Raw genomic sequence first — 72,089 nt, forward strand, 5'->3', positions numbered from 1 at the left:
AACAGTGGCATACTTTATAAACTGCTCTGAGTAGGCATTAAGTTGTCTGGAAGAGCGGTATATAAATTGAATGATATTATTATTATTAGATTATTATTATTATTGTAGACTGATTTCCAAAGAGACCAGATTGGAGATTTCCTGTTATGTTTATGGAACCAGATTAAGTAAAATTAAGCAGCTGTGATGTACACAAATCCCAGCCTGTGGCCTTCTTTCTAACTAGAATTTACTGGGGTGGTTCGTATTCAGACATCATACTAAACCAAAATTGAAACCAACTGTGGTTTAGCATGACATTGGAATGCAGCATTGGTTTCTTTTTAAACCTCACAAAAAGTTGTCTGCTTTTTATCTGGGCTAGTTTCCAAGGCCACCTGACAGAATAAAACACAAAGTTTCTTGTCAGGGAACGCAGGTGGAAAGAAAAACAGTAAGCCACAGGAAACTCTGTTGTTTTTCTTATTACCTAGCAAAGTATTCTGAGTTTTTTGGTCTCCCTTTTCCACCTAAAGATTAATATCAAAGGTTGGCTTTGTGTTAGCCAGGAAGGGCTTTTTCTTTTCTTTTTTAAAATAGGATCCAAAGCACAAAAAAAGAGAGGGGAAAAAATCAAACCAAGAATGTGAACTTTTTCTTCACAGGCCGAAAACTTGAAAATCCTGCAAGAAGTCGTCTTTCAAATGAGCTGTGCTTTCCAGGCAGCCTAGCAAGAATGATTTTGAGCCCCTGGCAAAAGGAAAGCACTGCTCCTTTTAGTAAAGAATTTCAAACTGGAAGAGAATAGAGGAGCAAGATCAGAAAGATTTTGTGTGTATGTGAAACCTAACATATAATCTTAGATATTTCTCTCCAGATGCAGCTTAAATACGCAAAAGCAAGAGAAAAGACGACAAAGGAGCATGTCATTGAAGTTTGTTGTACTCTCCGAATTCCAGTCAGATCTTTGAATCCTTGCCATTTGTCCGTTTCCAGTGGGTAAACCCTCGCACTTGTCCATAATCCCCCCGCCCTTGAGAAATTGGGGTTGCAGAAGAAAAAAATAGCCAGAAAAAGGCACTCATGTTGACTTTTTAGAGATTTCCCAATCCCTCTACATCACAGAGATTAAGGGGAATTCGTAGACGGTCACTCAAAAATGATGTCACATCCTCCCCAAACCCCACCCTTCCCAGGCATCATTCTCAAAATCTCCACCCATTTGCTGAGGCACTGCTGCCAGCTCTATACCTCAGTCTGATGCCACTTACGCAGGCAATCTATTGCTCCCCCCTTTAGCATACTACTGGTTCATAATATCTCCTCCTCCCCAAGCAGATATGCCAGTCAGATTGCCATCTGGTGGAAGGCAGCAATCGGGTAGGAGGTAGGGCCAGTTAGGTCAAGGGGAGGAGCCCAGTGCCCAGAGATGGAAGTCAGAAGTCAAAGGGAGGAGCCAAGGGGTCAAATGGACAACCCAACAGAAAATACTAATTAATCTAAGAGCAAAAGCTCTCTCTTCCTGATTCAACCCAAGCTGTCTTTCTGAGGAGATACTAGAAGGGAAAGGGAAATAGAAAAGGCACCGAAAAGCAGCTGCACTTTTCAAAGAATGTAGTCTTGTGGTGCAGAAAACTCTGGGCTGAAAATGAAAATTGGCTCAGGGCCTAATGCTGCGCTACAGGGAGCACCCATTTAGAAACAGATTCTTCTGTCATAGGAGGATGTTTGGCTCAGAACCCTTACAACATATCAGGATTTCCCCAACCCCCATAGCAGCCATTTTGTGACTGGCCATGTGCCATAGAATCCATTTTGTGGATTCTCAATCCATTCTCAAAATTCCAAAGCTGGGGACCCCAAACTCCCATGGATGAAACATCCACTGTCATGAATAAACATCCACTGTCAGTTGCTCCCATCTGGCGTCACTTTAGCCAAAATCCATTCACAGCAATAAGTCTGGTAAGAAAAAATGATCCCTCAGAGGAGGAGACAGCACGCAGTCATCTGAATGAAGACCTAGTACTATACTATCTTGGTGTCTGTATCAAGTAATATTCTGATGCTAGTTATGCAACCCGACCTTGGACTCCTCACTTCCCATCTCCTTCCCCACAATGTAATTTTCTCTAATGCCTTTAAGATTTTCGTTTTTTCCCCTCTGGAACTATGATTACCTTTTACAAGGTGTTTGTGTATCCTTTAACACAATCATCATCACAGCCAGAGAGATCTCCTGCCTCCTGATGTTTAATATAAATAATTATTACAATACCGGATCCGACACATCAGGATTGACTGCAAATGAATGCCTTGGGCATGAATATTACTATTGCAGCCCCTAACATTTTCCTCTTAGGCCTGGCATTTTTATGCATCAGGCGCTACCCTGAGCCAAACAAAAAAATACTTTAAATAGCTCAGCAGGCTTGATTTCAAATGTCTCCATGTTCTGCCGAGAGAGTGACGAAGAAGGGATAAAGATACATCCCGGTCAGAGGAGGAAATGAATATGACATTGATTGGGAAACTGAATCCTGCACAGCTTCAGCACTTGTTCGCAGACAATTTGAAATTTATCCTTGGAGCTTAAGAGGAAGATATGAGTTTGGGTCTGTCTTGTGGGTTTAGTATGCCGGGGGAAGCCAGAGCCCATAATAAAAACAAATGGTGATGTTTCTTAATGATTGCAGATAAATCCTCAGTGAGCTTCAATTGTTTGGAAATCTGTTGTTTCTTGGGTTTTAAAAAAAATCTTGTTCTTGCTCTAAGGAGCTGAAGGTGGCCATAGACTTACTTTCCCCCATTTTATCTCACAGCAGCCCTGTGAGGAGGATTGACCTGAGAGAAAGTTGCTGACCCAAGGTGACCGAGTGAGCTGCATGGCGCTGTGTGGATTTGGAACATTGATCACCCAGATCTTCATCTGAAATTCTAACCAGAGATGGGCATGATCCAAAAATTTTTAACGATCCAGCAGATTGTGGATCGGTGCCGACGACGATCCTGAATTAACGATCCACACCAATCATCTCCCATTCCCGAACCGTGCATCGTGGATCGTGGATGCCAAAGTGGGGCACGCTAGTATTATGTAGGAAGGTGGGTGGTGCCGGCGGCCACCGGGCCTAGCGGGCACGTGGAGGTGGCGATGAGGTATGTGTTTGGCCGTCAGAGCTGCCTATCAAGGTTTGCAGGGATGAGATTGGAGTGTCCATGGCTACAGAACACCCCCTTCCCCCTCCCTCCCCTGGGTGTCTTCTCCCAACTTGTGACTGCTTTGCTGCTCCGTGGTTGGAAGGAAGCCCTGCTGATCAAGGAAAGCTGGGCTTCCATTTGGGTTTCCAGGGTGACAGAAGGAGGGCAAACAGAGCTCAGGCATTCCCCTGGCTCAGTTGCCAGGTGAATAGATTGCTGGCGCCTGAGTGTCTGGATCCCCGATCCGAGCCCGATCGCCCCAATCCAGGCCTCTCCCGATCGCTGGATCATTGGTTGTGGCCGATCACGATCCGCCGGATCGCAATCGTGCGATTGCCATTATCGTGGGTTTTTTTCGATCATAATGCGGATTGTGCCCATCTCTAATTCTAACTGCTACATGACTATGGCTGTGTCCAGGCACCCATTGGGTTGGATCCCACAGAAGATTTTCATGAGTGCAATAGTCTTTGTGCAAATGGAATGGGTGCAATAGTCCTTGAGCAAACAGAAGTGCTAAAATTATTCCTCGCCGTTTGCTTACACCAAGTGAAAAAGATTGCATCCCCACTGCTTTTCTCCACACACTCAAGATGTTTTTCAAGGTATAGCTTTGGTCGCAATTTCAAAACCAAATTAAATAAAACCATGCAAACCATCTGTTGTAAGTTCCAGTGCTCCATGTGTGCATCGCTGTTTCATTAGACATTCCATTACAGCACTATGTGTGGCTGCAGCCACCGCTCTACTGTTTGTGTAAGCTGAACAGTACTCAGCATGGTTTTTCTTTTTGCGCGTGCATCACAAAATCCTATTCATTAAAGATTGGGTAAGGTGACCTCCATGGTAGCTAAGAGAGGGCACAGAAGAGTGCAGAAAGAGAGGGAAGCAACTAACACCACAGGGAGTTGGCTGAAGCCATCTGGGGTGCAGTCTCTCTCTCACACACACACACATACAGGGCTTTTTTTCAGCTGGAATGCAGTGGAATGGAGTTCCGGAACCACTTGAAAATGGTCACATGGCTGGTGGTCCCGCCCCCTGATCTCCAGACAGCAGCGCGGAGGGCAATCTAAACTCCCCTCTGTCTGGAGATCAGGGGGCGGGGCCACCAGCCATGTGACCATTTTCTCTGAGGGCAACCTACTGAGTTCCACCACCTCTTTTCCCAGAAAAAAAAGCCCTGCACACATACGCACGCATGCTCACTCTCACCCGTATGTTCTTGGATCTGCTACTGCCCTAGAACAGCATCCTGCTTTTTATTGGTAGTAGAATAAAAATTTTCTTTTAAAAAAAAAAAGATAATGAGAATATACCACAGCTGAATTATTAAAATTGTTCCCACAGTTCTACCATATATTTTCAGTGTTTGGGGGATTTATTTTCCTCTTTTTTTTTCTTTTTTTTTACTGTCAGGAAATGCATAGCTACAGAGCCCGGTTCATGAGATTATGCAATGCTCCTCAAAGATCTTTTTAAAAATTGAATGTTCTTTTAGTTTTACAAAATCACAGAGCTCCAGTTTGTAGATGCAGCAAATTATTTATATTCTCTACACTTTCCTTCAAACACATATTGTACCATTTTGCTTCTCTGTAAAATAAATGTATTGCATTGTGATGAGGCTCGGAGAGTTCCAATGAAATCCTAGATGGAGTTCCCACAGTCTAAGCCCATTGATATCAATGAACTTAGACTGGAGGGACTCTGCCTAGGATTGCACAGTGTACAGGATTGCACAGGGTAGACCTATTCAAAACTTACATTCCATGTATGGTGTATACTTTATGATTCTCTGAATGTTTGTTAAGTAATTCTCATGCTAAAGTCAATGCATTTATGGCTGAACATGAGATTTTAACCCCACATGTCCTTAAAGGGACAGCGCACTCACGGAATGCTGGTGGCTTTTCCCCTTCACTCCAGACATCTCCATTTTCAAAATATTAGCAGGCTGTTTGGCTTCCGTTTTTCGGCGCCTTTTCTGAGAATGCACTTTCCCTCAGTCACTGTCTGACACCTGAAAAGGTGCATAAAAAACAGAAGCCAAACACCCTGCTACTGTTTTGAAAACAGAGACGTCTGGAGTGAAGGGGAAAAGCCACCAGCATTCAGTGAGTGGGCCGTCCCTTTAAGGACTTGTGGAAATGGTGTTATCCAGGTCTTGATTGCTGGTTTCATTTGTGAAGTGAATGTGCATTAGATCTTTCTTACAAACAAGTGTATACACATACAGGCATGTGAACAGGATTTGTGCTTTGTTTGGAATGTATAAAGCTGCTGTTATTTTGCCTAGGTATGACTTTTGAATTTCTTATACCTTCTCTTTTGGCTCCTAAATCACCTTTTCGATTAATCTTGTGTAAATCAAGCGAGCACCCCTTTATTTGGGAAAGGAACCACTTTCCGGTTCCTTGTGTCCAGCTAATCCCATAAAATGTACATGGAGTAGATTCAGCCTTTCTCGAGCATAAAGAGCCTTCTTCCAACTTAAATGGCTCTTTCTTCAACAGAAGAGTCACTTAAATAGGAGGATCCAGAGGAGTTAGCCGTGTTAGTCTGCAGTAGCAAAATAGCAAAGAGTCCAGTAGCACCTTTAAGACTAACCAACTTTATTGTAGCATAAGCTTTCGAGAGCCACAGCTCTCATCAGATGCATCGATGCATCTGATGAAGAGAGCTGTGGCTCTCCAAAGCTTATGCTACAATAAAGTTGCATCTGACAAAGACAGCTGTAGCTCTCAAAAGCTTATGCTACAATAAAGTTGCATCTTATGAAGAGAGCTGTGGCTCTCAAAAGCTTATGCTACAATAAAGTTGCATCTTACGAAGAGAGCTGTAGCTCTCGAAAGCTTATGCTACAATAAAGTTGGTTAGTCTTAAAGGTGCTACTGGACTCTTTGCTATTTAAATAGGAAGAAGGCTCCTTAGACTGGAGGCAGTGTCAAACCTGAGCCAAAAGGAAAGGTGGAGTAGAATTTTTTTAATGAATAAATAAGAAAACAAACTTTTCTTTGTGGAGTGGTAGGATACAGGTAGGATCCACCCCAGCATTTATTTCTGAGTCTAATCAGCAGTGTATATCTATTTGTAAATTACATACAGTGCATGTCTAGGTGCCATATCCATTGCATATCACTATACCACAAAACCAAAATGAAAAACAGAGAAAGAAAGAAAAATTGACAAAGTTATAAATAAATATTAACTTTATTTAAGCATTTATGACCAACTTTGCTCCCACATCTAGGAACTTGAAGTGGCTTACTAAATAGGTGCAAAAAATACAAAATAGATTAAGATGGTACAATTTAGTCTAGCTCAATCTGAGTCACAGGGAGGAAGTCATACACAATAAGCCAAGAGCCCTTTGGCACACACCTCTGGCCACTCCCAGGTTAAATACCTGCAACAAAGGCTCAGTCCCAGATGTATTATCTATGCAACTGAGCAGTGTTGCCATCTAGTGGAATAGCCATATAGAAAATGAAGTCTCTGGTGATTTTTGTAATTGCTCGTTTGGCTAAAGGCTGTACCTTCCCAGTGGGAAGTGGGAGACCTAGGACTTCGTTCCTGAGAGGCACGGTGATGTCACTTTCAGGAAGTGACATCATCACACTGGCACTGACCATGCTCCTGCGCTTCGCATGGGGCTAATTCTGGAAGTGACGTTGTCAAGCCCCACCGGGAGCACACCTTATGCACACTTTCCCAGGTTACCTGCCAGTGGTAGGCAATTGCTAGGGGCCTTGCCACCTCCCGCTGATTGCCAACGATTGGTGGGCAACAGGGCAAACCCCCGGGAGACTGCCTACCATGAGCAGGCAACTAGTAAGCCTAGCTGGCAACCAGTCGAAGCAAACAGACACTCCTACAAGGCCACAGTCCACTAGCTTAAGTCAGTCTTCCTCCCACTCACAACTGCAAACTATCAGAATGTATAGGAGACCCCAACAATCTGCAAAGGATGGAGCAACTTGAAGAGGAGAAGTAGCAGGGGGAGGGATGTTAAATCGTTCCTCCACCACTTCCACTTCTCCTCTGGGGAATATTTGAGGTACCCTGACCTTAGGATTGTCACCCCCTGCCCAAGGCAGGGGAAATCCATCCCCATCTGCTGCCCCCCTGGCCCTACTCACCTGGCAGGCGGAGGAAGACACTCGTGCATTCCTCTATCACAGCAGAAAATGTCATTTTCTAGAGTGAAGGGGGAACTGTTGGTCTCACTGAAGCCCAGTTCATTAAAAATCACCTCCAAACTGGCAAGCACAGGAGGTAAGTATACTGCCATTACCCCCAGTGCCCCCAGCCCCCTGCACCTCCACTTTAGCCCCTGGGGCCCTTGGCAATCCTGCCTGACCTGGATAATGCAGGTAAGACTGATCACTTCAAAGCTAAGCAGGGTCGGCCTTGGTTAGCAATTAGAGGGGACAATTCCAAAGAAGACCAAGGTTGCTATGCAAAGGCAAGCAATGGCAAAGCACCTCTCTTAGTCTCTTCTAGAATTGCCAGCTCTGGCTTAGGAAATTTCAGATTTGGGGATGGATCTCAGGTGCCAAGCTGCTTACAGGCAAAATCAACAGCAGTCTGTACATGGGCTTTCTCTGTGGTGGCCCCTACCCTGTGGAACCACCTGCCTGAGGAGGTCAGGAGAGCCCCCACTCTCCTGGATTTCTGCAAAAAATACAAAACCAAATTATTCAAAAAGGCTTTTTTCTCAGATGGGAGGGCTGTATTGTAGGGATGAGGTCTCAGAGGCTTCTCTAATAGGGACCATAGACTTCATCACTATATAGCCTTACATATTATTTGTTGCTTTAAATATATACTCCTATGTACCTTCTGTGCTCCATGTTGTCTAATGTCAGTCCTAGAATTGATTATGTTCTGTTTCAGTATTTTTTCTACTCTATATTGGATTCTTGTTAATGCTATGTCTTTTAAACTTGTCAGTTTACCCTATGGCATTGTAATGATTTCAGGTAAATGTGTGCATGTATCTTTAAATGCTTGGAGTGAGATAGGTGAAGAATGGGGGTGAAAGAGAGGGATGTGTGAGTGAGATGATTGGTTGATGACTGAGAGTGTGGGCGGAGTGAATGCAGTTTCAGTCTGAGGGCCAAACTACAAGTGACAAATGACACACGTTGGACACTTGCCAGCTTCCCTCAAGTTTTGATGGGAAATGTAGGCAGCTTGGTGGAATGTTGAACAAGTGACAGTTGGAAAGTCCATTGGACAGCAGTCAGAGAGCCAAGCTGCAAGACCAGGACACCTATTGTTCTTGTATCTCCTTATAATTACAATAAATACATTTTTTAAAAAAAAAATTGAGGGAAGCTGACAAGTGTCCAACCTGTGTCATTCGTCACTTGTAGCTTGGCCCTGAGAATGTAGAAAGAACATTCAGTCAGAAGAAAGCAGGCAAGCTGTGTGCTACCTGAACAGTTTAAGCATTTCTGTGATAAATATTTAGTGAGGAAAAGAGAGGCTAGCTGTGTGCTGCCTGAGTAACTTTAAGCACGTCTGTGAGAAATATTGGGTCAGAGAAAGAGGCTAACTGTGTGTGAAGCCTTAGAAGAGATCTGTGTGAATGTGTTTAAATGAAGTAACTTTAAGAACCGAGAACTACTTTTATGAACCCGTTACACTCCTTGAAAAAAATAAAAGTTTATTTAGTTTTGTTATATCCCAGAGTAGCTGTCATTGCTATATCCCATTCCTATCCTCAGGGCCACATAGAACCACGAAGGAGCCTGACGCTTAGGCACGTTACTAAAGGGAAAACTTAAATAAAATATCTTGGAATATAATATTCCTGGTGGCAGCAATCTACCCAGAGGGTGTTAAGGGAAAGATTAAAGGCAAAATCTACCCTAGAGAAAGTAAGGGTCATAATAACAGGCATTGTTTGTTGAAATCCTTGACACTGTATTGAAATGTACTTGATACTGATTGTACTAATCTCGTACTGTGTAATCTGCCTTGAGTCTCAATGAGAAAGGCAGACTATAAATGACACAAATAAATAAATAGGTCAGGGAGGGGAAGGAACTCAGCAGCGACAAGGTGCCATAGATTCCCTGCTCTGAAATTGCCGTTTCCTCCAAGGGAACTGTGCTCTCTAGTCTGGAGATCAGTTGTAATTTCAGGAGATCTCCAGGCCCCACCTGGAAGGTGGCAGCCTTAGACTCTTGCCTTGAAAAGCCCAGCAGGGATTGCCATGATTCCGCTATGACTTGACGGCACATTCCACCACCATTTATGAGGTAAAATGCATGTTTGGAAAACTGTAGATGGGAAGGGGCTGAGAGGGATGATCCATTTGGAGGGGGGACATGAAGTTTGTAATCCTTCCCCTGTCAACCACCAATTTTCTCCCAGGGTTCTATATGTTTAAGGGGTAAAATGGTGTTTGGGAAACTGTAGAGGGAGAAAGGCCATGATGGTGGCAGTGAAAGAACTTTATCATTGATATTATGACTTCAAATATACTCTGCAGCATATATGAGTCAAATGCAGAGGACTCTTCCCTCCAAGTGAAAATTCAGAGAGGAAAAAAGAGAACAACTTGGTGGAACTGAGGAAACTTGTGGGGTTATGCCAAAAAAAAAAGGAAAAGAATGAGTCATGGGAGGCGGGGGGTAGGGGATTTATATAATTAATAATTAACCTGAGAATAATACAATCAACGGATTCAAAACAGAACTCTCATCCAGAGGGGAATGAAAAAGAAAAGAGATGTGTTTTGAATAATTCCGTCAAGCCGGACAAAGAGGCAGCACGCTGAATATATAAAAAGAGGTTCTACGCATGAGAGCTGTGTGAGGACACAGAAAACATGAAACAGAACAGAATGGAGATTCATTAGCAAGAAAATGGAATTTAATGAATAGAGGGACCAAACAGGAGAACAGAATGGTGGATAAAAAGGAGCCCGCTCATGAAGAGGTTGAAAAATTAGAACTTAATATGGGCTTATTATAGAAACGGAGGAGGTCCGTAGAGATGTAACATGATTAAAGAATGGAGACAGGACTGACAGAATTGGCAAGTCTTGTGGAAGCGTAAAGGCTCCCTTTAATATGGTGCCCATAGGTGCCATTTTGCTCAGCAAAGCGTTTTCCTGCTGCCCAGAACCTTCCTTCTTCAGGAAAGCGATGGGTTTTCCCCACCCCAACAGAGGCGCAGCTGTTTCAGGAAGGATAGCTGCTACGTATTGTCCAAATAGTGCCCAACAAATATGGGAGCCCTTTTTAAAAACTTAACCTAGAGCCCACTTCATCAGATGCAAGACTTGGCAGAGCTTTCATTTGTTAAGCCTGCATGTAAGTTGAAAAGTTACACCAAAAAATTCTGAGCAAGACAGAACTGTTTCATGCGCCCAGAATGCTTAGGGTTATACCTCGGGAAGAGTAAAACCTATCAACCTGATGCTCTGACAAAACATACCAAGCAAGAATCAATAAATAAGCACACGCTCCTTTGCGTGGTCCTCAATGCTCATCTCTTATTCATGGCAGCTGTGAAATTTTCATCCCTGCTTCAAAGAAACAGCTCATGTTGAAGCCACGGCTTTGGGGGGAACAGAGGAGCGGGGAGAATGGTGTGTGATGCAAAGGTTAAACAAATCAAACATTACTGATACAGTGTAAATGACAGAGGGCTAAATGGTGTTCTCCTTAATTATTGTCAGTGTCAACCTGACTACTAGGAGGTTGGAGAGAGGAGGGTTTTTTTCTGCTTTGGAAAGCAAAGGCAGATTGGTAAAAGAATCTCTTTTATTTATGTTCAAAGGGTACCATCTAGTGGTCACCAAAACTGTGGCGACATTAATGCGGCTGGAAAGTCTTGATGGGGAACTATTTTTTCCCAAAAGATTCTTAAACTGCACAACATTCCTTGCACAGCTGGCCCAATATTCTCCCATGTAAAGTGCCTGCACATCATTTTTCAGAGGTTACGAGTTTTGAAGCTAAGATTTAGAGATGCCATAAATTTTGTACTGAACATAGTCAACAGTTCAACTTTGACCAGGACGATCAAACACGAACTGATCACTGAGTCTGTCTGGTTTAGAACTAAACCATTTGAATGCCTGCTGAACAGGTTTGCATTGGATTGTTTCAAAACTGTGTATGCATGAAATGCTGCCGATCCAAATAAATAGGCAGCCATCAATGTTGCTAAGTAAGGACCACTTAGACACCTGATCGTATGATTTTTTTTAACACAGCATATATTTATGATTAATTTGTATGATTTTTTTCTTATTGTATGGTACTGTCTTGTAAGAAAGGAATTTGAGGAAGCAGCCTGCTGAACAGCCACAAATGATTTGAATAACAAACCAAAGTTTGTTAAAAAAATTAACTTCCTGTTCTCGACTGGCATTCGCCGAATCAATGGGTGTTCAGTTACTCTTGATAACATTTATCAACAGTAACATTTCGAACAAGCGCTGAATGTGTTTGCTCGCTTTGCTGGGAAAGTTGCTGTTTTCAGAACATGGCTGCAGAAAACCCAAGATAATGAGTTCTGGCAGTGAAGCTGCTTCTACAGTGGGATGGGGGATTACAACTAGAGATGGGCATGAACCGGGGGGGGGGAACCGAACCATGTGGTTCGTAGTTCATCAAATTTCATGAACCACAAACTTGCACGAACCCACCCCAGGTTTGCGAACTGGTTCATTTGGTTTGTGAAAACGTCACATCCAGGTCAGAAAATGACCACTTCCAGGTCAGCAGGAGGTCACTTCCGGGTCAGCAGAAGGTCTGCAGGAAGTCCATCCCCTGTTGCCTAGGGAACTGATTGATTGGCACCAGGCTGTCTGCAGTGACGAACCAAATGAACCAGCCTAAAAGTTCATGGCTGTTTGTCAGAAATGGGATCTGACAAACCATGGTTTGCAAACCACGAAACGGCCTGGTTCGTGCTTAATTTTGGTTCGTATTTTGGTTTGTGCCCATCTCTAATTACAACTGATACCAGGATAAAGCTCTAGTATCTTAGCAATTGCCAGTGGAAGCAGAACTATTGCTACTTACATGCAAAGCCAGACAGGATCCTATTGTATGGTACCATCAAACTGTACTTCAAATAAGGAGGATTACTAGGCTCTGGCCGGCTTGGATCAATTTCCTGATCAGAGCCCACACTAGAGGAGGGACTCAGTTGTAGACTGTAAAGGAAATTCCGTGTTCGGTCCCTGGCATCTCCAGCTGAAGGAACTCAGCTGGTAGCTTTTAGGAGAAACCTGCTCTGTTTAAGACCTGGTAAAGCTGTGTGCAGAAACATCTATATAGATGGCTGTGGAAGTATTTGCTTCCTCTTTTGGTTGGAAAACAACCCTGAATCTGCTTTCAGGCATTCCCCTACCCTTACATAACTGCAAAAATAAAAGGACCATGAGATAACAAAACAACAGTCTTTTTAAATGACTTTCAGAGATGCCCTTGTGGGTCAAGGTGATGGTCTGTCTGCAAAGCATTTCCGCACAGACCAAACCAGAATAGTTTTATTATACTTTTCACTAGCATACGGATTAGCATTATGACATTTCCCAAGGGAGACACCAAACATTGCTGGGAATACGTCCATCTTGCCTCCTTTAAGCAAACCTTTGACAGTATCTGGATAAACCCAATCGATAAAACGGTCATTCTTCATGCTATTCTAGACAGCTGCAGTTTTGTGAATTGTGTGCTACTTGCTTTGTCCTGATTGACAGCTCTGGCAATCACCAGTTTCCCATGGATATCTGAGGCTTCTACCTAATGCACCTAGAAGGAGGTGCCAATGCTCATTTGCTTTTCCCTTCTAGAATGTTTAGCTTTTGTGGCCTGGTTTAATTTGCATTCCAGAGTATTTCACAACATGCAAAGGAGAATACAATCTAAAATCATCCCTTCTAACATTTGACAGGTAAAACCAGGGACATGCATGTAACGCTCCAGTTTTCAGACTGAGGGAATTCTCTGCCCAAGTCTCCCATTGCTCCATTATATCTGCTCCATTATATCTGCTACATTATATCTGCTTTACTCTGGTTGATCATTCTCCATTGATTTAAAAGCCAAGAAGTTGTCTGTTCTTACGATTAAGGATCTCTTTGATGTATATACTTTTCCGCAATAGGTTGGATCCAGTGGAAATTTCCATTGATCAAAGACCTCCTACACCTCTCTTGTGTTGTTCCTGGGGGGGGGGGGCTCCTATCTTGCCAGGCATTTGGCAGCATTTGAGGCTGCAACAGGATGAGCAGGTAACAAAGTCCTGCTCCACAGATGGAAGTCCCTTTGCTCAGCACAGATTTTTTTTTTTTGTGGGATTCAACCCTATATGTTCAAATGCCACCACTGATTGAGTCCAATGGCAGGCACTGAGCCTTAGGGTCGGATCTTTTTTGTGTCCCTCTTTGTCTATTGTGAAGGCAGTCCTCTTCTGTACAGTGCTTTTCTGTGGCACTGGGTGCATGTGACTAATTGAAAGACATTGGTCTTGCAAGCAGACAGTCCTGGCGTCAGAGGAAAGGGCTGTAGTGGAGTACTCCTTCCACTAGGGGGAGCAAGACTTAGGATCCAAGGGGTCGTGCTCATGCACCTGCATGGAAACCAGAAATGTGATTGATATAGATTGTGGGAAATAAAATTTAATCCTGAATGTATTCTGAATCCTGATTCTTGCAAAGGGAGGGAAGAGGTGGTGAAAAAATATGCTTTGCATCAAGGAGCATGTAGGGCCTATGCAAGAGAAACTATCGGCCTTCTTCCCACATTGTCTCCATATTGCATTGATTCATTTACTTCATTTACATTCCACTTTTGTCCACAAAGGGGACCCAAAATGGCTTGATATTTTCTACAGTCTCATTTTATTCTCACCACAACCCAGTAAGGTAGGTTAAGCTGAAAGTATGTGTCTCCCTGATTCTAGTCTGAGGCTCTAACCATTAGACAACGCTGGCTCTCTAGTAAAATGGCTGGCCCAGACTATGATCACAAAAGCAGCAAAACAGGAACATGAAAAGCAAGGAAGGGTTCTGTATATACTCAGGTGAATCCTCAGGCATGTAAAAAAAAATCTCTTCGTAATTAACCAAAAGAAAAAAGGAGAACATTTCAATGTATATTTTGGAAGAAGAAATTACCATTGCTGGCACACTTCCTTCCTTCCCTTCCCTTCCTTTTCCTCCTTTTCTACTGTCTTTCATTCTTTTCCCCTTCTTCTATTGCTATTTGTTCGTTTTTCTTTTTCTAAATGGGTCACTGAATTAGTATGGGATGATTACAATTGTATTATTTACCTGTTTTTAAAAAATTGAAAACTGTTTTTTTTTAAAAAAAATCTTAATTAAAAATACCCCCATTTCCCAATAATGCCATTCTCCCTGGAACACTATTTCTTATTAATCTGAAGCTGCTTCTGAAGCCACTCAAGTGAAGATCTCTGAATACCCAATGACACAGAATTCTGTGTTTGCAACCCAATATGTATAATTTTGGTCTTAAAATCAGAGGAAATCCAAAGTGGTGGCACAGAGCCGGGGAAGTGGGAGTGAGTTCCTTCTCATTCATCATAATGCCCCCTCGCTGATGCTTTCATCCGTGGTTGAATCCTGTTTCCCCATGCCTGTTTCCCCATGTATATACGTGTGCCATCAAGTCACAACTGACTTACGGCAACCCCAGCAAGAGCTTTCAAGAGAAATGAGAAGCAGAAATGGTTTGTCTTTGCCTTCCTCTACAAAGCAGCTCCACTCTTCCTTGGTGGTCTCTCATCGAAGTACCAACCCTGCTTACCTTCCAAGATCTAATGAAATCCAGCTATATCATGCCATTCCATCACCCCCTTTTTCCCTACCAAGGTCTAGCAAGCATTTCAGTCTCAGGGGAGGAGGATTAAACCTCTCCTCCTAACTCAATGCTATCATTCTTTTCCAGTCCCCTTGCCTTGCGTCAGCTCAGTAGGGTCAAATAACATGGGATTTCCAATCATGTAACTCCAACGACACATGCGTTGGGTCCAAATAAAGTCCGAATGCAACTTTTCTGGCTAGCTGGAATTAGTATCATGATGCAGTTTAGTAAGTAACCCAACACCTTTGTTGTAATCTGTACATCTGCAGCATATGGATAAGTTCTTCATTGTAAGCTCAGCCTTTATTTCCATAATAAACATGCAATTAAAAATGAGGAATGCAAAGCAGACGTCGTCTAAGGAAGAAGAGCCTTATCTTTCTGTTCTTGGCAGTGCAGGTGCCAGGGGAGGGCGGAGAAAGATCTTTTAATAAAGTCTAATTATACTGCAAAACTCGGCAGCATAACCCGAGGACTAATTAACGTTAGAGCCCAGAAAGAACACTTTCCCCCATTATTTTACTCCAGTATATATAGAGAGGAGGAGATTGCTAATTAGTTTACTTCTGTGTTTTCCATCTAATCAAAACTTCGGGAGGAAGGGGGAGAAACCTAATTGCGGAAGCTATTTTCTGACTGCTAATATCTTCTAGCTATTGTGACACTTCTCTCAGAATAGCAGGAATATGTTCATTCACCAAAGCTCATAAAATTGCCAGAGTTGTTTGTCCTGCGTCCTTAATGTTATATTCTTAGGCTATGCATGCGACCCAGTAAAACTGATGACATTGACAAGAGTAAGAGGAACAGAAATGAACTTTTTACAGAGGCAGGTAAGATTATCTACCTATTATTTTTTCGTAGATTAATTGGTTAAAATGCAATTGGAATGGAGGCATCTGATTCACATTTTTCAGAGATTCAATCAATTCTGCTTCAAAAAGCACTTTAAGCTAAAATAGCATAATACATAACCACATCCAGATTTTTTCACATCCCGGTTAGATTACTGTAATGTACTCAGCATGAGACTGCCCTTGGAGACTGTTCGGAAACTCTGGACAGTATAAAATGCTGCAGTAAGATAGATTACTACTGTAAATAATACAGAGTTCATCCTGCATATCTAAAAATACTACTACTAGGGGTTGTTAGTTCTTTCAGATGCAAAATTCGAGGACCAACTGCTCCCATAGGAACATTCCTCTATTAAGACTAGCTATAGAGATCAGATGCCATGCATTCTTGCCTTCTGAAGTAAGGTAGAAATGGTTTTTCTCTGGAGTGGCTTTGCATTCACAGAATACGCACCATGCTGTGGTCTTCTTGCAGCCTAGCTTGTTAACCTTTAGGCACCGGGTGAAAACTTTATTTGTACAGGTCTCTGGTTAATTTATGTGTTCTTTTCAATCTTGTGTCCTTAATCCTTTCTTGTTTCAATGACACATTTGCCCTGGGGCCTCAGAAAGTATAATCCCAATCTTTGGTCCAAGGTCCACTGGATACTCAAGCCCCTTAACCCTCTTTAAGAGAAGCTGGGGGTATCTATTTCCTGTTGGTTTTTGTAAATATGTTTTATGCATTAATTGTAATCTTAAGGATTTCCTCTGAGTTTCCAAGGTTCCAGACATATTAATATTCAGGAACAGATATTTAAGTAGATGGTATATTGCATGAGTGAGAACATATTATGTTTCTAAATCATATTCAGAGCTTGGCTGGAAAAATGCATTTTTCTTCACCTATCGTATGTCCAATGACAGTTGTGTGGGGTTTTTTTTGTTCAGAATTTTATTATATATTCATGATATTACAATTTATGCAGTTCCCATAGACACTTTTGTGGATAATTGAATTGCTTCGATAAGACAATGATTGCCAAATCGTGAAAAGAATAGGTCGTTCTTCTAACTGCAGTCGAGCTCCAAAATGCGACATTGGGAAGAATAAATCATGGGACATTTTATGAATACAGGCAAAATTGCAGTCCAAGGTTTTGTAGGTGACACCTCTCTTCAAAGACTCACACTGAACATCGGAATCCTTATCTCTGCCATAAAGTTCACTGGGTGACCTTGGGTTAGTCACACATTCTCAACCTAGCCCACCTCACAGGATTGTTGTGAGAATAAAATGGGGAGGAAGAGCCATGTGTTCCCTGGAGGTAAGGAAGGACGCATTCACTAAATGAATATTTTAGGGATGCTATGAGATCTGTGAAACTTCTTTCTAGTGTTTGTCACATAGATACTATTGTTAGAACCCCATGCTCCCTTCAGATATCATCTATGGAAGGCCTTGCTTCAGAAACCCCCCTGTCTATAGTGAGTTGGGAACTACTGAGTTAAGACCTCTTTGGTGGCCCCTGTGTAATGAAATTCTGTCCCTTGACTCCTTACAGTTACATTTTAAGCAGAATCAGCGTTTTTTTTCCAGCAGGAACGTGGTGGAACGGAGTTCCAGCACCTCTTGAAAATGGTCAATCAGGGGGCGGGGCCACCAGCCATGTGACCATTTTCTCCGAGGCAACCACCTCTTTTCCCAGAAAAAAAGCCCTGAGCAGAATGATATCCTGTCTAAGCCCATTGACTTCAGTTCATTTAGAATGATACAACTCTGCTTAGGATGGCACTCTTAGACGTCTGACATGAGACAAATCACTTTTTATTCTCCCAGGCTTTGGGTTAATTCTCTCCCTCTTGCACTAACCTGTACCCATGTACTGAATTTGCAAGGTTATACTGATTCTTTCAGGGTGTGTTAAATAATGATTTCTCAGGTTGTTTTCAGTGGTGTTTTGTATACTTTTCATTTAGAAGCCACCATGAGAGTTTCGTTCTGACTGAGGGGCAAAGGTAGAAATCTTTTAAATAACTCTCTCCACTTTGATCATTTTGGGTGGTTGGCCATGTTGCTGTGCAGTAGGAAAGCAAAATTCAAGTCCAGTAGCACCTCAATAAATGTGATTGCATTTATTGCATTTCATTCAGGAGGGGTGTGTTTATTTCATCGTCCCGCTGTGAGTTTTTGGAATGGCACGGGCTGTAAATCAAAATAAATAAGCAGCACACGTTCTGCCCGTGCGAGAAGCACACATAATTAAAACCCAGAAACGAAACAAAGCACTCCAATTCCATTCTAAACTTTTCAGCAAACTTTAATTGTCTTTAATATGAAAACATCTGTTACGATGACATTTCTGAATAAGTCGCGTTATTCTGAAAAGCCTTTCCCATCCTCTCAAGTATAAATATTCTGATACAAACCACTACAAAATTAACCAAAGCCCCAACCACATATGCTCACATTTAGAGGGGTGCAGTGGTGATGTGTTTCTTGGCATGCCTTGGTCGGCCTAGTGACTACTTGGTTGCCGGAGATCTGTGGCCAGAAGGTGAGGCCGTATTGGCATATGGCTTGAGTATGGCCTAAGGGAACACTAACTAGATGACAGTCTAAAGACTGATCTTCATATCAAGAGTCTTAAGATCAGAGTCCTGATGTTGGCATGTATTGTTAAAGCTTTCAAGAGAACTGTACAGCCTAGGATTCGGGAAGCGGTAATACCCCGTCATGCTAGGGAAACCGAGATGCATATATGGAAAAATCCATGGATGAGTTCTTTCTACAAAATCCGCTTGCTTATTGGTGAGTAGATCATTGGATGTAATTTGTTGAAGCTCTGAACACCCCTTTGCAATCTTAACCTTTGGCACTGAACGTCAGTGGGAATTTGCAGCAGGAGGCATCTTGCATGCCTGAATTAATACATATTGTTGCTGCTACTTAGAGATAAATGCTTTATCCAGAAATTATACATCTGCCATCTCTCTTTTTTTAACATTCAGAGTCATGCAGATCAAATCCAGTTTTTAAACAAAATGACGGCATACGCAGAAACCAAGAAGCGACAGAAGAACCCAGTGAGCATTCAGAGAACTCCATAAAAAGTACATGTTCAAAACATTATAGATGTATATATTAAGCTTTAGATTAAAACAATTTCTCCCAGGTACTTAATATATGCATAGTCTATGATGCAAGGGATAGTTTAATGTATTTTGGTACACAAAGACATATAGGGCTTTACCATGATGCATATTCTAGCATTACAATTTTTCCCCTCTTTCAAAGAAGGCAGCTAGAAAAGTCATTTTATTAAAAGATATCATGTAGCACTGCACAAGAGCAGCTCATCCATATAAGTAAAGGTCTTCTGGTGTGTCTGTGGTGTTTTTTTTCTTTTTCAGTTGAGAAGAAAAAATATTCTGCATTTTTTTTAAACCGTGATCCTGTTTTCCAGGGCAGCGAGTTTTCTTGTCACAGCTTCCAGTGGGGAAGAATTAAGGAATAATGACAGATTGCTTCAACGGAGTATGAGAATATTAATTTTTGTAACCTATATAAACTGTGATAAGGGACTTAATTGTTTATTAGTCAATGTCTGTTGAATTGTGACGGCCTATGGCTATAGACAATAAACTCTTTTGACTTTGAGTATGAGAAGAAGACTTTGCTTAGCTGTATCGATGGCAGAAAATTTTAACATATTCATGGAGCAATCAAATTACCCTTCGTCTGCATCATACCTAAGGGCTTGAGTATATAATCTGCCCTGTGTGTGGGGAGGGGCACAAATAAGGGCCAAGCTACAAGTGACAAATGACACTTGAACGGCAAGTGAACAGACTCATGTTTACCAGCATCTAGGTAGGGCTTGGAATTCTCCCTGATTAATAACTGATCACACAAGTACAGGGATTAGTTCCCCTGGAGGACACGGCTGCTTTGGAGGGTGGGTTCTATGCAGGGCTTTTGGGGGGGGGGGGGAAGAGGTGGTGGAACTCAGTGGGTTGCCCTCAGAGAAAATGGTCACATGGCTGGTGGCCCCACCCCCTGATCTCCAGACAGAGGGGAGTTTAGATTGCCCTCCACGCCACAGCGCGGAGGGCAATCTAATGTCCCCTCTGTCTGGAGATCAGGGGGCAGGGCCACCAGCCATGTGACCATTTTCAAGAGGTTCCAGAACTCCATTCCACCGCGTTCCAGCTGAAAAAAAGCCCTGGTTCTATGGCATCCCTACTAAGCTCCCTTCCTTCCCCAAACTCTGCCTTCCCCTCCTCAAATCTCCCAAAATTTCCAAGCCAGAGATGGCAACTCTAAGCCCAAATGACAGCATAAGATGTTCCAATTTACCTGGTATGCTTATCCCATCTGCAACACCATTAAAAGGTTATGCTTTATTTCCCAGCGCACTAGACATTTGCTCAAATCATTAAGCCATGCTTCTTTCCTCCCAAAATCTTCACTACATTGAATAAAATAGTAGAGTCCAGTCGGACCTTTAAGACTAACCAACTTTATTGTAGCATAAGCTTTCGAGAGCCACAGCTCTCTTAGTCAGATCCATGCATCTGATGAAGAGAGCTGTGGCTCTCGAAAGCTTATGCTACAATAAAGCTGGTTAGTCTTAAAGGTTCTACTGGACTCTTGACTATTTTGTTATTACAGATTAACACGGATAACTCCTCTGGATCTATGAACATTGAATAAAGTTAAACAGGAGTATGCCTTTCATAAGATCAGCCCAGAGAGGGCAACCACAGACAAGGCAGGAATTCTTGCAAAATTGTAGGACTTTACAGGTAGGTTAAAAATAATAGTGCAATTTTTAAAAGGGGGATGGGGGACAAAATACAACCTGAATAGGACAGAACATGTTCTAGGAAGCACGGAATACTGAAAGGAGTTGAGTGAAAGTTAAAGAGGAAAAAGAAAAACACAGGAAGACGTGAAAATTAGCCTACTCAGTTCTCTAAATTGTATCCCAGAGAGGGAGATTTGGGTCATGTGGAAACTTCCCAGTAATTTATTTCTTCCTTTTGACTCCTTAATGCCCCCAACTAGGGTTCTTAATACGGCCTCGGCAAATGATAGGAAATTCGGGATGGGAGTACCTCTTTAAGTTCCCCAAGGTAGAATGGTTTCCGCAAGCTTTTAACCAGCTCTGACACACCATTTGAAATGTTTGCCACCTGGCTGCTTAATTTTGGGTTGTCTCAGTTATTTGGATTGCATTGTTTTATTGGCTGTATCCTGGCGGGATCCTCCCAATTTTAACAAATATTATTTGCTATGGTTTTAATCTTTGTAAACAGCTTTGGGCCTCATACGAAGGAGAGGTGGTATAAAAATTCAAAAAAAGGGGGGGAATATGTAATGTCACTTCCAGGTGATCCTCTAGTCTGCCTCCCCTAGACCTAGAGTGTTACTATGTGGAGGTTTTTTCTTCTCCCATTCCTCAGTTCCTCAAGGGTGGGAAACTGGGGCTGAGGGCAGGCAATTCCTCATCCAGAGTGAGTAAATGGTAGTCACAACTTATTTACTCTAACACTTTATGTTCCAAATGGTTCCCAAAGGATATGCTTCTGGGTCAGTGCCTTGATGAGGTTGTCCACTTTTGTCTGGAACTTCACAATGGCTTCACATTCACATGGATCTTCTTCTGGGAAAAAGAAAACAGTTGTCAATGATGAATCAACCCTTTAGGCCCCTAGTGGAATGTCAAGGCAAGTTTAAGAAACTTGGAGACATGGGCCAATTCCACATGGTGAGCTTTACATTGGGCTTTCTGCGTATTCAGCCCATGAGGATTGGATATGCTTTATTCATTGGTTCTGGTCCTGTATTGCTTCGATTCTTTAATTCTACACTTTGAAGAAGTCAAAGTGAAGTTGTGTCTGTTTTTTATTGCTGTGATAGAAAAAGTCCCCGTTTCTGCAATAGAAAAATTCCTCATTTCTGATGCAGGCTTTCAGGGTAACACATTACTTTTGTTCCCTGATTGGCTGAGGACTTGTCAGTCTCCTCAGTTGATTGCTAAGGAAATTTATAAGGGTTTTGTGTGTGTGCATGTGTGCGCGTGTGTGTGTTTTTAATGGCATCAATTTTGCAACATTGCTGTTTAAATTTTTTAAAAAACACAAAAAAGAATGGACTAAAAAGTACAGGAAGCACAGGTGAAAACTTTAAAATATGAAGTGAGATTCAAGGCTCTCTGCAGAGTTTTTGTGTTAGCTTCATTGCAGTTTTCCCCCCAGCAGTTGCAAGGCGCTTAAGGTACCCATGTTGCAATTTAATTTTTTTTAATTCAAGAAAAAAATACTGGATTGGTTGCTGTTTAACCAATCAGGATGCAGGGGAATAAATGGGTGGGTGAAAGGCAGGGCCAGGGCCAGGGCCAGGCCTCACTCCAAAGAAAGCATTCTGCAATTCCAAAAAGCCTCGGTTTGGCTTTGATGGGGGGAAAATGCATGCAGGGAGAGAAGCCAGAGAAGGATCAGTTCTGAAGCAGATGCAGTCTTTTTTCATGTGGAACACAGAAAAGTCTGGGAAGCAATTTGAATCGGGTTATTTTGACCGTGCATGCAGAAGGAAGATAAATCAATACAGTATGGGGCCAGAAAATGCCTTCTGCGGAAAAGACCGTGGAAAAACTCTCATGATAGAATTTGCAGTTTAGAGATATTTTCTTATATTTTAGTGTTATAGAAATGGCAATTTGTAGATTTGCCTATGATCATAACAGTCTCAGGAACAATCTCCCATTTCTTGGTTAGAGGGATACTGGAGTGAGCAAAGCCGTTACTTCCTGTGTTTGGTTCTTCCGGCACCGACCGCAGAGAGGTATTTATGTAGGGTATCTGCTTGCACACATGTGTGAATTGGTTGGCAGATGGAGAGGAAGAGGAGGGAGTGCTGCAGTTAGAGTTTGATCCAGGCAGCTTTTCTGTGCTTAATTCCACCTAATTCCCATCCGTCCTACAGCTGCCGTTCTGCATTGCTTTGGTCCATGATCCCCAGCAACGCCTTTGGATAGCCAGTGAAGACCCCTCTCTTTCCTTTTTCACCAGATGAAACCCTGGCTGAATCCACATGTCCCAGCATAGCGCTAAACTGCCGGAATGAGAGCATCTTCTGGCACAATTTCTGACATCATCGCGGACTTTAGTGCTATGCCAGGACGTGTAGATTCAGCCCCTTTTGGGATCCAACCCTTAGTGGTGATCTTGCCTGGGTCCTTCCAAAACCTGGAGCCAGACCTAAGGATGGATTTTTCTGAATTGTACTCATTTATACACTGAAATGCCAAGGCAGTGGATGACCAGGTTATTTGCTACATATACCATCTACCACCTTACATACCAACACAGATTTTACTTTGTAGTTTCTTTCCAATTTGGTTGATGGTTTTGAAATCGGCAGTGTAGAAATAATGCTCTGACACTGGTTCGGAGGCGATTTCTTTCAGTTCGTCTTCGACAGCATTGCCAACTCCAACAGCAAACATCTTGTACCCTGATGCCAATGAAAAACAACTGTCAACCAGCCTATTGTCCTCCCAGTGAAAGAACAACAAAAACATTAATGCAGCTCAAAAAACAGTCATACCATATGATGCTAAAAGCAACTAACGCAATCACAATTCCTTTACACTTAATGCCTTTCACAACCTGGGGCCAGGTATCTAAAGGACCATTACTCACTGTATGAACCCATGTACCACCTGTGAACTTTGAAGAAGATTCTGTTTGCAATCCCTCCCTTACTGGAAATATGTGATCTTCCTTGGCCAAGCCTGTGCCTGCTTAGGGTCTCACCACATGAGACAAAATACACTCGAATTACACAAATAATTCGAGTGTATTTTGTAATTTGAATGTAATTTGAGTGTATTTTGTCCCGTGTGGTTTGATCTTTATGAAATGGCGTCTCGGTGGAGATAAGTTTTAGGAATAGCTGTAAACCCGTTCTGTTTGATAGGGTTTTTTCCACTTTCTGTTTGATAGGGTTTTCAGTTACTGCTGGAAGCACTGTGGTTTCATGGTTTGGAGTGGGGTTAATCAACATTTTGCATTGTTAAAGTGGAGAAACAACTTTACAGATCTCTAGGCTGAAGAGATCAGTTGCCCTAGAGAAAATGGCTGCTCTCCAAACTCACCTTCCAAATCTTCAGGAATTTTTAGGGTTCCCAGGTCCCTATCCCCTCAGGACCCAGTACTTACCTGCTGTAGTCTCCTCACATGTGTGCTCCTGGAGAGGTGTGATAATGTCACTTCCGGGAAGTGACATCATCATGCCAGCCACGGGCAAGCTCCTACATGTTGAACAGGGCTAATTCTAACCCATTTGAGCCCCAAATGGGCCCCAGCGAAGTGCAGGAATATGCCCATGATCAGCACAATGACGTCACTTGGAGGAGAAAGAGGAAGAAGAAGAATCCCCCTGGAGAAAATGACTGCTTTAAAGGGTAGACTCTATGGCATTATACCCTGCTGAGCCTTTTCCCAAGTTTCACTCCTAGTTTTCCAGGAATTTTCCAGTTCAGAGCTGGAAACCCTAGGGCCACATCTGAGAAAGCACAAGCACTCTGGCTGTAAGAACTGGCTAGAAGAGGGCACTATCAGAAGAAACTGTTGAGAGGATCTAACCAGGTACAGGAGCTTGTAATTCAGGTGCGCTTATTTTTTTCCCATGTACGTATGCATGGCTTTGTTTGTATAATAACATCATACTTATAGATATGTGGATTTCCCCAATGAGTGTTGGAAGGATATTTGTGGAATGTTTTTAAAGAGGATCTTGGGGGAGAATCTATCAAGGATTTTATTTCTGTGTGCATGCAGCCATTTGGTATCTTGTGCCAATGATAAATTTGTTTTAATGTAATTCTCCTGATTTTTTTTTTGAAAACCTACCTAGTTCTTTGGCTTTCTTGGTTGCATCATTGATGTAATCTTGTGATCGTCCATCTGTAAATACAATTGCCACCTTAGGAACTCCGGGTCTTCCTCCACTGGAGATGGCAAAGGAATTGTCCACCAGGTATTTCAGTGCTTGGCCAGTCATCGTCCCTTTCTCCATGTATGACATCTTCCTCACTGCTGATTTAATATCCTTCTTATTATTGAACCGCCCTAGTGGGAATTCCTGCCTGACAGAACTAGAATACTGGACCAGGCCGACGTGTGCATTTTTGTCCGACACATCCAGAGAATCCACAATCTGGTTGATGAACTTCTTCACCAGCTCAAAGTTCTCGGGCCTCACGCTCTTGGAGCCATCAATCAGAAATACAAGATCTGTGGCAGCTCCTCCACTGCAGGCTGGAGAGAAGCAAATGAAGGAAAGCCAAAAGCACTTTGGTTGAACAAAGAACACTTTGAGAAGATGGAAGTTTTTTTTAAAATAGTTTTATTAATTCAGTTTATTTATATGCCGTCTTTCTACCTCAGTAAGGCACAGGAGCACAGCCTTCCCAAGGTTTTTGGAACCCAAAGTGAACCATTGCCAAATTTCAGGTGGAGCCTGGAGATCTCCTAAAATTACAACTGACCTCAGACTACAGAGTTCACTTCCCCTGGAGAAAATGGCTGCCTTGGAGGGTGAATTCTGTGGTATTATACCCCAGAGGCCCATCTCCTTGCCAAACTCTGCCCTTTCAAGGTTCTACCCTCAAATTTCCAGAAATTTCCCAGCCCATAGCTGGCAACCCTACTTTGGTGACTTCCCCCCACCCCCACCCACACACCTATACAAACATAATAAAATATCAACTTGCTCATTCTGAGGGCTGCAATCAAAAACATACTTACTTGGGAATAAATTCCATTGAACACAGTGGGATTTACTTTTGAGTAGGCATGGTATATGTGCATAGGAGGAGTGCTGGTGTGGCTCCCTTTCTACCTTGCACCCTGGATCCATGGGCCTGTCCGTGGACCTCTCTTTTGGTGCCCTCCCCCAGCTCTGGCACCCTAGGTGTTTGCCTAGGTTTTCTTAGTGTATAGGCCAGCCCTGCACATGTGACACCTAACAACCCAAAATACAAGGTATAAAACTAATATATTATAAAAACAATCACCAAATCACCTCAGGGAAACAGTAACTTCTGTGATTCAAAGACCTTATAGGACAAAAAAACCCAAGTCTCTGAGCTCCTCCAGAAGACAGCACCAATTTTATCTCCTGGTGGCGGGCATTCCACAGATAGAGGCGGTAGCTGTGAGGGTACACAACAGGTTTCCTTAAAACGAAACCATGGTCGTTTCCATGGTTACCTTGTTCCACTGCTTACCTTGTTCCGGAAAACAGCGACATCTCATGCAAAATCTCATGAGAAGACACTGTTATCGCACAAAATCTCGTGAGAAGATGCTGTTATCGCGTGAGAAGACGTGATAACAGCGTCTTCTCGCAAGATTTCGCGCGAGATTTCCCTGTTTTCCGGAACAAGGTAAGCAGTGTGGAAATGGCCTATATTTGACAGCAGGGAAAGGGAAAATTAAATTCCTCTCTTGCTTTTTTTTACTCATTCAAAGAATAATGACTGCCGTTAAGTGGTACATGACTCAATAGTACCTTACTGGAAGGGAAATGGTCAGATTTGTAAAACTGTTTCCATTCCATTAAATTTTAGCTCCACAACTTCTGGGAAGAAAATCAGCTGAGAGAGAAGAACTGCCATAAGGTCATCCCATAAAGGCCACACTAACTGAGAAGTTTTGGCATGAGTCAGATCTGGGTTCCCCCGACCCAACGCTGATAATCTCACAATCAAACATGACCTATGGGAAACAAAGTTCCCAAGTGTGCACAGGTGTATCCAGATCTGGCCTGCAAGTTAAGGTGGCTTCAGCCTCCCCCCCGAATGCCATTTTCCTAACCCAATATGCCCCTGTGGAGCACTATCCACCTTGGTGTGTGGCTGAACCCCACAACCTACACCCAATTTGGCCAAAACATCTAATCTTTTGGCTTTCCTCTAGGCATACAACAGTGGTCACTGGGGGAGTGACAGGGGAGGTAGCTATGAATTTCCTGCATTGTGCACGAGGTTGAACTAGATGACTCTTAGGGTGCCTTCCAGCTCTATGTTTCTAATTTGGACCTTTAAATGTCAGAACAAATGCACAATTGAATTTGCTTTCCCCATTTCTAGTCCAGCTCTCGATCAACTACTCCACATTGCTTCTCCACACACTAAACACCTCTTAGTATTAATTAGCACCAGTCAGCTTAGTCCTGATTATGGTTTCATTGAATGTGGGTGCATGTGTGTTTTAGTTTCATTATAACTTAGATCAAGATCGGTAGCCATGTCAGTCTGTCTGTAGCAGTGGAAGAGAGCAAGAGTCCAGTAGCACCTATAAGACTAACAAAATTAGTCTTCTAAATACCTGAAGAAGTGAGCTGTGGCTCATGAAAGCTCATACCCTACCACAAATTTTGTTAGTCTTATAGGTGCTGCTGGACTCTTGCTCTCTTTCATTGTAACTAAGCGATGTCACTCTTCAATATTATTTTTATATTCAGTCTGAGTATCAAACTCTCACAATTCTGATACATTCATTTATTTTCTCTTTGCTCTTTTTAGACCTTTGGTATTTTAGAACCTTTTGAAGCCTTCATGACATGAAACATTAATTTTTTAAATGAAGTGTTAATGAAGTGTTATACATTTTAAAAAATAAATTAACAGCCAAAGGCTTGGCATACTTTCTTTTCTGCATTGGTAACAACGTGATGTTCAGAGACATAGAGCAGATACATAGTCCTTTTGGCTAAGATCAAGTGTGTGTGTGTGTGTGTGTGTGTGTAGATATGTACAGGAAAGGAGACTCGAAGGTGGTGTGTTCTCTTTGACTGCTCCAGAGGGCAGATGTGTTTCTCCTAAGAACGTAAATGAGGGAGAGTCGTTTTGATTGGCATGCCCTGAGTAGAGACTCTAGAGATCAACCTACATTTTTGCATTATGGAACCTTCCCAAATTGCAGCTTTAAAAACTGAGCTGGTTGACTAAATTCTTAGCTCGCTAGAAAGGCGTCTGTATTTCAGAGGATCGCTTGTTCTTCCACTGCCAGCCAGTGTAAATTTTTTAACTGAACATTCCCCCCTCCCTGGTGCTTTCCTGTCTGTATTAAAGACCACTCGGGAGGGTTAACTAAGGACACCAGTGCACTTCGGCTGGGGAAGGATCCGCTGCCCTGAAGGCCGTTGCTTCCAGGCATCAGGAACCTGGCCCTATGCGGACAGACTAATTTTCTCTTCCATATTAGCAGAATCTCTAATCCACCCTGCCTGCTGCACTCATATGGATGATAAAACAAGGAGCAAAAAAGTACAGCTAGTGGTCGCCAAAACTTGGGGACTGCCTTGACATCAATGGTCCACTGCATCCAGCTGGGCTGGCCGTTACCCACCCTCACTGGGCAAACTCCCATCCCTGCCTTCATTTGCCCGTGCTCAACCAATTGAGCAATGGGAGAAAAAGAATGATGCCATAACCTCCCTGTGAAGATGCAGGAGTTTCCCCAATCTCTATAGATTTGACCATAGAGACTGGGAAAATTCCTAGAGCATTGGTGTGTGTGATGTCATTTCCACATGATCACCTGTAAGTGACATCACAGCTTCTGTAATGTTCCCTTCCCCAGTGTCTACTCCCCAAAAGCTCCTGGGCTTTGCAAGCAGAGGACAGGCAGCCCTCGTACACCCACTAGGGGGTCCTCCCCCTACAAGACTGTACCACTGATGATGGTTCAGCACAATTCCTAACACACCTTGCCTTCCCAGCATTCAGGAGACCAGGAAGGTTGGGTGTACTGAAAACACTCCCATTTGCAGGGAGCCACTGCAGAACTCTTGCAAGCGAGAAGGACAAAAAGAAATATGCTGTGGGGCTTAAATTCTGAAGCCCAATCAGCTTGCTTTTTATGTCGCATCCAGTTATAGATAACAAACAGTTCCCGTCTGCGTATTCTCAGCCGCTTACACCATTGATAAGAGCATGCAATTAACGGAGCAAAACAAACAAACCCAAAATGCAAGCTAGCCAGAAATATTAGGAACAGGCTTTGTCGGAGATGAGTACACAAAGAATTCCAGAGTGTGCCAGCCATAAGCGATTTCTCTTTGGGGTCATCCTGCTCGGATGGGTGGGAAGTAACACACAAGGAAAAGTCGGTTTTGTGTCCAGCTAGATCAAGCAAATATAAGTCCGGAAGGGGTGTGGCTCAGAGCACATAGAAGGTCCGAAACTTAGAGTACAGAATGCAGAATGTTTTTGAAGAAGGATCCCTCTGAACAGCCGAGTTTTCAAGAGGACTAGGGTGTCATTACTTTAAGAATCCAAGGGATCTTTTATTAAGCCATAAACAAAACTGATTTGCACACCACGGACTATTAACTTATATTGCCAGTGCAATTCAACGGGGCCATTTTGCAGAGGCTGTAGCTCAGCAGTAGAGCGTACACTTTACATAGCATACAGTTTCTACAAAAAGTCTGCCAGAGCCATGCTGAGAAAAGGAAACCAAATTTCCTCGGATGAAGAGCTTATTGAAGCTTGCCCCACATTTGGTTAATAAACTTCATTTTGTTCTGTTTGTTCTATTTTCCTGTTCTGAGCATCATCGATTGGATGCTAAGTGTCTTGTTGAATTCCATCATAATAATTTGCCATATGAGATATGAAATCATGACATGTTCTCGTTAGCAAGGTCAACTGCTAACCTGACAAAGGATGGACTCCCTGGAATATCTTCACATCTCTGCGGGGAGGAAACCTTTCTTGGAGAAAGCTCAGAAAGATTTGCACTTTTCCAGAGAAAGGTCAAAAACCAATTCATCCCTAGAAGGGATGAATTAAGACATGCTGAGGGTTATGTCAAGTTAAAGAAGCCCCACAGCATGATGTTATGGTAATTTAGTAACGCTTAGCAACTTGTTTGCAATTAGATGCCCCTCATAATCTGAAACCCTAAACTATGGTTTGTTTAGGTTGAGCATAAATCCATCTCTGATTATGAGGGGAACTCAATATGACCAGTTTCGGATGCATTGGGACTAAGCAAAAGGCAGCAGGGAAAGGAAGGAGAATTAAAGTAATGTGGCGGGGATGAGTTTAAGTCCAGGAAGATGGCCACTCTGCCTGGACTGTAAATTCTTGCATTTTGAAATCAGCAAGAATTACAGGATTTGGAATCAACGTTGGCTGGTTTTGCCAAGCATCAAACGGAGTTATTTACCACTGCAGGTTTTCCCATCGCTGTTAAGTGTGAACCCCTCTTTACAAGCGCACGTGTATGAGGCGCCTGTGCTGACACAGATCTGCTGACAATCGTGGTCTCCCGTGGCACACAAGTCTGATACGGCTATAAAATAAATAACACGCAAAGGGAAAATGTATTAGTGTCCTGGAGGATTTTAAAACATCAGGGTTTCATAGTACACATGCAAGATCCATTTAGTGCTTTGCTGGGGGGTGTCACTTTGCTTAGAATGAATAACAATTTTGGTATTCTTGCTTGGAGGGCTAAGCATACACAAAACAGATGCTCTTACGGCAGTTGTCAGTAGAACTGAACGGAAGATTAGAAGTGAATCTATAAAATTTTGGTGCACGGGTTCATGGTGTTTATGATCCATGTTACACTTGCAGCAAAAGTCCTCTAATTTCTTCATACATCCAGATGCCAGTTCACAATTACCACCTATCAAATGGGGGGGGGGGTAGTTTTTACGTGGATGAAACAAGCTGTGGTGTGGGATTCTGGTAATGTCATGTAAGGCTTCCAGTAGTCCTGATCTACCAAGTCCACTCTTAACCAACCAAAGTTCAAATGAAAGGGCTATCTTAGAGGATGACAAGAATACTGTTGACTATAGTCAATGCTCAAAATAAGCCCTGGATATTTTATAGGGATGCCAACCTCCAGGTGGGGCCTGGAGATCTCCGAGAATCATCACTGATCCAATTTCACATTCATAAACCGTATTATATTATCTCATAGCCTTAGCAAACAACTTTAACAAAAAAACAATCCAGACAATATCAATACCAGTTAAAACTCATAAAATATTGATTTACTAATTGTAATACTTCATAATAATCAAAATCATAAGTCTTAATAGCAAAAATTACAAAATTAACAGTAACTTGCTATTCCTAAAATAACACATCAGGCTGACAACTGGTCTTCAGATGATAGAGATCAGATCCCCTGGGGAAAGAGGGACAGAATAAAATTTTCTCCAAATAAATAAGAAGCATGAGAAACAGACTCTATGAACAGTTTTGCATTATTTTTTCCAACTTTGTTTCTTTTTTAAATGAAAAGCAGCCTCAGCAGCCTGTTAGATACAGTGGATGAATAGAAGCAGAGTGAGGCTGCTCAATTCTTTTCCCTCTAGCCATTTTTCTCCAGCTCAAAATAATCCTACTCATGTTAACTTTTCACCTTGGGGTATATGCAGTAAAGGTCTTGTACCTTTTTCTCCTGCCAGAAACAAAGTTTAGGGTGTGATCTTGAACAAATAAAGGACAAGGAGAGAAAGAATTAAGCTGGACCTTTCCTACTGGTCTTCCGCTCTCGATTTGCAGTCTCTGAGGCTACTTTTTAGTAAAAATCAGCTCATTTTTAAAAAGAAACAAAAAGTTCTAAGAGAAAAATGCACAGAACTTGTGCTTTGGTCTTAACATGAAAAAAACCAGGGCTTTTTTTCTAGGAAAAGAGGTGGTGGAACTCAGGACTGCACAATGACGTCACTTTGGGTCAGCTGGAACAAGGGGGGAGTTTTTTAAAGTTTAAATCACCCTTGGCAAAAATGGTCACATGTCCGGTGGCCCCGCCCCCTGATCTCCAGACAGAGGGCAGTTTAGATTGCCGTCCGTGCCACATGGTGCGGAGGGCAATCTAAACTGCCCTCTGTCTGGAGATCAGGGGGCGGGGCCACCAGACATGTGACCTTTTTCAAGAGGTTCCGGAACTCCGTTCCATCACGTTCCAGCTGAAAAAAAGCCCTGCGGAGAACTAATTAGTGGTTAAGAAGCTAAGAAAAACCCAACTGAATGAGATTTAAAAGTTCATCTAGTCCTGCAGCCAGTTCCCTCCAGAGGCCAACTAGATGCCTCTAGGAATGCCACAGCTTGGGGATGAAGGCAACAGTTCTTTCCTATGACAGCTGGTATGACAGCTGACAGCCTTTGAACATGGAGGTTCCATTTAGTTATCCTGGTTATTGCTAAACCTACAATACCTGTCGGGGAACCTAGGTACCACTAAACGGGAAGTCGCTAGCTTGAAGCACATCTTGCCCGGTGAAAATATTGGCTCTCTACAAGTCAGAGACAGCAATGCTTGTTGTTTAAACAAAGTATTTTTTAAAAAAAAAAAATCAGAAACGACTGTGTTAATAATAATAATTAAGTGCTGTCAAATCATAACCAATTCATGGTGACTCTTCATGGAGCTCTGAAGGCAAAAAATGAGCAGAGGTGGTTTGGTATTGCCTTCCTCTGCATTGCAGAGGTCTTCCTTGGTGGTCTCCCATCCCAGTAGTTCCCATGGACAACCCTGCTTAACTTTCCAAGCTCTGACAAGTTTTAGCAAAGGAAGAACATTAAATATCCATGTCCCTGATTAAAACTTTTCCTCAGGAGTCTAAAGTGTGAAATATCACCTCATGCTATCCCTCCTCCCACATTCCCCAATTTAAAGAGCTCCCAAAATGAATAGAACAAAGAGGGCCCTGTATTCCTTTACGTAAACCTGGATTTTGTTAATTGGGTTAAATCTTGTGTGACTTTAAATGGCCTGTCAAACATAGCATCATATTTTCAGTCAGTCAGGCCTTTGTTTGTGATGCTAATTAAGAATCACCTCCTGCCATAGGCCTACAGATCGTTGTCTATACCTCCATCTAACTATGCCCGCACTCACAGATGCATTGGGCTAACTCCAAGAGAGAGAGCCTTCTCAGGTCCAGCTCCACTGCTCTGGGATTTGTGCGGCCCAATCTTTTCTGTTTTTCTGCCATATGCTGAAAACACTCCCTTTACAGGTAAGGGGGCGGGGGAGAGAGAAAAGCCAGACTTTAAGGAAACAGACAGTAGGTAGACAGTATATTCGGAGAACTGTCCATTATTTATGTTTTTGTACTGAAGTACCTTCAGTATTTGTTTTGTATTTCTTTTGAGCCTGACCCTGTGCTATGTCAGGTCAAAATCAATATCTTCCTGAGAAGAAACCCCTTTTATTTATTTATTTTGAACATTCGTATTCTGTCTGGAAGAGCTGCTCGAGCCAACACACCACAAAAAAGACACATTGATAGTAAAACAAATAAGCAATAATAAAAAATGAACATCATTTAAAGTTTCCAGAGAAGTGATTGGCTGCTGAGACATTAAGCGAACCAAGTCATATATTTCAAAAGTATGTATTACACGGACTTAGGGCTGAGCTGAAATAGTACATTTCATGAGGAAATGTTGTTTCCTGACTCCATTATGGTGAATATTTGGGGACCCTGTAAAACAGGCAAAAAGAGTTCTCCCACCGAGAGTCTGTGGTATTATCGCATCATCTGGTGAGTTGCCCAATGCCATAATGTTATCTCACCATTTATCCCTCATTGGACCATGGAACCGGCAAGAGGAAGGATGCTGTTTCAATGGTGTTGAAACAACTGCCAAGGGGAGCAACAAAGGGAAGTAAAAACTGAGCAAAACTGGGTATAAAGTATAGGAAAGTATGGTTCGGCTGGAGAAAATTTCACACTGGAAATGTTTTGCCATGAAATCCCACCTCAACCCTACATGGATTCCCTGCTTCATGCATTTCATGGTTCTGCATTTCATGTGATCCACACCAAGATCTGTCTCCATCTTGATTCCATCTTTTATTCTCCTCTGAAACTTCTTAAGGACTTACCACAGAATGCTTCTTGAAACTTCTTAGTCAACTTCTCAATGACACTGTAGCTCTCCACATAGTCCACGTGCTCATCCAGTGGCTCACTGGCAATTTGCCTCAGGGAGTGCATGTCCACTCGGCCCACGCCGATGGCAAAAATTTCAATCCCAAGAGCTCTTGCCCGGGCTGCTACATCCTTCACACCATCCTGGGGGCGCCCATCTGTTACTATGATAGCTACCTGAGGAAGAGAGGTAACACTCAATGGAATGCACTAGGTATTTATGTAGCTCAAGTAGAGCATGTGTTTTGGATATATAATGTCCCAGATTTAATTCGATGGGCCAGTCATTTGACAGGCAGTAAGGACTTCATATTTCTCATCCCTGATCTTTAAGCCTGAAAATCCTTTTGTTTTTCTCTTCATCCATGGTTCGTTTTTGTGCACAATTTTCCGTTTCCTCAGATTGAATTTTTCCCATAAAACGAACACAGTTGTTAAACTTATGTGTGTGTATACGAAAAGAAGAAGGCCAGTCCTAGGAACTCAAGTCATCAGTGTCTGAAGAGACCACCAATGAATCCAGTCTAGGCAGGCCTTTCCCCACCTCCTGGAGCTATGGAAAGACCTAATCACATAAGGTAGAAGAAAAGTCCAGCCATCAGCTCCAGAAGGGAACAATATTGGTTGGAGCAAGTTTCTACTTTTTTAATGTATGTGTTGGCTTTTATATTTTAAATTGCACAGCGCCTTGAGTGCCTTTAACAGAATTCAACAAAGAAATCAATATGTCCATCATTATTTTTCAGTGTGAGATTTTGAATCCAGATTAGGGATGCTCAAATACCTGCCAATTTGGCTTTCTATCCTGTTTGCCAGTTGCAATTTTTCAACAATCAATTTGATTATTCATTGATCTGTTCATGGGTGTTTGGTAGGTCGTTTAACCGAAAATCTTTTGGGCCTTTAAGGTGCTACTGGACTCTGATTTTGCTGTTCTACCGCAGACCAATACAGCTAACCACCTGAACCTATATTCCCTTACTAACCATGCAATACAGCACAGTAGGCTTTTCATACATAGGCATTCTCACACAGCCTGCTTGAGTTCAATGACAACCCTAGGGTTGCCAGGACCAGACTGGGAAATTCCTGAAGATTTTGAGGGATAGAGCTTGGCGAGGACCAAGTTTGGGTAGGAAACTCAACTGAGTATAATGCCATAGAGTCCACCCTCCAAAGCAGCCATTTTCTCCAGGGGGACTGATCTCTGTCACTTGGAGATCCGTTGACATTCTGGGAGATCTCCAGGCACCACCTGGAGGCTGGCAACCTTAGATAACCCATCCTTGCTCCCCCCATTAGATCTCAAACATAATATATCCAGAGGAGATAGCCATGTTAGTCACAAAAGAGTCCAGTAGCACCTTTAAGACTAACCAACTTTATTGTAGCATAAGCTTTTGAGAACCACAGCTCTCTTCATCAGATGCATGCAGATAGTAGAGTCCAGTAGCACCCTTACATGCAAATAGCAAAGACTCCAGCAGCATCACAGTTCTCTTTGTCAAATGCATCTGACAGAGAGAACTGTGGTTCTTGAAAGCTTATGCTACAATCAAGTTGGTTAGTCTTAAATGTGCTACTGGACTCTTTACTATCAAACATCATATCAATCAGTCATCAATAAATGTGTTTCAATAAAGCCGAACTTACTAGTGTTCATCTATGTAGTCCTTAATTATACTAATGATAATTCCATGTGCTCACAGAAAATTAGCTCACGTGTGCCACATGTCATATATGTTGACACATCTGACTAGGGTTACCAGCCACAAGGTGGGGCCTGGAGTTCTCCCAGAGTTCTCCCAGAATTACAACTCACCTCCATGCTACAGAAATCAGTTCCCCTGGATGAAAAGGCTACTTTGGAAGGTGGACTCTATGGCACACCTAGACTCTAAGAGAAATAGAAGTCCTAGAGTGATATCAAATCCCCACTGAGTTCCATTCCCATGCATGAAATCTGCCCTCCCTATGCCCTGCCCCCAAATCTCCAAGAATTTCTTCAGTTGACATTGGCAAATGTATGCATGGATGAACCTAACCTACAAGTCTAAGGACGAGAAGCAAACACTGGAGAGATCAGACACACATCCAGATACACGCCTCGGCGTGTGTTCATCAAGTGTAGGGAGACGCAATGTTAGCCGGGAAGCATAGTTTTAAAAGACAGAGCTGGTGGAGATCACTCCTCAGAGGGTTTGTTAATTTCATCTTTACCTCCCCAAAGGCCCTGTCAGATTCAACTCTCCAGTCTAAAACTGTGTGGGATCACAACCAGAGGGCTGCAAGGAATGGAAATGGGCTGGAGCTGCCTTCCAGAGACAGGCTTGGACTTGGAGAAATTAAAATAGGCCGAAGTTTCCCGTCTGGCATTTCACAGCCCCTTCACACAGCTCCAGTGTATAGCAAAGCCTTTGCCCTGCTGCCAGCACTGCCTTTTTAAACTACCCTTCCCAGCTACCATTGTATCTCCCGACACATGTTTTTCACATGTCAGATGTCTCGTGTAAAGAGGCTCTCACAATCTAAACTGCCTCAGGGTTTGTTTAATAGATGCGGAAACCTGGTCAAAAATGACATAAGCCCCATCATGCTGATACATGTTATTGAGAGTACCTAGTAAGTTAACATCTGAGATAGGAACTGTGTGTTCTGAAGCAGCCAAAGTTAGTATTTGTCCCAAATGTGGGCACTAAATTCCATTCCAGTTTTACAGTGTTCAAGAGGGATACCAAGTTACAAACAAACAAACTTATAAATGAACAGAGGAATAGATGCCAAGCAGTTTGATAAAGCCACAGAACTCATTTCACTCCTTGAGTTGAATTCACAATTCTTCTTTTATCAAATGGAAAAATCAATGGGGGGAAATATCCTCTGATAAAACACTTTGTTCAAAGAGCCTTCCTTCAAGTACTGTGTTGCAATGTGTCCTGCATTTTTTTCTAGCTTCCCTGAGAAAAGGAGCACCCATCTGGGCTTCTAATTTGAAATGTAGATATTTGTCCTGAATTGGAGTCCAAGTGGAGCCCAAGTGAACAGGGTGGAATACACGCGTGTCTGTTCACTTGCCATTCAAGTGTAATTTGTCACGTGTAGCTTGGCCCTCAGTGTTCAGTCATAAAAAGCCTCCGTTTTGCATTTCCCCTCCTTGACCCACCACTGAAAATGGCTCCAGGAATTGAATTTAACTGCTATTCAAGCTGACAAAACTACCTTATACTGAGCTAGACCATTGGTCCAGCAATTTCAGTATTCTCTACTGTGATAGGCAGGGACTCATGCAAAGAAAGTCATCGTCCCCCCCAAGACTGGCATCCTTTAAGTGGACACGGCAAGAGTTGAAGCTGGAACTTTTTGCATACCAAGCATGTGCTGCACCACTGAGCCACAGCCCCTCCCTTAGCTTCCTCAATTTCACCTCCTCAAAGGCATTTTTCACAAGAGAAATTCAGTGACTGTTGGGGGTTCACTTCTGTAGCCAACACTTGGCTCTTTAAAACTGATGAAATCCTCTTGCAATGCAATGCTTCCTTTTTGCCAGAAGAGAGAGCCATTTATTTAACAGGTTTGGTAAGGGAACCATCAAAATAAAAGGCTTTCTTTGAACGTATTGTTCAGGGTCTTTTTTTGAAATGTACGCTCAGAATTTTACCAATTCTGATCCAACCCGGACCGCACTGCCTTTGGAAATATAGCAAATATTTCTGGATCTGAGAATTCCTTGAGACTTTGGATGCAAAGTCTGCTGATCTGAGAATTCTGGCACCTCCTTCCATTTTCCCTTGAAGTCAGCAGCCTAAGGGCAGAGCTAGATGTTACTTCTGGCTAAAGTTGCCAGATCCCCTTACTCTCCTGACAGGAGAGGGGGGACCCTGCATTTACCTATCCAGCACTTCTGGGAAGTGAGATCATTGCTCAAGGCTGGGAAGCATGCACGTGCTTCACTGTGGACCCATTTGGGCCCCGAACAGGCCCAATTAGGCCATCTGGGGCCCAAATCAGCCTGCTGCAAAGCGCAGGAGCACTCCCAGGGCAGCGCAAGGACATCAGTGACTTCATCGTGCCAACCCAGAGAGCATGCCCGGGAGCTCTGTTCCCTGCCTTTCCCCTTGCCAACCAGGTAAGCAGTGTCGGGTGGTGAAAGGTGGAAGCGGGGGATCCCCTGCCTGCACCGGGGCAATTGGATCCCTACTTCTGGCACTCTATGTCAGCGGAGACTATTTTTCATTGGTTTTTAATTTTGTAACACAGAGCCACGAGGCCCCATCCAGAACAGGCTAGAAGCGAGTCAGCCCCAGCCCTCTGACTGGCCGTGAGAGCAGGAAGTCAGGCAAGATCAAGAAGAAGAAGCAGGCAGGCTGCCCGCACTCGCCAACCATGTCACAGTCTTTTACTACAAAAGGAGGTGACAGCAGGAAGTGCCCGCTCTCCTAGATGCACGGCTACCACTGCACTGCCATCTGGAGCTTGGAGGGAGGAGGGTGAACAAGAAGCAGAGGCTGCAGGAGAAAGGTGGCGAGCCAGCCGGTGAGTCCAGATGACCTTGCCGCCAAAATAAACATGATCCCAGGAAATTTTTGAACAGGCCCCTCTAGTGCCCTTAAAAAGGGAAATTGGTCTAATCCTACATATCCCACTAATTATATCAGCTCTGCATAGGGTGGAGGGAGGACAGGAGCAGGAGAAAGATGGCGACCTGGCTAGCAAGTCTGTGCGACTCACTGCTACACCTCTGCTTTCCTCCAATGCTCAGCATTTCCACCAATCATCCAACAAGCTCAATAACTTGGAGAAGGCTCTTTGGTTCTATGTCAGCACGGGTCCTCGTTCTGTTAAGTGAACTGTGCATGTGCTAAGCAAGTTAGGGAGAAGTTCCTTTTGTACCTTCTAGAAACAAAGTAAGGCAAGGTAGACGTGGAAGTTCCAGTGTCACTTTCCTCCCCCCCCCCCGCCACTTCCTAGAATAGGCCACAAAAACTGCTGTGGAGACTAAGGGGAAAGAGGTAACAATAACAATCTAATAATAATAATCTAACAATAAATAATGAATAATGATTTAACAGCAGATGATCTCTAGTAAAAGACAGAGAAACCACAGTGAAACATAATGCGCTTGATTTCTTTCATATGCACACCTGTGCATACACATCTTCATTCCCTCTAGCTACTTGCTTGACTTCCCAATTCAGTGACATAAAATTGTTTTTTCTTTAGCAGTCCCCCAACTGCCCCTGCTCAAAAAAAAAAGTGTAAGCTACAATTCCCATGATTCAATAATACTGAAGGCAAAACATGCAAGCTCGTAGCTTTTCCTTAAGGGGATGGTCTCCATAATTAAAAGTGCAAAAGATTCCAATAGGAGAGCATTCCAATAGGAATTCCAATAAGAAAGCATGAATAATTCAGCAGCAGGGGGAAAGGGAACAAGCAATGAAATTATTTAAGATTCAAAAGGTCAAAAATCCAATTTGCTTCTCTTACCGATCAACTGTGCTGCCTTAGGGAGGAATTACATATCACATGCTGTTCAGTTAGTTTGATGTTAAATAGAAGCTCATCAATAGGGTTTAGGATTGAGCAGCAACCAGCAGGGAACTCAGGGTACTAGGGACATGGGTGGTGGCCATCAGTAAAACCATAGAGTTTCTCGCAATACCTAGAGAACACTGAGGTCATTTCTGGGTTTTCTCTGGAAGTGAGATCACACTGTCATCCCAATAGCCATTTTAATTTTTTTTCTCCCACTGCCACTAAGAGCAGTGATACGAAATGAGTGCCGGGGGCGGGGCATCCATCACCCCTACTGACGGCTGACAAGGTCGCTAGGATTATGATTTAACAAGAACAGATAAGGAATAGAAATATATTAAATTCTTTTATAGTACTTTATATTTATATTAAAGGTCATTTAATCAGTTACTTCAAGAAATAAGCGGTAATATTGCTAATACTTGTTATTGTTAAAAATGGAAAGGATAACATGGAATAATAATGAAATAATGAGATTTTTATTATTATTATTACATAATAAGCAGGAATACGTTTGAATTGTTTGTGTAGTGCAAGATGGGAAAATATATACTAGTTATGCTCTATAATTATATTAATTTCTATTTTAATATTGATAAAGGTTTTGTTTTTTGAACTCCTTGTAGCACATAGTTTTATATTTACCTTGATTTCCCCCCCCTTTTTTCTGTACCTCATTTTGTTTTAATAAAATAAAAATTAATTCAAAAAAAGAAAGAAAGAAAAGATCGATAGGCTTACTATGTTTCATAAATACTCGTGGGAAAGAGAAGATGTATGCTGTTGGGTATGCCCATTTCTCCTAGTGGCGAGAGGTTACAGGGGAAACTCTTACCTGGGCTTGTTCCATTAGAGCACAAAGAAGCACGCCTACAGGGCACGTGGGCCAAACTATGTTAGGGTTTCCTAATGTGCTTCTTTATTTTGGAGCTTTGTAGATGGCAACTCTAAAGGCCAGTGTGGTGGGACCCACCACACTATATAACTCTTTCCCTTTGCTCTGTTTCCCCACTGAAAAATCACAGTTCCCAAGCTGCTTTTATCATCACTGGATTGGGGATGGAGCAGATCTCAGTAAACAATGGAGGTAAAAGCAGCTTGGAGGTGTGAGGTCAGAAACAGCGGTGTAGCATGGGTTGCCAGCACCTGGGACAACTCCTGGCAGGAAGTGGTGCTCCTGGTACCACATGCACGCACAAAGCTCGTATGTGCTCCCAGGACCACTTCCGGGAAGTGACATCATCACGCAGGGCACAGCAACCCCTGGGAGTGCTCCCACAATTCAGGCCGCTCGCCTCCCTACCCCTTACCTGGTAGTCCTACAGCGCAGCACCTTGTGCCGCTGCTACCTGGTCAGCAGCTGCTGCAGGATGACCAGCTTGGCACCCAGTGAACTGGCCACCCCATTGGCATGCTCCTCGGCCAGCAGCTGCTGTAGGATGGCCAGCTCGGCACCAGTGAGCCGACCGTCCTGTTGGCACAGCAGGCAGCCACAGTGGTGTGGTCGGCCTGCTGCAGATGCAGCACAGGCTCTCATTGGCACAGTGCCCCTAAAAATTATGCATCCGGGGCAACTGCTCCTCTGCCGCCGCCCCCCCCCCCCACGCTACGCCACTGGTTAGAAAATAGTCCTCTTGTTCCACTCCTGGTCAGTGTGGCTCTGAACAAAGCAAGTAGAAACTCTACATTCTTAGATTCTCCCAATGGATATAGAGTAACTGCTTAAGTTGTGGAGGACTAGAAAACATTCTGAGTTGTGGTAGCTCAGAAAAAAAGGGGTAAGAACCTCTAATGGACTGAAAAATGGAGGTGCTAAATATTAGAAATCAGAAAGGGATATGCTTATAATGCAAAATAGCACAATGATATATTTACAAATTTATAAAAACATCATACTATAATAAAATATATACAATGAGGAACTGACAACCTACAAAGACGTACAACAACATTACTGCAATAGAACATATACAATGAAGAACTGACGTTACAAAGGACGTACAACAATCAATGAACAATTATAAGCATATTCAGGGGTCATTTCATAGAAAAAGAGCTGGAGGAACTCATTAGCACAACTCATTAGCATGACTCATTAGCATATGCCACACCCCTTGACAGCACCGGAAGTGTGTCATTAGCATAACTGGTTTGCATGTGCCACACCCCCTGGCATCACCTATCCTGGCCATTCAGGAGTCGAAATTGGGCCCAAAATGGCAAAAAGGGGCCCCAAATGGTCAGAATTCGGCCGCTGCTGAGTGGGAGAGTGATCCACCACCCATCAGAGGCCTGATCTGGACTGTTTTTGCCCCAATCCAGGCCAAAAAGGGCCCAAACTGGCTGAGAGTCAGGTGAGCGGGGCCACCTGTCATGTGACCTCTTTGGGGAACTGCCAGAACTGCGTTCCAGCACATTCCCCCTCGAAATGAGCCCTGAGCATAGTCCTTTTTGACCTCTGGTATTTAGTACCTTTTTTCCAGCTCAGAAACAAAGCAAAACAAATTCATGGGAAGTGCAGAGTATAAATACACTCAAGTCCCTGCCTGCTGACTTGATGATCCCCAAGGAGGGAAAACTTTGAGTTCAGGGTTGGATTTGGGAACAGCTCATGGGAAGGAACATAGCGACAGAAACATTAGAGTAATACAGACCCCTTGATTTCCACTCTGATTTGGAAAATTGATCATCCTCTGCCCGATGGGTAGGGCTGAACCTGCTCTTGGCAGGAAAAAGTGTAACATAATATGGAGCTGGAGGCAGCCATATGGTTGTCAACCTCCGGGCAGGGCCTATGGGAATTACAAATGAACTCCAGATCACAGAGATTCATTCCCCCAGAACAAAAGACAGCTTCAGAGGGTAAACTCTATGGCATCATATCCCTGCTAAGCTCTCTCCCCTCCCCAAACTCTGCCCTCCCTATGAACTACTCCCAAATCTCCAGGAATTGCCAACGCTTTACTCCGGGAAAACTGACCTAGAGATTAGTGTTAATTCTGGGAGAACTCCTGTCCCCAACAGGAGGTTGGCAACCCTATATGGGAGTTCCCCACTAGGAACAGGATTCCTGGCCACGCGCAAGCCAAACGTACATATGGGCCACAGCATGCAAGGAGAGGTTGCTTAAGCATTCCCACTGTACCATTTTCCTGACCTGGATTGGTCTTGGTGAACCACTATTCACATCACTGGGGAAATGTACCCGTAGATGTCAGCAGCACATGTAAGTTTCCCCATTCTGGCAAACAGCACATGCCTGGAGTTACAAGACAGTGATGCATGGGAGAGGTTAAGCCCCTGATCCAAATTGGACCTACCTGCACCTGGGAACGAAGTTCTCATTGGGAAATGGCCTGATCATGTCTCATCAAAGGTTCTCATGATAGCCACAAGGACTCTATAACACATGAATCAGCCCTACGAACTATAATTTCCCAGAGAGAGGTACAAAAAAAATAGGGATGTTTGGCACGTATGTGAATAAAGGGATACTTCATTTTTCTTCCCCAAAGCCATACTGAAAAGGCTACATATTGTCCTTTCATAAAATTATATTGCACTGAGCCTGGGGGTGGCGGGGGTTGGTGGTGGAATAACTAGTCACATCGCAGTGAAACGTAAACCCAACTTGTTTTCAGAGTGACAGGGTGCCAGCTGCATTGGGCTTCTATCTTTTTATGGGGAACAAAGGCCTCCACAGTCCACAAAGTAACTTTTAGCAAACTTTCAAGATACAAGAATATCTTTACTTCTGTATCTTTTCCTACGGCAAAAACAAAAACCTGTCTGGAAATCTTTGCCCTGCAGGTCCAGCAGTCCACTTCAAAGACCTGAAAAAAGAGACTTGAGTCTGTGACATTCCAAAAAAGAATCCATCTCAACCGAGTCTCTGTTTCAACAGAATGTTGCCAACTCATAGCTCTTCGCTCTACTAATCAAAGCTTTGTGGTGTAAGGAATGAGCAATAAGAACCTGGAATCACTCAAGAAGAATATGGCAAAATATAGAATATCAAATACATATATTCTAAAACCAAAAGAAGCCAGTCTTATTTAGAGATGGGCACAAACCAGAAAAAAACAGAACCATGCAGTTCGTGGTTTGTCACATTTCACGAACCACGAACTTTCATGAACCTACCCCGGTTCATGAACTGGTTTGTTTGGTTTGTGAAAATGTCACATCCAGGTCAGCAAATTCTCACTTCTGCGTCAGCAGAAGGCCACTTCTGGGCCAGCAGAAGGTCTGCAAGAAGTCCATCCCTTGTTGCCTAGGAAATTGATTGATTGACAAACCAAACAATGAACCAAATGAACCAGCCTAAAGTTCATGGTGGTTCGTCAGAAATGGGCTCTGATGAACCGCTGGTTCGCGAACCACGAATTCGTCACAATTCGTCACAAACTTTGGTTTTGTATTATGGTTCATGCCCATCTCTAGTCTTATCCCACTAGTGTCAAAAACTGTGCATCGCCCCTAGCACATTAGATTCAGGAGTGGCAACAGTCAGAGGCATGGTAAAGGCATAGTACCAGCATTATTTCTGAACCAGGTCCTTGTTGTTTTCATCCATTTCTCCTATTCAATCTTAGCCTTCTCATACATCATAATCCTAAGCAGAGTTATACCATTCTAAGCCCATTCAATGGGCTTAGAAAGGTGTAACTCTACTTAGGATGGCACTTTAAGTTGTGCCAATCGCTTTTCAATTAAAGACTGGAGTCAGAGATTGTGGCTATGTTGGTGACAGTCCAGGTAATAATAAACTGCATTACTCCTTCCTTCCTTCCATCTTGCATTAACACACTTTTTTGCCCTGACGTGAATAGTCCAGGTGAGCCAGATCTTGTCAGATCTCAGAAGTTTACAGTAGGCCTTGAGTAGTAATTAGATGAGAGACCTCCAACAAAGACCAGGGTTACAGGGGCAGGTAATGGCAAACCATCTCTGTTAGTCTCTTGCCATGAAAACCCCACCAGGGGTCGCCATAAGTGAACTTTGACTTTAGGGCGCTCTCTACCATCAACACACTTTTTAGCCCAGCCAGCTGGAAAGTTATGCTGCTTGGTAGGGCAGGGGAGGCCCATGTGTCAGAGAATCTGGGAGAAGGGGCAGTGGCTCTGTAGATCAAATGTAGCTTTTTTGAGTGGAGAACGCCCTAGGTCAAATCTCTAGCTGGTGAAGGGAAAGGCACAAGAATGGAGCAAGAACCTCCAGAGCATGCTCCTATATGCTTCAGAGCACTTACGCATCATGCCAGGAATGACATCATTCCCATCATGGCATAGAATAGCAGGGTTGCACTAAGGTCCAATTAAATAAAAATCAACCCCAAACGTTAGACTTGGGGCCAATTTTTACCCAATTGGCCCCTGGCGTGACCTGTTGCTTCCATGTTGTACCAGAAATGGCATCATTCCCAGAGTGACGTGAAAGTGCTCCAGAGCACTCATGCTCCACTAGCATGAGAGGTACATCCTCTCAGCACACACACCCACACACACAACCCCCATCCCCCGCTTTCAAGTTCCAGGGACCTGGCAACCCTACAGAGGTGGAACAATAGTCTGACTTGTTAAAAGGTCATATTTGAAGGCGAGGCCATGGCTCAGTGGTAGACCAAATACTTTGCCTAGCTTCTCTCCTTGGTATCTTCAGTTAAAGAATATCAAATAACAAGACTGGGGGGAAACCCTCGTCTGCCCAAGATCTTGGAGAGCTGGTGCCAGTCAGAGTAGACCAAACTGAGCTAGTATATATACAGAAAGATATATCTGTATATATATATATATACAGATATACAGAAGCCACTAGATCCTTCATGTTTAAATATCACTACAAAAAGTTATTTATCAAATACTGCCAAAAAGGTTATATAAATCAGTAGACAAACACAACAGGAATCATAGAGGGATACCCAACAGTGTGAGAAACATCTCATCTTTCTGTCAGCCAAGCCAGTTCAGTGATTTATGATAATTCTGGACTCTGTTGCAGCTTGTATATCTAAAATTTAATATTCAGATTAATAGCATTCTTCCAGATTTCAACTATGTAACTATGTATTTTTGCAGTGATAAAAAAATCAAGAATCATACTTCTACAGACAAATGGAACATTATCTATTAGGAGAATTTGGGGTCTCCTGGAATCTTCTACTCTGCCATAGCTTGTAACACTTTTCTTCAAAAGCTCTTTATCACTGGACAAAGACACCATATATGCTTATAATCTGTTTTTCATGCATCCTCTTATATATAGTTTATAATATTATTTATAAATAACACTATTTTAAAATGTGCTATTTATACTGAAATACCAAAAAGTTTGAAACAAAAATTCAAATTCAATCCTGTCAAAAGCCTTCTAAGCTTCAATAAACAATAAAATAGATTCTTCTTGTACACTGTTGTTGAATAATTGAAATTGCTTGCCTCGTGCTATTGACTAAATATCTCCATTTTTTAAAACCAGCTCAGATCATGACAAATGTATTGATCCATTACAAGATTTTTTAAAACCCCTTGATTTTCTTTAGGACTTGGATAATCTGATTTATATAGAATACCTCAAAGATCTCAAAGATTATTTACTGTCAGACTCTGTAATGGATAATAATAAAATAGAGAAATAACTTGATACATTTGTTTTTGAGCTGCATAATGAGCCAACCATTTATATGCTTTATTGCATTAGCTATAATTGCTTAGCCTGGGCGATTTTTGCCACTTTTGGTCCCATACCTCCTCAGATATTCTTCCAAATTCCAGACATTTAACTCCCTCTTCAATCTTCAATACAGCATTAACCCTTGAAAAGCCATATTGACACTTGAAGGGGGAGTTCAGAGTCTGGAACTCAGAAGAAAATCTGAAGAGGTATGGGGCCAAAAGTAGCAAAAATCACCCAAGCTGACCTCTTTAACATTTCTTAATTGTCTCATATACACCTCCATGCCTCTGCAGAAGAACAAGTCTAGGATCTGTCAATGGGAATCAGAACTGTTGGAAATCATTGTCTGGTTTTTCTGCAACTATAGAGGGTCACCTCTTTCCAAAGCCCCTCGTGATAAAAACTCCAAAGATTCAATACTTTAACTGGGATCTCCTGGTCAATCAAGAAATAGGGATAGATCATAATTCTAGTGAATAAGGATAAAGGGAAAGTAAAGAGCCTTGTATTTGTATGATAATCAAAACATTCCACATAACCCCTTTCAGACTCAATTGATGCTCAAACTTTGGGGAGGATGTACACCAAATAGGTCCAACAGTACAAAAGGACCTGAACTACAATTGCTACATGCTTTCCTTTCTCCACAAATGACAACCCCTCATCAGACATAAGAATGATCTATACCTTTCTTTTGACAGAATCTCTCATCACACATGCAGTCCACATTCCTCATCCATTCTCCATATTTATTCCCATCAGTTTCTTCCTGAAGTAATTTTTCAAGACCTGGTTTACACAGCAGTATAGATTCAGAGGAGTTAGCCATGTTAGTCTGTAGTCACAAAATAGTAAAGAGTGCAGTAGCACTTTAAAGACTAACCAACTTTATGGTAGCATAAGCTTTTGAGAACCATAGCTCTCTTTGCCACATGCATGGCTGACGAAGTACCCTGAAGTACCACTGGCAGTCAGAGTAGACAATATTGACCTTGTTATACCAGTTGTTCCCAACTTTTTTGATATGGGGAACCACAAGTCCAAATTTACTTCACACAGTGATCCATCTAGGGCTAGGCCAAGAGTTTGAGAAGGTGCTGGGGGGGGCGCTCCCAGTTGAGGAGATTCAGGAAGATGAGAGATGTCAGCAACGAGATGGATAGCAAGTTGCTTTGTGCAGTACATCTCCCACAGTATGTAGAGGGAAGTGAAGCACTGCATGGGGCTGGGCAAGAGGTCATGCTGTTGGAGGAGTAGCATCAAGACAACCTGCACTCACATGACCTCTTTCTCTCATCTTCTCGCTTTTCCATGTGCCGAACAGCTCCCACCTACCCTCTAGTCTTTCCTCCCTTCTTCCACCCACTATAATAAAGTTACTGGTTGTCAGACAACATTCTCCCCCCCCCCTCATTAGTGTTGCAGAAGGAGAGGGCAAGGCGAGAATGTGAGAAGTCAAAATTGAGGAGAGAGAGACAATGGTGCAAAGGGCAGCAGCTGCAATTATGGATGGATGACCTGCAACTCTCTTTTAGAGGTTCTATAACCCACCTTTGGGTCCCGACCCACAGGTTGGGAAACAGTGCACTAAACCAACAGTCTGATTCAGTTGAAGGCAAGTGTATTCCATGTCATGTATAGACCCGACCTAACCAATGGAAGGTCAATGGCCATCCCATCCTATAGAAGTATATTCACATCACATCCTGAAGAAGTATATTCTTTCCTCTGTGCTGAATCTACTACTAATCAATTTCATTGGGTGGTTCCAAGTTCAAGCATCATGGAAGAGGAAAGGAAGGGGGAATTTTATTTTATTGTTGCTTATATTTTGCAATGGGCACAAAGCAAAAAGGAGGGCAGAATGAAGGTTCCTCATGGGATTTTCATACCTTGTTAACCCCTGGTGATCTCACTCGTGCACCTTCTACCTCACTGAACGCTCTGTTGATGGCAAATTGGATTGCCAGGCCTGTCATGGTTCCAGTGGAGAGGGGCTCGATCCTCCGCACAGCTTGCAGCAAGGAGGCCTTGGTACGGTGAGTCTTGAGAGAAAACTCATGCTTGACTGCACTGGCATAATTAACGACACCGATCCGGGTAGTGTTTGGTCCTACATCCAGTGGCTCAATGACCTGGGACAAGAAAACTTTGACTTGTTCAAATTCACTGGGGCGCACACTCCGGGAACTGTCTATGATGAAAACCAGATCCGTGGGTCTTGTCCTGCACTGGGCACCTGTGAGAGGAAAAAGAAAGCGCAACAGTAGCTTAGTTGCCAATTTTTCAAAATCTGCAAGATCTTGAGAAACACCTTCTGCTAGAGGGGAAAGACTTTTTTTCTCCTCCAAGTTGCTGGCAAGCCTACTCCCTTGGCAGTGTACCTTTTCTTTATGCAGAAAGGATGAGAGTATGCAAACAAATGAGATGCCAGTGATACATTGGTATCACCTATGATTTGATGCTTTAAAAGTGCTGGTTCGTTATTATCTGCTATTGTGTTGCAAACTAAGGTCTGTACATGATAGGGCAGTATCTCATGCAAGGAATATAGGGCACCAATGGACTAATCTGACCTAGGTAAATGGAAAACCCCCTCTTTAGCGCTCCGAGATGACATGAGGGTACACTGGCACTAGATGACCCATGCCGCTCGGTCTGATATTAAAATAAAAAAAAGAGGTCAGATCTGCTGTCCACTTCCTCCAGAGCATGAAAAAATTCTCTTTTGTACAATATCCCTCCTAGAAGAGTTCTTCTGCAGCCGTAGCTCAGCAAAGGAGAGCACCAAGAGTCTGTTTTACTTTACACAAAGTTAAAGGAGCTGTCTCTTGAAGATTACAGCACAACATTTCTCAGCGCCTAAAACTTTACAAATTGTTCTAAATGCATTTTAGTAATGGATCCAATTGGCGATAGATGCTACTTCTCTTTGAGATGCTGGCAAGTGAGATCTTTAAACGGTGTGTTGTTGATGATCAATATTTATAAATCTGCAGGAAAACTGTGTAAGGCTGCTCCTCCTTTTTGGAGTATAGAGATTGAGCCTTAGTTTTATATTTATCAGAAAAAGTGGTTAATGTTAATGTGTGTGCTCTGATCATTCATCCCCTTTCCTTTATATAACTAAAAAAGTCCTTTTTTAAAAAATTAGCAAATGAAAGTGGCAAGAAGAACATTTGGGAGGCACCTTGTTTATTTATTTTCTGCAGAGCATTGTTCTGAGAGGTACCGAGCCCCACCAATATCGCCCCCTGCCCTGTGCTGTACAGTCGCTAGGATTCAGTTGAATGCTGCCCAACACCAAACAAGCACTGTCCCCAATGGCTATATGGATGGGGTGGGCACTCTAAAGCCTGCCCTGTCTGAAGTACAAAGTGACTTACAATCAGTCAAAGGAAACACTCATAGAAGTACAATGGACCAAGCTTTACAAAATCCACATCTCTAATACAAACACAGATGATACCGATGCAGCTGTTCCCCTCCATTTCTCCAATCTTGTGATATGTGCACCGGCGCACAAGATGGGACCGTCCAGAGTATAAACAGGGAAGAACAGCGAAGAAATTGAAATCGGATGATCTCGAAGCAAAATCAGGAGAAGCTATAGGTTAGTTTCAGTTCCCTTCCCCTCCCACTAAAATCTCAAATCTTCCCAGTGTAGGAATCCTTTTTCCATCCCAAGGATTTGAGGATCACAGTGTGGCAAAGGTATGGGTGCTTATCACTCAGGTCATTTGCAGTGATGTCACAAGCACTGTCCAATAGGCACTCATGAAAACATTTATGCAACCTGATGCTACTATAAGCTGCAGTGGCACCAATAACTTGGCAAAGGATGCTATTTTCCCAACAACTATCTTTTGAGAAGTTGGAATCTAAAAAGCAGATGTTCTTCCTGTGAAATAAATGTCCAATAATTGGATATTAACTGCACCATAGATGAATTATTTGGAAACCTTGTTACAAGTAATTATGCACAGCAGCCTGCATGCTTGGCAGAGGGAAAAATCTATTCCAGTCTATCCCAGAAACATAACATATACCATATATAATATAATAAAATAATATGATGGAGAGCCAGTGTGGTATAGTGACAAGAGTAACAGACTAGGATATGGGAGACCCAGGTTCAAATCCCTGCTGTGCCATGGAAATTCACTGGGTGACCTTGGGACAGTTAAACACTCAATCTAACCTACCTCACAGGGTTGTTGGGAAGATAATATGGAGGAGACGAAAATGGGTCCCCATTGGGGAGAAAAGCAGAGTGTAAATGAAGTAAAATAAAAATTAAATAAATCAAAATATTGGACCATCATCAAAGAGGAAATCTAGGATAACAGCAATGAATAGAACAGATGCCTGAGAACTACAGCACAATTATTTATTGTACCTATCTGGAAAAGGGAGCTTTGACTCCTGTCAGTCTCTAAAAAATCGTGTTGGTCTCTAAAGTGCCAATGGACTCAAATCCTGCCATTATTGTGTCCAATACTTTATCGTTCTGGCGTCACAGAAAACATCTCCCCAGCCCCCAATATTTGTGGAGGCTCTTTGTCTCCATAGAAGAATAAAGAGTGCAAGAAATAACACGGTACAGAATGACAGGTACAGCCCATAGGGAAAGAAAACTCCAGATGCCGGGCTATAGGACTGAGAATCTATTATGCATGATCCAGAGAATGTATTTCACAGGCGGAATATGTTCCTAAAAAAACGGCACCCATGGTAACCTAATGGCATGGGATGCTCTATCAGGTCTTCCACGCTGCTTGTGTCCAAGAGCAGAATCACATGCATGCTGCTACCTATGGTTTACTGGACTAAGCAATAGGTCTAATGAATGAATCGTTTTTCCATGCAACAGTGCTACTCATGTGTTCCCCTTTTCGTCCCCAAGTTTTATTTATTTATTAGCTTTGTTTGTTTCCCCTTTTCTTCCCAATGGGGACTCAAAGTGACTTATGATGACATTCTCCCCTTATCCATGTTATCCTCACAACAACCCTGTAGGCTGAGTAACTAGCCCAGAGTCACCCAGCAAGCATCCATGGCAAGATCGGGGATTCGAACACGGCTCTCCAAGATCCTAGTCTAACACTCTACCCATTACATCATACTGTCTCTCTGTTGTTTAGACTACTACACTCTTTAAAAGAGCTCACAGGCTTCCAGTGGCAATAAGTTCCACATATTAACTATTAGCTGCTCTTCATAACACAGTCTGTTGTCTTCCTGATTTATTTCCTTACTATGCTTACAGACTATTTTGCTATAAGCATATGTTTTATTTTCAGTCTTCTATAAGACGACACCTTTGACTGTAGATGCTTTCTCAGAAGGTAGATCTTTATAGCTACCAACTGTACCATAGGCTTTGGGGAAAAGGGGGCTATGCCACTGGGAGCTTGTTCAAACCACCAGCCAGCTGAATCAGATACTGTAGGAGCAAGCCCAAGCAAGTCTACTTAGTAGTAAACCCCATTTTATTCTGTTGGTCTTACTCCTAGGAAAGTATTCTTAGGATTGCAGTCTAATGGTCTTCAAGAAGCTGAGAAGTTGAATTATATCAGTTCTTACTTACTTGGACTTCTTTAACAGCCTGATCTGATGCCATACATAATTTACTTAGAAGGCAACCCTACCAAATCCAGTGGGATAGCATCAGGCTGCCCAATAAAAATCTAAAAAGGCAATTCTTGTACAGCTTGAGTACATGTATCATCTTTAAGTTAAAATAGATGCTAACCTCTTTAACTGGATTATTCCACAGCTAGGGAAAATTGCAGAGTAAGGTTTTAGGTTTTTTTAAAAAAAGACAAGATTTTCAGCAAGGCTGGATGACTCATTTCTACAAAGATGTTATTCCACTGCAGCACCTGATTGACTCCAAAACCAAAACCTGGAAAGAAACTAATCCCGTGCCAAGTCTCTCGTAGTAAGATGCTGAATGAAGCAGGATATGAGAACAGCATGTATGTTGTGCTTTTCGGTGGTAGGGAAAAGTTTCCCAAATGTGTGTGTTCTAGTCTCCAGTGGTGTACTAAAGTACAGAAGAAAGCAGAAGCAACAGCAATACAAATGTCATAACCTTTCAGTGGGAGAAAAAGAAAAACATTTTGTATAACCATAAACCTTTCTGGGCTTTAATTCTCTCTGTGCCCCGTTCCCTTAGCATGCTGGCCTAGAGATACAGCCAGGAGTTCCCTTAGAATATACGTGCCCCAAACTTACCTCTTATCTGAGGAGGGACTCCAGTAACTCCCTGCTCCTGAAAAAGAAGCAGCACCCAGAAAAGGATGCCCGAAATAATCGCTGTCATGGTTGCTGTGATGGAAGCAGAGAGTGGACTGGCAGGCTCCAGCTTTGGCCCTGAGGTATAAACGGGCCACTCCTCAAAACAGGCGAGAAGCCAACCTATAACACGTGTGTATTACGGGGGGGGGGGGGAGGAGATTGAATGGAAGTGTGGAAGGATGGATATTGACAAGGGAAGGTCCCCTGGCCCTTCCCATCGCTTGGATTTTGCCACAACAGCTTCATTGCTTGACTAGGAAGTGGGGAAGTAGTAAAAAGCGACCAGCTACGGCCTGGAATGTAGGGAATTTGAGCCATGAACAGGGAAGCCAGTCAAATCAACAGAGAAGAAAAAGGGAGGTTTATCTGCCAATCACCAGCTTTAATCTGGCCTGGGGTCTGCCACAGTAAGTAAACGGTCTCCAGCATGTTGGACTGAAGTCTTTTCTGCCTCGGAGGCCATGGGGACTGGGACAGGATGAGGTTGGGTGGGTTTGCACAAATAACAGCACAGACCTATGAAATGTCAGATGTTGGCAGTGGGGAACAGCAGTTTTCTCATCTGTGTGTGTATGTATTTTTTTAATTACCAATGGTGTAGAGGGAGTTTGCAACTGGAAGAGGATACTGCACTCAAAAGAAGAGGCTAAGCTGAGGGATTCACTTTGCTACGGTTTCGGCAACCAAACCGAGTAGCTCAATTATATTGCAATGAAAAGGCAAGGAGTGATTGTTTGAGCTGATTGGGAAACTGCCTGTTGAGCTTGTGAAATTCCCAAGTGTTTCAAAGTGAAGCTGGGGGTAGCAATGGTGGTGAATCTGTGAGGTCTCTAGTTCAAATAGCTCCTCTGCCACACTTACAAAGGGGTCTTAGGCAAATTGCTGTCTCGGCTTCAGTTTCCCCTCCATATTTTATCTTACTTATTTCATTTACACCCATCCATTCTCCCTAATAGGGACCTAAAGAATCTTACATTGTTCTGCTCTCCTCCAGTTTACCCTCAGTCACAACAACCCTGTGAGGTTGGTTAGGCTGAGAGTGTGTGATTGGCTCAAGGTCACTCAGCTAGCTTGGGGGGCAGAGTGGGGATTCGACCCTGGTTCTCCCAGATCCTGGACCATCACTCTACCCACCACACCACACTGATTATATCTGCAATATGGGTACAATTTTTCTGGGCTGTCTTTCCGGGGTGTTGTAAAGAGTACCTTGAGAATGACCTTTATACTTAAAAAGCACCATATAAATGCCAATTACTGTTTTCCCAGTGTAAAATATAAACGCTGGTGACAATGTTATCCTTCCCTTCACTGCCACCCACTAAAAGCATTTTTTTAAAAAAATGCTAAGGAGCAAAGCAAATGCCTGATTTTACAAATCCATTTTGTTCATTCATTTAGTAAAAACAGGAGTTTAAAAAGTTTCACTGAAACTTGGGAAGGAGGAAGAAGAAGTAGTTAAAGAAACAGTTCCTCAGAAGGAGGTGAGAAGCTAAGGACATTTTCTGCCCTTCCCCCAATATGACTTTGAAAGAAAATAAAAACATTCAAAATAACCAAAAGGTAATTATGACCCATGCCTAATTCTGTAACTTGAATCCAACCACTGGCCTGGCTTATAAAGCAGTGGAATAAAGCGGTAAAGCTGAGAGATTGTAAGATGGACTCTACTACCTCAGACTGCAAGCCAGTAGAGATACTTGCCCATGTAAAAACTCACTGTACATTTTTTTAAAAAAAAACAGCACATCTGGATGAAAATTTCTGGGTTAGCGCTTTGTGCTGTGTGCTTGTTTTCCACTGAGGCAGAGCAATCCATGAAGGAGGATTTTGAAAAAATAGTCCCTCACCTGCAGCCTGAAGTGGTCCATTCCATTCCACTACCTTCACTGCAAGTGGTAACACCCAACTCTCCTGGCCACTGACATATACTTGCTGATGCTGCCACTCCAAGTAGATGAGTGAGCAATCAAGTGACAAACAATGTAAGCTGGGGGTGGGGATTTTAACACCCGCCCTGTATCTGACTCTCCAAACTGCTATACTCAACTGGCTTGCCATGCGAGCAAGAATGTCAATTATGGGAGGAGGTAATTAGACCACTCCCCCCCAAGTACAGAACTGATGGTTTGGTGCCTTCTGCTGCCCTTGTTCTTTCTTGCCCCCTCTTGATACCATTTTGCCCTCTTTTTGTTTCTTTCTCCTGTCTTGCTCTGTCCTTCCTTTCCAAAATCATTATTAGCCCCTCTTTGGCTAATTTGCAGAGCATGAGCCCTGGGGTCACAGCTACAAAGATCTAGTCCCCAGTTGCTCCAACTTAAGCTGTCCTTTGTAAGCATCTTACTTATGCAGACTCACACGAGAGAGGGGGATTTTTCTTTACCCAGGAATTTTTGCATAAATACATCCCATCTGTTCCCATGGAGAGTGTGTCAAGTAGACGAGTGCACGAACCACGAAAAAACCGAACCATGTGGTTCATGGTTCAGGGCATTTTAACGAACCAGGAACCACGAACTTCCACAAACTGGGGCAAGTTCATGAACTTGTTTGTGGTTCGTAGGGTTAATTCCCCCTTTCCGGCCACTTAGCAGTGGCAGGGAAAGGGGCATTTAAGATCAGTTGGGGACATCCCCAACAAGCAGCTGATCATTTAAACAGCAGGCTGTTTTATTGGCCACTCCAAGCAGTGGAGAAATGGCCATTTAATCTGTGGGAGGGGATTGGCTGGCCGGCCAGGATATCCCAGCCGGCCAGCCAAGCTCCGCCCCACCAACAGTTTAAATGGCCATTTCCCCGCTGCTCTGGCCATTTAAACAGCAGAACTTGGCTGGCTGGCCGGGAACTCTCGGCCAGCCAGTCAAGCCCCGCCCCACCCACAATTTAAATGGCCATTTCCCTGCCGCTCAGAGTGGCGGGGAAATGGCCATTTAAACAGCGGGGCTTGGCTGGCTGGCTGGGAACTCCCAGCCAGCCAAGCCCTGCTGTTTAAATGATCAGCTACTTGTCCGGGATCTCCCTGACAAGCAGCTGGTCCACGGGTTTAAATTCCCCTTTCCGTGCCGCTTTGCAGCAGCACAGAAAGGGGCAATGGTGTTAAAATGAACCAAATGAACCAGCAGACCAGTTCGTGGAAACGAGCTTCCACGAACCACTGGTTCACAAACCATGAACCGGGCCGGTTTGTGCATTTTTTTGGGTTCATATTCTGGTCCGTGCCCATCTCTAGTGCAAAGTCAGTTCAAAACGCCTTACTAGCTGAGTGAACTTGATTTGGATGGCCCAGGCTAGCCCAATCTTGTCAAATCTCAGAAGCTAAGTAAGTTTGGCCCTGGTTAGTACTTGGATGGGAGACCACCAAGGAAGTCCACGGCTTCTATGCAGAGGCAAGCAATGGCAAACGACCTCTGTTCATCTCTTGCTTTGAAAACCCTGTGGGGACACTATAATTCAGCTGCAACTTGACAACACTGTACACAGAGAGAGAGAGAGAGATGAGCTGTAACCCACCTGCAGTTGGAGAGTATATCCCTGGCCGCAGGAGAACCTTCAAATAAGTGCTCAGTCAGAATGGGATTTATTAAAAATCCACTACAAGACAAAACAGAGATGATTAAGAAGATGGAGCACTTTTTCTATGAAAAAAGGCTGGGACATTTCAATTTTAGGGAAAAAATGATGGCAGGGACATGACAGAGGTCTATAAAATTCTGCATGGTGTGGAGAAGGTGGACAGACTGAGCTTATTCTTCTTCTCCCGTAACAGTGGAACTCGAGTCGGGGATACTTGTTGAAGTTAATGGGCAACAAATTCTAAATGTGAGGGGAAATGAAGAACTTGACCCATTACGAGAGAGCGCACTGTGCATGATCCTCTCTACACACACCAACACCATTTTGTATGAATACACACTAACTTCTTGCTTTGGAATGTGTACCATAATAGATCTGGGGTTTGTCTCATGCATATAGCAGCAGGAACTAACATGTGATGCCCCCATCACTCCAAATGGTGGGTGTGTGTACACGGAGAATCGCTAGCACGAAGTTCTCTAATGCTCTGTTGTCCGACAAAAATTTTAATTACTAAAAAGGGCTAAGGAGTCAGCCATTGCTGAAGTACAAGTGGAAGTGCAGTGGTGGAGAAGATCTCTCCCAAGGAACTGGTGTGGGAAAGTCGATCTGCTGTCCTGTCAGAGTACCTTTTCGCCTCTGCCTAGTTTAACCTGCATATTTGTAAATAAAACAAAAGTGTACAAAGACACTGTCAGACTCCTGTTGTCTCTCTGTTCAAGGGAACCAACTCAGGTAAACATAACCCCCCCTGGAACTTCTTGCCACTTGGAAAAGTGGGGTGAGTGTCACAATATGTAGATGCATGAAAACTGTTTTTAGGGCATATTGTCCTTTTGGAAGAGCTACAAAAATCTGTTGGGGGCACCTTAGGAATAAGGCAGTTTAACCATTCCTTTCTTCACGCCATTTTCCTGGTGTCAAACATGTCTCTAGCCCACAAGGGGCTGATTTTCATCAAATCAGTCCCACTTTGCGTGCACATAAGTCGTCCCCCAGTGCGCCCCCCCATGACCCATCCCCCTTCCTAGGCACCAGGGGACCTGGAAACCCTAGGGCCTTGTGAACAAGAAGGGAGCTCTGACTCTCAAAAGCTCATGCCCTGGAAATCTAGTTGGTCTTTATGGTGCTACTGGACCCTAATCTTACTCTTCTACTAGACCAATATGGCTACCCACCTGAAACTTGTGAAAACTTGTATGCAGCTCAATGGGGAGTAAAACTTGTATGCAGCTCAATGGGGATGGTTTTGTATTGGAACAATGGTGTAAGGAAAGAACGGAAATCTCTTTCATGAGTGCCATAGCCCTGAATTAAATCTAACTCCCAGGAGTAGCTGCTTTTAGCTAATCCACATGTCATCTCTTCGTTGATCCTCCTGAGTGCCCCTGAAAACCCTCATCTGGCACATAGTGGATTAAATGAATAAGGTGTTAAAGTCTAGAACACCTTGTGTTGAACATCTGTGCATTTATACATTCATAAAGTGACTTAGCTTCGCCCATCCCAAAAGTATGTTCTATGAGTAGTGTAAGATGCATCTTCCAAAAACATGTTTATAGTCCTAATTCATCACAAGCCATAAAGTGCCACCAACATTATCAAGGAACAAAGTGAACTCTAAATGTACGGACCAAATGCCCCTGGTTGTTTTTTTTCTTCCTTGCTGCCCTACACACAAAGCTCTTTTGGTATAGACACTACGTATAGCCGTGAATGGGGTTCATTCACATCCTCCGATAAATGAAGTCTCTATGGCTGTTCTTACATTTGGGTTGGGGCGGTGGGGGGGAGCTGAGGTTTCTCTGTGCCATTTTTCTGTTAATTAGCAAAGAAAGATAAATATATTGCTGGGATGGGGAGGGATAACTATTGGGCTTTTTGTGGTATGCAAGGAAGATTAAAGCTTTAAAAACAACGCAAGGTAAGAGGTATGGTGGAGTAACACGGGGCCAAATGTGTTGCATCTGTATTTATAGATGGGGGGAGTATGTTTGGTTTAAAAATATAAAACATAATTTCTCTCTAGGCTCCAAAGAAGTAGAACATTGTATCCATTCATGTAAAAAGAAAACGTGTTTTTCTGGATTTCTGTAACATAACCGTCTGCGCAATTGAGGGATTATTACCAAACGGCTCCCTCCTCCCTACATTCTATGAAGTGGTAACTTTAAGTTCTACATGGGGATAATTTTGAATTTATGATCTGTGCTGTTTTGACCCCAAAAATCTCTATTCCTATTTTTTTTAAAAAGTCCTTTTTGGACATTTCAACCATGCATGCTGGGAGCTCACCAATACGATTGCATGCTACATATAATCTTCCTGATGCACCATTCTGTGTAAAGAGGGCAAAATAAAAATAAAATGTACATATTTTTCACGTGCCGCCTGCTTTATCCCACATGAGTAAGACCCATGGGTGCGAAGAAAGCCATACATGGATATACCATGCCCATGCAACTGCCCAGCTTTTTGTAATGATGGAGCAAAACTGTTGTGCCCATGGAAAATCGGCATATTGCCCTCTTCACACAAAACAATTACTATACATGATAGGGGGCATTATGGACAGTGTGCGCTCCCACTGCTATGCTCTTGACCCACGGTTGCAAAATTTCAAAAGGATTCTAGCATGCATAAAGCACAGGATCATTTATTTGTGCCATTTCCTATGTCTGTTAAAAGTAAAGGTGCAACCACCGAGTCATTACTGACCCATGGGGGGACATCGCATCACGATGTTTTCTTGGCAGACTTTTTGTTATGGGGTGGCTTGCCATTGCCTTCCCCAGTCATCTACACTTTACCCCCAGGAATCTGGGTACTCGTTTTACCGACCTCAGAAGGATGGAAGGCTGAGTCATCCTTGAACCAGCTAAGCCACATGTATTTTTCAGTGTTATTGGTGCACCACTACATCAGCAATTATACAGCTATTATATGCAGAAGTGACATCTTTTATGCATGGACAGCATAAAAATGGTGAAGAAAAGCTATGCAGCATGCATGCACAGTATCAATGAAACCTACAGAGAAAGAGGTTGGTTGATGAGAACAATATGAGTGAATATAAAAGGGGAAAAATAGTGTTCATTCATCTCTAGTTGTACAACATCATCCTATGGGCATCTATAGAAATCTTTTTCTGTTCTTATACCAGTTTTGATACAAGTTTAATCAGCATCAAATTTCTATTCAGCATTCTTTGTGGAGACTGATGACTTGGCGAGGACCACTTTTGCTGATTCGTACAAGGGGTTCAGATCACCTGTTTAGATGTGCTGGAGCCTCTATGGAGACAGGGCATCTCTCTCCTGCAGCTCTAGAAAGGCAAGCAAAGACTTTATTTCCCATTAAGCTCTCAGTGTAGGAGAGAAGGGGAATCTGAGAACCATAGTTCTGTCCCAGGTCTAGAAAAGAGCAGAGGAGGATTCTGGGAACTGTAGTTCTCCTGTTCCCTGGTCCAGAAGAGAGTGGAGAAGGATTCTGGGAACTGTAGTTCTCCCCCCCCCCAAAATCTTTCTTACAAGAGTAAATTTCCAAACACTGAAATTGCTGCAGCACTTTCCTGCTTCCAAGAAGACAGTACATACATAAATATGCATATAACAAGAAGCCTTTCACAGATCAAAGGGTGCCTTTCCTCTCTCTCTTTTCCTACTTGACTGTTTTTCTTTTCAATGTCACCATTGGAGATGATGGTGAGCCCTGGCTTTCAAAGCCAGGCTTCACCAACTTTATGGCTTTAACTCACCTTCAGCAGGACATACCAGGACTTGTGTGTATATCCCTGAATACCAAGATAAATACCTTTGGGGAGGAATGCAGAGATGTGGCTAAGTCATGTTAATTGGCCACCAAGATGGAACAGAAAGAATGACCAGCTTTGCCCAGTCAAGCAAATGCAGAATCATTTACTGTTGAATTTACCTCCTCCCCATTGCAACCTAAATAAATACATTGCTCTGGTCAGCATAACTTTCTAATCCTCAAACCACAGAGAATCACCCAAGGTTTCACAGAACTCATAGCACCTTTTAAAATTGAACATGAAGATGGTCTTTTCATGGAAAAAATGATCACGCTACAAACTTGGAAATGTAATCTCAGTCAGACCAACAGAGGTGTCATGTTTTCAGAGACCCAACGATGAGGTCTGTGGAGAGGTGCCCATCAGAAAAACCTGCTTCTTCCCATCTTTCCTTGGTAAACGAGAGCAAGGGGGCTGTTTCTAAACCCATTATCAGTCCCAGAAAATGCTTCTCCAATAATGTGTTCTTAAGGTTGCCAGGTCCCCTTAAACTCCTGGTGGGAGGGGGGAATCTGGCACTTACCTGTGTGATCTTCTCGCATGCGCACTCCAGACAGATGTGATGACATCACTTTTGGAAGTGATGTCACTGCAACCAGCAGCAGGCATGCTCCGACTGATCACCGCGGCCACTTGGGACCAATTTTGCTTCCTGTGAATGGTGGGAATATGCCCACCGCCAGACACAATGATGACACTTCCTGAAGTGACATCATTGCACCCATGGGGAGAATGTCCACTCTCTCCTCTTCAAGGGGGATTACAATGCATGGTTACTGAACTTGAGTTCATTCATAAATTCAGAACATCGGGCCATCCAGAGCTGAATAGGGACATTGTGGTTAGAATGTTAAGTCTAATATCTGGGAGATCCAGGTCTACCATAGAACTCATTGAGTGACCTTTGGTCAGTTACACAATCTTAGCCTAACCTACCTCACAAGGTTGTTGCTGTGTGAAGATACAATGGTGGAGAGGAGAAGAGAGGAGAATGATCTTGTAAGCTGTGGAGAAAAGGGGTTTAAATATCTAGATTAAATCAATAAAGTGGGGGGGGGGAGACTCACATGTGATGAAAGTATTTAACTACACCTGAACTAGCATTGGGTGCAGATGACCTGTCACTTGAGGCTTCAATCAATAAAATTCACTTTGGAGTGCTGGTTCGGACCAGGCCTATTCTCTTTTGGTCTTTTGTTTTGGCACTGGGGTCACATATATGAAACCTGGGATTAAATGAGGGTATGTACAGTAGCCTAGCAACCTGAATTCAAATCCCAACTCAGCCATGAATCATACTGGGTGACAGTTGGGCAGTCAATTTTTCTCAGCCTACTTCTCATTATTACCCTTATGGGAGGTCTCCTTGTGAATTGGGGGAATTAGTATTCAAGGAGACACAGCGAGACAGGGGAATTTAGGGATCTCCACCAATGTATACCGGGATTTTTCCCTTAGAGAATTCTCAAATGATCAGGCAGATGTTTAACAGGAAAGGTTTCTTTATTAACAGAGGAATAAGAGGCAAGCACACAGAAAACATACGCAGCATTCACACAGAACTTACTAAGAAAAATGTGGGGGGGGGAATAGGAAGAGAGTAATTAGGATAGAGTGATATTTACCCATCCTGAAGAAGAGGGAAGGTTCGTGGGAGCAGAAGCAAAATGACCAGCATTTCATGGAGAAGAGAGGAAGAGAGAATTCTCAAGCAAAGTTGAGGGTGCGTGGATGGGTCCGAGAACACACACACACACACACACACACACACACACAGAGCACATGGCTGGACAGCCCAATTATAGGGTAAAAAGTGTCCTGAGGCAAAACTGATGGTTTGATGGCTTGTCTGGAGGCTGGGACAAGAAGTTAAGAGAGGCTCAATGGCTCTACCTGAGGTAGACAAAAGCTGTGAATGGGGCTTGACGGCCCAGCAATTGTTGGATGGGGAGAGCTATCACATTCGCTGAATAGCTCTGATTGGGAAGGTGGGTGAGGGAAGGTATGGAAGGGCATTGATGAGATAAACCAAGAATTCCTGGAAGACTTCTTTGTTTCACTTAAGTGCTTCTCCGGGGCATGGAGGGGCAGTTAGTCAATCTGACACAGCTTCTGGTAATTTTCCAGCTCCAGATGGGGTTGGCATCTGTTCTGCCAGGCAATGTTTTGTGCTAATGGCACATGAGGAGGGGTTTATGATATTCCATATCCATAAATGGCCATGTTTTCCAGAGGGGTCTGACTGCTAACAACATGGTAACTGTGACGAAAAGGAGAATCACATAAGCAGGGTGGGATAAAAGATGCAATATTCTCTTCATGGCTTTTCTTCCAACAATTGTTCCAGTGGGCCAATGGCTTGGAAGGCCGTTAACTTTCGTATTGTTTTATTAGCTATCTGGAATCAACCTTGAGAGTTCTACACAGACAGGAAACAATGGTCAGAAATGTTTTAATAAATGCATATTTGTGATCCAAATGCATCTGAAAAAGCTTGATAAAGGTCCCTGATTCAGTCAGTTGCATCTCCAGTTAAGGGTCCTAGGGGTTGGTACATAGTACTGGTTTGGATAGACGTAGGACAAGGTGGTTTCACGTAGGATAAGTTGGTTTTATATATTCATAAAAGCTTCAAGAAAAAATGGTATGCTTAACCTTTAAGGAAATCCACAATCCCCATAGTTCAAGCCTGACCAATTGGCACTTTGAGGCTTCTGAAAATTCGTTAGGAATGTATTACGAAACATAGGTTGCCTACAATCTCTGGAGCTGTTTAATGCTCCTTTTATGAATTCCAGACAATCTCTTTCCTTACCCAAAATACCAGCAAAACCTGCTCAGAATCCCACCCCCCTTAAATGCAGTCTGACAAACATATTGAAAGCTTGCCACGTTGTCAGGTAATAATACTTTCTGTTACTGATTTCCATCTTCCCTTTTTTTGGATTGGGGAATGCACAATTCTTAATCATACCATTAAAGCCAGTGGATCTGATTTCCCTAAAGATTTCCTAAGATTGCTTAGCAAAATCAGGAACACGCAAACTCCGTCTGCTGCAAGGTAATATTCTCATTCAAACCTTTGCTATTTTAACTCACTGCCACTGAAATTCGCTTAGTCCAAGAAGCAACAGTAAGACTGTTTTCTTTTTTTATGCCTTTCGGAAGAAAAAGAGCCATGATATCCATCAACAAGAGTTTTTTTCTCCTTTCGTTCTTTCTTATTTCACGAACTGGGTTCCCAGGCTCTGTTTCTAGCTACCATTTCAGTCAATTTGGACCAGAAAGGAAAACAGCGTAACTGTAGCTCTCTCAAAAGAGGCTCTTTTATCAGACTCAAATAGAGCATTGATCCTGCCACTGTTGGACTTATTATTAGAACGTTTGTGTCAGCTCACCTTCAGTTTGGGTTGGCCGAAACATCTAACCCTTTTCACGAAAACCAAAATCATTTCCTGTCTAGCATCCACCCCCCTGACCTGACTGGAAACTCACAATAAATCCATACATTTTATTGGAGTTTTCAAGACCCCTTTGAGAAAAGTTTTGTGCAAGGGACTAGTTTCGCTCCTGGGTCTAAAATAATATGAAGAGCAGATCACCTGTACGTCCCCAGAACATCAAGTTTCATTTATAATGCCAAGTACACACAGCTAAACTTTTTTTAAAAGTTGTTTTAGGCTAAAACAACAACAAGAATGAATCTCTATGTGTGTGTGCTGTGCCTGTTGATTTTGTATAGCATGTCAGTTCTATAAATAACAAGAAACTGGCAAACAAGAATTGATTAGCTGATTCAGATCAATATGTGAAATTCATTATCTACTCTTCCTTCCTTAGTTAAGGTTACCAGGTCAAAATGCTCATGAGATATTTCTGCAGAATCCCCCTCTCTTATTACTTTACTTGTTTTCCATTTTTTAAAGCTGTCTCCTCCTATTTTCTATTTCCTGTCCTCTCCCTCCCTTCTTTAGAATTCCCAGCCTCACAAGCTTCCCTATTTCTACGACATCTTCTCAGACATAGGCCTGGCTACAAAGCTATGCCTAATACCTGTGTCAGATTTTTCATCCAAGCTGAACTCATCATTTTTTCCTTCCCTGGTCGGAACATTCAGACACCTGTGGCTCCCTGGATATTTGGGATGTTCTTGAACATTCTCTGCTGTCACAGCAGCTCAGCCAACCAGTGATAGAGGCTTCACTGTCACCAGAGTAAGCGGGGTTTAGATGGGCAAACTGGATGTTGTTGATTACATTTTGGAGTAATAAAAGAAGTGATCTTTGGTGTATTTTTTTAGACTTTGTAAATAATCTCTTTGTAAAGGGATTTTATTCTCTCTGTTTGCCCACTCCTTTTAGGTCAAGGAATCCTTTCCTAATATCTTCAGGAAGATACTACCAAGCCTTTTACAACCACAAGTCTGTCAATTTCTAGGCATCAGACTCCAGCTAAAGTGAGAGTGAGCCATGTCATTGTCTACAGTTTGGTGTAGTGGTTAAGAACGCGGGACTCTAATCTGGAGAGCCAGGTTTGATTCCCCACGCCTCCACTTGAAGCCAGCTGGGTGACCTTGGGCTAGTCACAGCTCTCTGGAGCTCTCTCAGCCCCACCCACCTCACAGAGTGTTTTGTTGTGGGGATAATAATGACATAGTTTGTGAACTGCTCTGAGTGGGTATTAAGTTGTCCTGAAGGGTGGTATATAAATCAAATGTTATTATTATGATTATTATCCAGTCAGGATGGCCATTAGCATTTCCAAAGCTTTGAGAAGATTGGTACTGGGGGACGCATGGGAGCTACTGACTTCCTCCTGCTGCCAATGTTCTGGTAGGAAAAAGAACAACTAAATGTGGGGTGTCAACCCCAAACCTCCAAGTAAAAAAGGTATTTCTCTACATATGCTTTTCAGATGCATATTTTCATGAACATGTTCTAAGAAACAAAAAAAATGAAGTGGAACCAATATTCTTTTTTTCTTCTTCGGCAGCCTTCAAGGGAAGCCAGCCCAGCCACAGCCACAGCTCCCCCCCAGCCCTAGCTGGCCCCTCCCCTGCCTCCAGGTCAGCCATGAGCCCCATGGCAACAACTTCCACCAGGCCACCCCTGGCACCCAGGTGGAGGCAGCCCCTTCCTGCCCACATACTCTGGAACCAACCTTCTTAACTTCATAGAGTATCCTAATATGATCAAACGCTAACAGGTATCAGTGTATGATGCCCAGAAGACCATACATAGCTGTACAGGACTCAGCTTGGCCTCAGAGAAGGAGTCGATGCAAACGTTGACATCAAGGACATGTAGGAAACGTTTTTGTATCTTTGGTCCAGAAGTATGAAGACGTGCAATATTTCTTTATAGTCTGAATCATACAGATATTTTCTAGTGTTGTAGAAATATTATTTTAATCACATATAGTCTAGTTATAGATCAAGATGGGTAGCTGTGTTCATCTGTCTATAGCAGTAGAAAAGAGCAAGATTCCAGTAGCACCTATAAGACTAAAATTGTGTAGCACCTATAAGACAAAAATTGTGGTAGGGTATGGGCTTTTGTGAGTACACATGGGCACGAACAGAAAAAAACACAAAAATGATGTTTGTTGTTCATTGCCATCCACAAACAACAAACAATGAACATTGACGAAATGACCTGTTCACAAACATGTTCGTTGTTCATTGTTCATGGGGGCCAGCAGGCTCTCCTCCAGCCATCAAGATCCCTACCACGCCACTCCCAGAAACCCTACCTGAGCAGACAGCAGGAAATGTACCAATAATAAATAATAGCTTGGCCTAGAGCCTGGCAGCAGCCCTGGAACCTGAAGGGGTAGATCCCTACTGCACCACTCCCAGAAACCTTACCTGATCAGGCAGCAGGAAAGGTACCAGTAATAAATAATAGCTTGGCCTACAGCCTGGCAGCAGCCCTGGAACTTGAAGAGGTAGTTCCCTATCCCACCACACACAAAGAAAATTCAAGCTCCAATGCACTCTCCCTGTCTCTCTCTCAAAATGACAACAGCGACTGTCTCTCCCTCACTGTCTGCAAAACCAGAGCTGGGAGCCCCCCTCCCCCCTTCTCTTTGTTTCCTTGTAACAAATTTGAAGTTTCACACTTGAAAGGAAGACCTGCCTATCAAGCTAAATTGGACTTAGATTGGGGTTTCCAGGGCAACAGCAGGAGTTCAGTCAGAGTTCAGGCAGTCCCTGCCTCTGGTTGCCAAGGGAATTGATTGCCGGTGCCAGACTGTCTGGCTTGATGAACAGCAATGAACAAGGCTTGCAACGGCCACCTGTTCATTTAGAATGGGGCCTCATGAACAGCTTGTTCGCAAACAGCTGATTGGGCTGTTTGTGGCTTTTTTTGGTTCGTATTGCTGTTCCTGCCCATCTCTATTCAAGAGTCACAGTTCACTTCAGGTATCTGAAGAAGTGAGCTATGACTCGTGAAAGCTCATACTCTACCACAAATTTAGTTTACTTATACACATGTATTCGAGTGAATATTGTATAGCCTTCAATGTAATTTGTTGGCAAAGTTGTGAAAAACACGGGTGCTCTTTCATCTTCGACAGCCAATTAAAAGTAGTTGGGGAAAGATAAAAGCTTTTTTGATTGACAAGAAGAAACAAGTGTAATCTATTGTCTAGCTTTTGACAACTTCTGAAGAGTTACTGAGTTTATGTATGCAGATGCACAACAACATCAGAAGATAGCTTTAGCAAGATATCCCATGCTGGACAATCTGAAGAAACAGCTAAATCTAAGACCAATCACATTTTTATTTTATTGACACATGTAAAAGATCTTAGAGATGTCTTTGTATGTCATTTAGTCTAAAAGGATGTCATTAAGATAAGAAATTAGAATTTTGATTAAAGAAATCTCATATAGAAGATTTAGGAGAGAAATGTATATGTCTGCATGTCTATGGAAATTCCAATGCATTTCATATTAGAACTAAGTATGATGATCTGATTTTAAATCATTCCTAGCTTTAACTGAGAAATGTTAAGAGATTTACTTTTTTATTGCATGCATATGTTCATCAATGATTGGTTTTACTTTATCATGCCTTTATATTTTAGAATCTCACTTAATAAAAAGGATTAGCATTTATTTCAATAAACAGTAAAGATATAAACTCAAAAGCAAGTCTCTGTGAGTCTTGATAGGAAAGCATTAAAACAGGAAGAACTCATGAAAATTATTTGTACTATACAATAGGATCACTAAAGAGAGAGCCCTGTTTTCAGACCTCTTGTGAAGCTCTGGGTCTGCCCATATTTTTGAGATATAAATCTCCTAACTGGACAGCTTAGAAGCTCTAATGAGGTATGGATAAAATAGTTATGTTACACTAAAACTATTTGAAATGAGATTATTTTCACATAATTTTTACAATTCTCCAATCTCCAGGCTTACCTTTTGCCTGCTCACTGTGGGGAAAACCCCAATCTCAGCCCCAGCCTCCCACCTTGGGAAATTGAAAAGCAGAAGAAAAAATGGTCAGAAAATGACCTCCATAGTGACAGTCTAGGAATATCTCTGTGTATTTATGATTATTACCAGAGAGATTAAAGGAAATTCCTAGAGCATCACCAAGAACCGATATGACATCCTCCCCAAACTCGACCCCTTCCCTTGCACTACTCAAAATCTCCTGTCGTTTACCAAGACAGTTCTGGCAACTTTATTGTTCTCAAAGATAGTCTCCCCATATAATGTTGGATTTCTGTGGGGCTTTTGATAAAATTGTTAGCATTCTCTCGGTTTTCATTGCCATTCTTGTTTCCTCAGTACCACTTTTTTCCCCCAAGCATGACACACCAGTTACTCCTGTGTTCCACCTCCCTGTATCTTCATTGGCTGCCAGTCAGCTTCGGCACCCAATCAGAGAGCAGCTGAAGCTTTGAATCTCATGCCCAAATTGAACAACCTTTCCCTTCTAGTGCCAAGTCATGTGGGAGCACATGATCCCCACCAAGCACATGGAAGAGGTGGTCGGGGGGGGGGGCAGCCTTGAGAAGCATGTTTTCATTTTTTTTAAAAAAAAAGAAAACTCTTCTTATCCGTAGCCCATACAGAAGACCGCTTGTTTCCTTTACCAAAGCTTGGACATATCGTCACCAAAGTTAGTTCACAATGTGTAAAAACAAATATATAGTGTGGTGCAGATTGGGCCGCTACTCCGAGAACTGCCTGAAAGCCCCCAAGTGTTTGGATGACCGATGAGAGTCACAGTAACATTATCCTGAGAGGTCCCTTTCACAGACCAGAATTCCAAGGCCTTTGGACTCCCATCTGGCCAAACAGAAGCTCTGTTGCTGAAAGGCCAGTGCGGCAGGAAGTCAGGCCACACAGAGGAAACTCTGCTGTGTTTTTGTAGCTGGTAATGGCATACATTTTATATGTTCTTCCAAGATCCTTGATACTGCCTCCTCCCTGGAAGGAATGTAAGAAGATTTGCTTGGTGCCTCTTAAAATTAAGTTGAATAGCTGAAGCTTCGGCCTTCAGAGATCTGTCCCAATGTCTTTTTGGTGAAGATGAAAGCTTCCCCTTTCTTACAACATTAACGAGTTTATAAACGTGCAATGGCAGAACAACTTTTCTGGCATAAGCCCTGAGAATACTGATTCCAAAAATCCTGAACAGACTTTCCCCAAATTATAGCATGGCAGCAACAGAAGCTATCTGTGAAAGATATTCTCATCTCTGCTTTTATCTTACTCATATTTGGGGGTATGTGTTTTCTTACACATTTTTTTTAACAAGTAACCACTTTTAGAGATACGCATTAATAATTTTTTTGCATGTTCTTCACCCATGCAGTCACTGTGTCAAGCCCTGTACATAGCACATACTACACAAGCATATATTGAAAACCAGTGTAGTGTATCAGAGTGTCAGACTAGGATCTGAAAAACCCAGGTTCGATTCCCCACTTTGCCTTGCAAGCTTGCTGGGTAACCTTGTCTAGTCACACACTCCTAGCCTAAACTACATCACAGGCTTATTGTGAGGATAAAATGGAGTAGAGAATAATGACAGCTTAACCTGATAATATAGGATAAGCTGTGTTTTGAACCTCATCTCACTGGGGACAAAGGCGGGGTCTGAACAAAGTATGGACATCTGGGACAAATAGGGCTGCCAGGTCCCCCAGTGGAGGCAGAGGATCTCCCACGCCCACCCTCTACCTCCTGCTACAACTCAACTGGCAGGCAGGGGGAAAAGGCAGGGGAATAGGCCTCCTGGACACACTCCCGGGGTTGTGCGATGACATCACTCCCGGGAGTGACGTCATTGCACCACCCTGGGAGCACTCCCAAATCAGCCTCGCTCCCAAATTGGCCCACTGCAAAGTGCAGGAGTGCTCCCAGTAGGTTTGCCAGCCTCCAGGTAGCAGCTGGAGATCTCCCAGAATTATATCTGATCTCCAGACAACAGAGATCAGCTCCCCTGGAGAAAATGGCTGCTTTAAAGAGTGTACTGTGTGGCATTATACACTGCTGAGGCCCCTCCCACATCAAACCCCACCCTTGCAAGGCTCCACTGCCAAAATCTCCAGGAATTTCCAAACCTGGAGCTGGCATCCCTAGCTCCCAGCCTTTGCATGATGACATCACTTCCTGGAAGTGATGTCATCGCATCATCCTGGGAGCACACACGTGCTCTGTGAGCACACAAAGACATTGAAAAAGCTTAGTGCCAGGTCCCCTCCTCCTGCCAGAAGGGTAAGGGGACATGGGAACCCTAAGGACAAAGATGGGGCCTGGAGTTCTCCTGGAATTACAACTGATCTCCAGACTCTGTTTCCCTGAAGGAAATGGCAGTGGGGAAATGGCAGCTTTGGAAGACAGATTCTATAGGATCGCACACACCCTGAGCTCCCTCCATTCCTCATACTCTGTCCTCCGCAGGAATTTCCCAAGCCACAATTGGTAACTCTAGATGGGGTATGTGTATGTGTGCAAATACATACATATATACACATACAACACACATGTACAGTGGGAGATATTCAGCCAACTTTTCTCCCCTAGTTTGCCTCCTTACTACAGGCCCTGTTCCAGCAGTGGAATGGGCTGCCTAGGGGTGTGGTGGGTTCCCCCTCATTGGTAGTCTTCAAGAAGCGGCTGGAAGAATACTTGTCAGGGATGCTTTAGGCTGTTCCTACATTGGGCAGGGGGTTGGACTAGGTGGTCTGCAAGACCCCTTCCAACTCTATAATTTTATGATTCACTGTTTTCGTCTATGCAGGTAGCAGGATCCCCATTATAGCCTTTCTCGGGAGGTCAAAGGGGACCTCTATTCCCTCTTCTGCATCACAAAAACCAGGTTGGATCCAATCCAATGTAGAAAGAAGACCCATGCAAGCCCTCATACTTAATGGGTTTTTTGGGGGGGGGTTGTTAACTATTTTGAAGCTGACAATACGGTTTTACATTACCAGGATGATTTTCCAAATGTTTGGTTCTTTCCTGTAATGAAATGAACTTTTATGTGACGAGGTACGAGCTACACTTCTTGATGCAGTCCTGAGTCATCAGGAACTAAATCTACACTACTTTTTTTTTTGGTAAGACTTTTGCTGGCTATGGACATGTTGTGAGCCTTGTTCATCCCTAAGGATGCTGTGCCCATTGGCTGCTGCTTCTCCTGTCCTCGTCTCAACTGGGCTTGCAATCACATGTGTATGCAAATGAACGCCCAGACTGTTTAGAGAAGAGCTGAGGCTTTGATAACCCCATGCCAGACCAAACATTCTTTGCAATGTTTAACTGGATTTGATGTGTCTTGCCCTCCTTCCAACCACAGAAAAACAGCACTGAATAAATATTAACACATCTCAAATAGTGTTGGAGTAACTTGTGGTCATATCACACCAGTGGACAGTGGTGAAAATAAACAGCGGCCTAATGAACTTGCCAAAAAAGTTCATCAGAGTTGTGGGAGACTTGATTCTTTTTCGCTTCCATGTCCGCCTGCACCCCCCTCCGCCCCTGCCCCTTTGTGTTTTGCTTCTGAATTTGAAGCACAAACGACTTGGGGAAAAAAACATTATTGTGTTCTTATATTGATCCAACTAGTTTTTTAAAACAAGGATTTATGCAGCCAAAGGTCTAACCAATCCTTTGGGAGGAAGGCAATTTTTCAGTGATAGCTTCAGAAGGGAGCCAAGCTACAAGTGACGCCTGACACAGGTTGGACACTTGTCAGCTTCCCTCAAGTTTTGATGGGAAATGTAGGCGTCCTGGTCTTGCAGCTTGGCTCTCCATTTAATTGAAGTTTACAGAGCGGCAGTCTATGGGAAGGAGAACATGTGGTCGGGAAGGGATTGCAGGCGTCGGGCTCTCGCCAGGCACCCTCCTTCCCCTCCGCTGGGTGTGTATGTGTGGGTTTCTGTAAACTTCAATTAAATGGAGATCCAAGCTGTAAGACCAGGATGCCTACATTTCCCATCAAAACCTGATGGAAGCCGACAAGTGTCCAACCTGTGTCAGGCATCACTTGTAGCTTGGCTCTTTAGTTCTAAACTGGGTTCATTTGCTTCAGCGCACAACCAAAACGGATTGACTGTGTTGCATGCTGAGATCTTGAACAGCCCTATGCTTCCCACAATGGAGGTGGTTCAGCTGAGTCTTGCTGCCTCAGTTAAGAGTCTAGGGAATCAAATGAAGCCATCATTATCGCTGGGCCATTTCCGCACAGGTTATCGGGCCCCGGATTCAATGCTATTGGGAAGCAGTTTTTTGTTCTACTTCCCCATGGCACTGTGGTACGTGTGCGCTCTTCCAAGGGATTCCTAACTTTTCTCCAATCTTTCTCAAACCTCATCTGCTCTGAAGTTTTGGGAAAGATCTCAATAAAGCCTGGATGGCTGCTATGTGGGTGGGAAAATTCAGGTTTCCTCTCCCGTATGGCAGCCATTTTCCCTAATCACGAGCCATTTCTTCCCCTTGTCTTCAGCCGGCTTTTTAAGATTAGCACTAGAATATCCTTATATTGATATAACATTATACCAATATGTGTACCTAGTCCTCTGAATTCCCAGCTTTCAGTTTTTTAAAAAGTAAAGTAAAAAGTAAAAAGTAAGCTGGGAAGCAATTATGCAATTGTATTGGGGTGGCTGATGTTTACCTGTTGAGAGAGATAACTGGCCCAAGTTGACCCAGTGAGCTTCCATGAAAGAGTAGGAATTCATACTTGGGTCTCTCGGATCCTAGTTCAATGTTTAACTACTACATCAGGCTAGGATTGTCAGCTATCATCTGACAATTGCCAGGAGACTGGGGGAGAGGCACCTGTGCCACT

General features: G+C 43.0%; 1 protein-coding gene across 1 annotated transcript; it reads right to left on the reverse strand.

Annotated features, from left to right (window-relative positions):
• Positions 1-18,215: 18,215 nt before the first annotated feature.
• Positions 18,216-52,404, reverse strand: MATN1 (matrilin 1). The gene is made up of 8 exons (XM_054999560.1): positions 52,317-52,404; positions 47,969-48,315; positions 33,821-34,043; positions 30,134-30,259; positions 24,803-25,210; positions 23,250-23,402; positions 21,469-21,549; positions 18,216-19,376 (listed from the first exon to the last, which is right to left on the reverse strand). Exons 1-8 carry the CDS (start codon positions 52,402-52,404, stop codon positions 19,324-19,326), a joined length of 1,479 nt encoding a protein of 492 aa, XP_054855535.1. The 3' UTR covers positions 18,216-19,323.
• Positions 52,405-72,089: the final 19,685 nt, after the last annotated feature.

This window comes from Eublepharis macularius, chromosome 15, assembly GCF_028583425.1.
Source record: "Eublepharis macularius isolate TG4126 chromosome 15, MPM_Emac_v1.0, whole genome shotgun sequence".
Classification (NCBI taxonomy): domain Eukaryota; kingdom Metazoa; phylum Chordata; class Lepidosauria; order Squamata; family Eublepharidae; genus Eublepharis; species Eublepharis macularius.

Excerpts from the sequence above, each read along its gene's own strand:
- MATN1 (XM_054999560.1), bottom strand. The coding sequence starts at position 52,404 with ATGACAGCGATTATTTCGGGCATCCTTTTCTGGGTGCTGCTTCTTTTT. Across the intron at positions 30,260-33,820 it reads GTTTCAAGAAGCATTCTGTG|CCGTATCAGACTTGTGTGCC; the intron begins GTAAGTCCTTAA and ends TTTATTTTATAG. Across the intron at positions 21,550-23,249 it reads ACAAAGTAAAATCTGTGTTG|AAGAAGATCCATGTGAATGT; the intron begins GTATGTAAGGTG and ends TCTTTTTCCCAG.